The 72,089-nt window shown below is 37.2% G+C and overlaps 1 protein-coding gene and 1 long non-coding RNA gene across 8 annotated transcripts; both read left to right on the forward strand.

Moving 5' to 3' along the window:
- Positions 1-658: 658 nt before the first annotated feature.
- HNRNPR (heterogeneous nuclear ribonucleoprotein R) lies at positions 659-34,121 on the forward strand. Of its 6 annotated transcripts, none has more exons than XM_045546053.1 (11): positions 659-800; positions 3,983-4,151; positions 6,736-6,854; positions 7,493-7,600; positions 9,450-9,563; positions 20,090-20,266; positions 21,843-21,978; positions 24,894-25,108; positions 29,684-29,833; positions 32,586-32,707; positions 32,838-34,121. In XM_045546053.1, exons 2-11 carry the CDS (start codon positions 3,995-3,997, stop codon positions 33,448-33,450), a joined length of 1,911 nt encoding a protein of 636 aa, XP_045402009.1. In that variant the 5' UTR covers positions 659-800; positions 3,983-3,994; the 3' UTR covers positions 33,451-34,121. The 6 variants fall into 6 exon arrangements, with proteins under 6 accessions (XP_045402009.1, XP_045402010.1, XP_045402012.1 ...); XM_045546054.1 differs by having other exon boundaries at positions 3,986-4,151; XM_045546056.1 differs by having other exon boundaries at positions 660-800; positions 24,903-25,108.
- A 17,908-nt stretch (positions 34,122-52,029) lies between these two features.
- Positions 52,030-60,012, forward strand: LOC123634434. Of its 2 annotated transcripts, none has more exons than XR_006733915.1 (2): positions 52,030-52,361; positions 57,264-60,012. It is a non-coding gene; the product is annotated as an uncharacterized LOC123634434 (long non-coding RNA). The 2 variants fall into 2 exon arrangements; XR_006733916.1 differs by lacking the exon at positions 52,030-52,361 and adding an exon at positions 56,725-56,999.
- The last annotated feature ends 12,077 nt before the right edge of the window (positions 60,013-72,089 follow it).

A 72,089-nucleotide genomic window follows, 5' to 3' on the forward strand; every position in this document is an offset into this window, starting at 1 on the left:
TTTCTCTCACACTCTGCGCTGCCACCAACGATGTGTGGAAGGGAGCCAGGGAGGGAAAGAGGCAGTTCTCCGATCCTTCCACGGGGTGATTTGCTACACAAAATCCGCCAGCAAAACGACGAGTCAAATTATCTTTAAGTCGAGTTCTAACTAGAGCCAAAAAGATGACCTGCAGAGAGGCCCAGACGCGTGGCGCAGGGCGTGTCGGGGGGGAACGCCGGCCGCGGCGGCGCGAGGGAGGACTCGGGGGCGAAGCGACACCGGCCACCGGACCGGAGCGCCATGGCGGAGCGCGGCCGGCAGGACCGTAGGGGGCGGGGCTCCGGAGGCGGCCACGCGGCGCGAGGCCTGGATTTTCTGCCTTCCATCGGCGGCAGACGACGAGGGAGGAGCCTCGACCACCCAGGGCCTGGTGCCCCCCAGCCTCTCCGCCACCAGGGGCTCCCACCACAGACCCCTTTGTGTGCCTACCCCCGCCCCAGAGGCACCCCAGCCAGCGGCGCTGAGTACCCTCATTGGCTCAGCCGACGGCTTCATCGATTGGCTCACGAGTCGTCCGGCGTGGTCCACTTCACCTCGCTACAATTGGTCGCCTGAGCTGCCTGTCAGGCCGCCTCGCGCAGTGATTGCCCCGCGGCTCGGAGTCCCTGGAAGCAGTTCCGGGAAACCCCGCGTGCTGCCGGGATCGCGTCTCTGTGCATGAGGGGGGGAGGGGGTGGCGCGCGCGCCATTTCTAGTCGTTTTCAAAGCGCCTCGCGCTGATTCTCACGGGCCCGGCCGCCGGCCTCTGCTCTGCTCGGGTGAGTCTCGCGCTGGCCCGTGGGGGGAGGGGCCGGGAGCCCCGATCCGACCCGACTCGGCTCGGCCCAGGCTCCGCGCCTTGTCCCCAGTTTCGTTTTCGCTCCGAAGCCCCGCGGTGGGGGTGGGGATGGGTTGGGGGCGGCTTCGGCCTCGTCCGGCCGCGCCGCTGTGGGCCTAGCCCTGCTGAGGCGCCTTCTAACCCTGCTCATCCTCCCTCTCGCCCCTCCAGCCCCCAGCCCACAGTCCGGCCCGCTGGGCGCTCTCCGCGCGGCCTGCCGGGGCCGGCAGTGCTTTTCCCGCCTCCGCCCGCCGCCCCATGCGGCCGGGTCGGGGGAAGGGCCTGAGGCGCCCAAGGCGCTATTGCTTCTCCCCGCCGGATCCGCTTCGCTCCCGTCTCGACCGGCCTAGCCGCTAGTGGGATGTGTTGATGATCGGGACAGGCCGGAGGGGGTGGGGTGGGCAGAGGGCGGGGTGCAAATCCCAGGGTTACCTGAGCCGAGAGAAAACTTTTGTGTGAGTAGAAGCCGATAAGGCCGATTTGTGTGGGAAGTCTCCCTCCCCTCCCCCATTCTGCATGCTGCGAGCTGAGATTTGAAGGAAAAAATGACTACTAGAGGCCGTGAAACTTAGGCTTCAAGCGGCGCCTGAGATGTATAATTCTAAGAATGTCGTAGGCGCACTAAATTGGAAAGGCGATTCTTTTTCGTATACGGCAGTATACGTATTTCCAAAATTTAAAAATTAAAGCCAAGGGGTTCTTAAAAGGATCAGTCCTTTCACACTACCTGTTTTAGATTTTTGCTGTCCGAGAGGCTGAATTTATGTCTCATGAGTCAGTCGTAGGATAAGGGCTTGACGCTCCTAAGCCATGAGATAACCGTTAGTTTTCATTTCGTTGGTTCTTTTAAAGCCCGTCTCTTAATATGAAGAATTTACACAGAAGTTCAGAAAAAGTCGAGGAGCCAGTGCTGACTTCCCAAATCTCCCAGCAGCCCTTTAAAATCTTTAAATTTCTCCTTTTTGCAAAAATGTTTAGATCAAATGACTCCAATTGCATTAGTATATTTGCTGCATCCAGAAATATGGTTTGGCTGTGTGGCATTGTGTTGAATTGACATGAGTTTTAAATGGTCTCATATGACATAAAAGTCTTTTTTAAATGAGCACTTTGTATTTGGCTTGAAGAGATAGGTTTTTCCTTGATCTGAGGGTTTTATTTTCTGGAATCTAATTATTTTATGTTTTTTGTTAAAGTTTACAAACTTTTTGAAAATTTTAACGAATTTCAATATCAACTTGTAAAGCCTTTGCAATGAAATGGTGGTCATAAATATTTCTGTCTTGTGCTTAATACACAACTTATCTTTTTGCTTTACACACTTGAAAAAACTCACTTTAACAGATGTTCATTGAACTTTTCTGTTAAAAATTTGCCTCTTTTCTGTGACTGATAGTATTCTCAGGTGCAATGCTATGAGGGTCTTGTGATACTGAGAACTTTTGAGTTCTGTTGATCTTAAGGTAGTATCTGGGGATGGGGGAAAGCATGGAAAAACAGAACTATATGTTCGTAAAGGTATTTTGGATTTTAGGATGCATCTTTATAGGAATAGGTTATGTTAATCAGTAAGCGTGTTCATCTCACACGATGTAGTTTCTTGATCAAAAGTGTGCCAGTTTTGAATGTTTCTGTTTTTGCTAGTTCATCAGAATTTGAGGCTTGCCTTGAGAAACATTTATCCACCCAGAGTTTAACCACAGTCTGCGTCTGTATACACATTAGAGAGCCATCAAGTCTTTATAATGTTTTGCAATCATGAGAAGTCATAATATCTCTCATTTTCTGAAGTAACCCTTTCTGCATATTCCTTTCTTCTTCCTACTCTCTATTACCTCCTTCCCTTCTTGGTCTTCCTTCCTTTTTTATTAACTTCAACTAAATATTAAGTGGACTTTGAAACGCAAAGTTGTTTCAAGCCAGAAAACTGCACCTGGTGCATTTGCACAGTGTTTGATAAAGCAGTCTGGAAGTTTGGTTATCTTATGTGTCTTAGTGCTTTTTAGGAGACTTGTATTTTCTTTATAGATGACAGGTATCTTGAGTTTCATCAAGAAAAGTAGGCTTTTTCTTGTGGTCCACCCTCGTGTCTTTTATTTCAGTATATGTTACGTCTTTATTCTGCTGCCTATTATCTTCATTACATAATAATTTCACCACAGACAGATGCACTTTAATTCCCTGTCCTTTGAAGCAGTATAGAGAACTGGCCTTGTATGGTTTTATTGTTTACTCTCTCTCCTTAGGGAATTGGTCCATTTTAGCATTACATGCAGGCTGAATGTACAAAATAACTTTTGGTAGGTTAATCTGAGAAATCTGACTGAAATTTATCTTAATTAGGTAATGTTTGTTGAAATAATTTGCAAGCAGTTAGCTGTCCATTCTTCAGTGTTTTTGCATCTTTATTTTACTGATGAAAAATTCAACATGTACTCTTTTTTGAAGAAGCAACCTCAGCTATATCTCACTTACTATTTTATGTGGACTTAAAACAATTGTTTAGCTTTTAAACTTGGTCATTTTTTCTTTTAAATCTGTGAATGGGAATAGCAAATTAATCTTAAAACAAAACTTAATGTCAAGTTTGTTTTTTTAAGTGAAGTGTAGAAAACCCAACCACCAGCGTGTTGAACTAGAGACAACAGGGCACTTACTTCACACCTGTATTATATTTGAAGCAGAGTTAGGAAAATTTGAAAGTCCATAAATCTTAAGTGGTCTGTGGGTGTTCATTCTGTTTTTAAACCAAAACTTTTAAAAACATTGTAAGAATTGAGAGCTAAGGGGCTTTTAGGATTTTGTGGTGATTTGTTGATCTGCTCACCCGGACACAGCAGCTGCTTTTGTTAATCAGCAGTTCTACCTTCACTAAATTAAAGCCTTTATTTAACCTGGTGTACATGAAGTTCCTTAAAGATCTAATGCTTCCATGTACATTTTCTGTGATTTTACAGGATTATTATTGCAAATTTAGGTCAGATACATCACAGAAGGCATAAACTATTATTTTGATAGAGGTTACTAGCAGCATGTATACAAATTAGTTTAGATAAATCATGCATTGTCCTACAAACTAGTTATTTCTGGCTTAATGTAATATAGCTCCTGAATTTTTTCCAGCAGCATATTAAAATGGCTAATCAGGTGAATGGTAATGCGGTACAGTTAAAAGAAGAGGAAGAACCAATGGATACTTCCAGTGTAACTCACACAGAACACTACAAGACACTGATAGAGGCAGGCCTCCCACAGAAGGTGGCAGAAAGACTTGATGAAATATTTCAGACAGGTATAATATGCATTTCTTGTTTCTGACTGGTTATGAAAGTGAGGGCAAACCACTTTGATTTTTATAGATTTTTAAGGTTAAATAATACTTATTGTTTCTGATCTGTAGAGCTGAATGTTTGTTACTTTCCCTTCATTGAGGGCATATTGGGTTTGACATTGATACTCTTATTTCATTATTTTGAAGCTTTCTTAGTGTTGAATGTGCAGTCTTAGTTGTTTCAGAACAGTACATCGATTTGTCTTAGATTATCACCAATTAAAATGTATGTTTCAGCCTACCAAATTTTGCATTTTTTTCTTAATCTAAATCAGTCATCATTTTGCTTTTACTTTTCTACTTTTAGCTTCTTAAAGTGATTGCTAAATCAGCTTAGGTCTGATTAGGTGGCATAATAAGAGGAATAGTTAGACTGTATTGTCTGAAATGATAATAAATGTCAGACTTTTTGAGAGTTTGTGGCCTGTCTAGTTTCTCATAGACAGAAACCCACATCTCTCTGTAATTTGGAAGTGTTTGGTTTGTAACAGCTGCTTTTTTTTTTAAATCCAGAAGTCCCATTGTTAAGTGCTTAAGCAAATTTGAACATCTTAATATGGTTGGTTGTAAGTGGTTTGAAGTTTTAGAGAGGGAGAGAAATATTTACTCTTAGGGAGTGTTGCTCATAAATAAATGTGTCCTCCTCCTTTGGGGCCATAGATGGAAACTTTCTTCCTCTGTGTTTTGTGTGCCTATCTAGATTCTGAGAGAGAGAGAATTGAATTGTCTCACTCAAAATGTGTAATAGCTGGTTTTTTTTGATCCTTAAAAAAATTTTAAATCTGGGAAGCTCAGGATAATTTTAGACACTAAAATGACTTATAAAAATGACTCCTGGGTGATGGTCCCATTTGAAAATGAGTCCTTGGGAACTTTCTGTGACATTCTGCCATAGAGAATTGGCAGTGATCTGCTTAGAGATGCTCTTACGGTAGAGTGTTTTGTTAATAAGAGGCTGACGGTTTGGGTGTAGGCTTGGATTGAAAGAATGGATTGATGGGTGTCCTGAGTTGTGGCTTTGGGTGGTGGTATGGAATATGCAAGTGAGGAAACCTCAATTATTTAGGCATGCTCATTTTGAGCCTTTTTTTTTTTTTAAATAAAAGAGACAGGGTCTTGCTCTGTCACCCACTCTGGAGTACAGTGGCCTGATCATAGCTCATTGGTAACCTCAAACTTCTGGGCTCAAGTGATCCTCCCACCTCAGCCTGAGTAGCTAGTACTACAGGTACTATCATGCATGGCTAGTTTTTAAAAATTTTTTGTAGAAATGGGGTCTTGCTATTTTGCCCAGGCTAGTCTTGAACTCCTGGCCTCAAGAGATTTTCCTGCCTCGATCTCCCAAAGCACTGGGATTATAGGCATGAGCCATGGTACGCTGCTTATTTTGAGCTTTTAAAACAAATCATGGCAATATTTTTTAAAAAGTAACTCTACAAGTGGCATTACATTTGTTTAAAGTTTATTTCCTGTATGGCGTAAAGTTCTTTTTGGCTTTTTTACCAAAATGGAGTTACTTTTGATGTTAGTTCATATGGACTTGGGGGTTTTAATCTGACCCCAATAATTGCGGCAGATGGAAATAATTTAATATTTCCATCTTACATTGGATCAATTCTGAAATATATTCCATATATAGAGAGAAATATAACACAAACTTAACAGACTTAAATTATATTTTAAACTTAGTAGATATTCTGTGTGCAGTTAAATATACTACATATATATATAGAATGCAGTGCGTATATTTTCTGTATAGTTTACTTGTAAGTCCATAAAGTTCTTACTGCCATTTGAAAAAGATTGTCATTATTGACAGTCAGTGTTGTGAATGCCACAGCATCTTTTAAATCTCAGCTTATCTCAGAAGAACAAAGAATGTCTTAAAATATGACTTTCAGAATTGATTAATCAAGCTGCATTTGAATTTGTAGAAGAGTTTAAAATTATGCCTTTCCACATTCTGACTGCAGCAAAGTAGATGCTCAGATAAACAAATGCATTTCAGTTTATATTTGGTGTTAAGGAGGGAAAGCCTTTGACACTTTTTGAAAAGTGGAAAGAATTATTTAGTAAAATTGGTTCTCATAGTTTCCCCCACCTCTTCCATGGTTAGCAACAACTATAACTCTGAAGATTTATCCTTGGGAAATACAGTGTATTCTTATCACTCCAACACAAACCAAAATCTGTTATATTAACGCTTAATCTGTAGTACAGTATGTACATCAGATTGAAGTGCAAGACTTACACCTTTGGGGGAGTGGGAAATGGATGTTAGGATTTCTATAGTTTTTGTATGTGTGCGTGTGGATATAGAGATTGAAATTCATGTTTTTCGGTGTTGACATTTTATCTCTTATTTTCATATTTGTACTCAACTTTTGTATTATTTGGATAGCTGCATATATACATATAGTTAAATGAAAGAGTAGTTTGTTAGTGATCGTATTGAATATAACAGTTCTTAATTAAATATCAATAGGAGAGTTTAGATTACCCCTTTTGTTGCAATACTGTTACCCCTTTTCAATTTAATTTTTAGGATTGGTAGCTTATGTCGATCTTGATGAAAGAGCAATTGATGCTCTCAGGGAATTTAATGAAGAAGGAGCTCTGTCTGTACTACAGCAGTTCAAAGAAAGTGACTTATCACATGTTCAGGTAAGGTCATTACTCAGAAATGTCTTTGAACAATTAATGACCTGAAGTTATTTCACTATTTTTTCCTGTGGAGAAGTGGTAATTCTTGTTTGTGAGTACTACATCTTTAAAAAAAAAAAAATTAGTTTAAAGGAACAGAAGATCTGCTGTGGCAGTTTCAGAAGCATAAGTATAAAGCAAAAGTTTCCCACCACCCCTTCTTGCAGTAAGTTATTTTAAAAACTTAAAATCAAAGCTATGGTGTGGTGATTGTTACTGTAGATTTTTAGATGTTTAAATTGCTCAGATTTTTAACATTTTTGGGCTATCTGATCCTGTTTTATTATCTTGGAGGAAAATGTAGGTGGGAGGAATAGTTTTAGACATCTGGCCAAGATAGTCCAGATGCAGTTAAATATCAACAAATGGAAGACTGTGTTTTCCCAGTGTAGAAAGGTAAGCTCCCTAAGGTCCACACACTGTCTTACTACTGTCTGCTCCAGTCTCTGGTACATAGTTACCACTTAGTGAATATTTAGTAAATAAATGGAGTAAATATTTTGTTAAAATCCTAGTCTTCTGAAATTTTAATTTAGTTTGTATTTGACCCTTCACATATTCCTGGTGAGTCTTTTTACTGAATTACTTGTCTGTTCTAGAACAAAAGTGCATTTTTATGTGGAGTTATGAAGACCTATAGGCAAAGAGAGAAACAGGGGAGCAAGGTGCAAGAGTCTACAAAGGGACCTGATGAAGCAAAGATCAAGGTAAAATTTGATTTCAGAGTAGTTGTAATGAAATTAAATTCATGAGTGACATAAGTTTGTTTGTTTGTTTATTTATTTTAGACAGAGTCTGGCTCTGTTGCCCCGGCTAGAGTGCCGTGCCATCAGCCTAACTCACAGCAACCTTAAACTCCTGGACTTAAGCAATCCTCCTGCCTTAGCCTCCCGAGTAGCTGGGACTACAGGCATACGCCACCATGCCTGGCCAATTTTTTCTATATATATTTTTAGTTGTCCAGATCATTTCTCTCTATTTTTGGTAGAGACGGGGTCTCGCTCTTGCTCAGGCTGGTCTTGAACTCCTGACCTCGAGCGATCCTCCTGCGTCGGCCTCCCAGAGTGCTAGGATTACAGGTATGAGCCACCGAGCCTGGCTAACAATGTTGACATTATTTGTACAGGTGGCTTATGTTTTAGACAAGAAATGTAACTTGTAGGTCCTGTAATATAACTAGCTCATATATTCCTAACTTAAATTGTCCTTTTTCTTCTTCATCTGTAAAGTGATATAACTCCATTCTTAATGGATTTAAAAATAATTAAATATGTAAAAATTCTGTTTGAGGTATAGTCTTTTTTTTTTTTTGAGACAGAGTCTCACTTTGTTGCCTGGGCTAGAGTGAGTGCCATGGCGTCAGCCTAGCTCACAGCAACCTCAAACTCCTGGGCTTAAGCGATCCTACTGCCTCAGCCTCCCCAGTAAGAGGTATAGTCTTTTTAAAAAAAAAAAAAATTGATTCTAAGAAAACCTGATTGGCTGGGCACAGTGACTCACACCTGTAATCCTAGCACTCTGGGAGGCCGAGGCGGGAGGATTGCTTGAGCTCAGGAGTTCAAGACCAGCCTGAGCAAGAGTGAGACCCTGTCTCTACTAAAAATAGAAAAGTCAGCCAGGTGTTGTGGCTTAGGAGGCTGAGGCAGGAGGATTTCTTGAGCCTAGGAGTTTGAGGTTGCAGTGATCTACAATGACACCGCTGCAGTCTACTTAGGGCAACAGAGTAAGACTCTGTCTCAAAAAAAAAACCAAAAAACTTGATGACTGTTCATTGAGTAGGCCTATATTATTTCCCTAAAGCTGGCTACTTGCCCTTGGTAGAATGTATTATATAATGTTGTGAGGAGGGTTGGTAATCAGGAAACATAAGGTTTTAGTTATTTTTTGAAACCTGAGCATATTTATTTGGCAATTGCTAAATATTTCGACTATACTGTATGAGAGAGTTTTTATGGAACTTATGATATAGCAGGAGTACAAAACAGACAAAAGGATCAAACAAAACAAAGCTTACACTGTGGAACTTTGAGTACAATAGAAAGAGATGGATGTAATAGTAACTGAGAGAAGCTGCGTGAAGGAGGTAGGACTTCTGATTTTTTAAGGAAGAGAACATTTTATTTGAAAAGAATCACTGGTAAGTATGTTGTGTAAAGGGAACAAGTAGGGAAAGCAGTCTAATTGAAGTATGAGGGTGAAAGATGACGAATACTATGGAACATAAGTATAAATAGGTAGCATGGGTCAGTTTATGTAGAATTTTTAGTAATGCTTACTCTTTTTTTCCTGGTCTCATTTATAACAAAAAAGTGGTAAGTGCTTAGATACTTAATTTGCCTACAACCCTTTCCATTACATGGAAAGGAGCAGTAAAATAAAGTGGGAGCGACATGTATATGAGAGGAACCAGTATGAATTTTGACATTTTTTTATCTAACTAAAAAATACATATCCTAAGATATCGGGGTTCCTTTTGGAAAAGATTATTACGCTGATTTGTGTGTGTGTATTTGTGATTTAATATTCAAGTATAAACAAATGTATAATTATCCCTAGGCCTTGCTTGAAAGGACTGGTTATACTCTGGATGTAACCACAGGACAGAGGAAGTATGGTGGTCCTCCACCAGACAGTGTGTACTCTGGCGTGCAACCTGGAATTGGAACAGAGGTAAGTGTTCTTTAGCTGTTTGCCAAAAATCTTTGCAGTTTGTAAAGTGGGAAAAATACTTCATTGCTTTCAAAGTGTAGCTATTGTTTTTTAAATGTTCATGTGTATTTTGCTGCCATCATGAGCGTGAGTAATCATGTGACTGGTAGATACCTAATCACCTTATATAGGAATGCAGAGTTGTTGGAACTGGTTACTAAACTGCTACTAGCAAGATACTTTTTTAGGTGCTTGGGTGAGATTATTAGGGAGAAGCTTTATTGTCAGTAATTTTGAACAGTGCTTGTCCTCCCTCCTTGCCTCACCTATCATGTAGAAGGTGTTTAGTGTTTAAGAGACTTAATAAGTAGAGATATTATTGATGGGAGTGGGTTGCACAAGGGAAGGATGTGGAATCAAGTAAAATGCTGAACATGTTCGTTTATACTTGAATAAAGAAGCAATTCCTCCTTTATCTGTGCCTTTGTAGTGGTTTCTCCATATATATGCCTTTATGCTAGCCTCTTCTGATACTTTAGAAAAAAGTATGTGCCAAAAAATAACCTGTGTTATAGCATGGACCTTTTCTATATTTAGTGCCTAGCATAATGCCAGGAGTATAGTTGATGCACAGTGTTTGCTAAATGATTGATTATGATCTTTTTCTTTGAATACTGAAATTGTGGTCTTCTAACTTAAAATTTAAACTAGATTAAATGATAATTTTATAGGATTTTCTTCAAAACAGAGTGATAGGGGATAGCTTCCTTAGATGGATCGGGTAAATATTGATGATGTAAGTTCAATATTTAGGTAATATTATTATTAGGTTTTTATTAGAGGTAATTATTTAGGTGGTCTTATTAACTTTATAGGAATTCTGAGAAATCTTAAATTCACTCAAACTCCTATTTGAGTAACTTTAAAGGAAACAGTAATGCCTCATCAAGACTGTTATAAATGGCATGTTCCTAAAAGCTAAAACTTACTTTTCAGATAACCAAAAGCAAAGATTGTTTTTGCTAGCTTGTGAATAAACAAAGATGGCACCATTTAACATAACTTTTTAGATGCATGTCAGAATCAATTCTAGTTATGTGTTCTCTGTATATAGAATAGTCATTGTTCTTTGTTCTTTGAACTTTTTAACATTATTACAGTTAATATTCAATTTCTTAGTATTTAACATTATTAAAAGTACTCTAAGCATTTTTATTTTTCATGATACCTGAATCATCTACATATGATTATTTATTTATTTAATTTTGTTTGAGACAGAGTCTCACTCTTTCTCCTGGGCTAGAGTGCGGTGGCATCATCATAGCTCACTGCAGCCTCAAACTCCTGGGCTCATGCGATCTTCCTGCCTCAGCCTCCCGAGTAGCTGGGACTACAGGCACGTGCCACCAGGCCCGGCTAATTTTTCTGTTTTTTTGTGGGGTCTTGCTTTTGCTCAGGCTGGTCTTGAACTTGTGGCCTCCAACAGTCTTCCTGCCTCGGCCTCCCAGAGTGCTAGGATTGCAGGTGTAAGCCACTGTGCCCAGCCTAGATGTGATTATTTGAGTCTCTTTAAAAATTACTCTGTTCTGTAATTTTATATAATTATTGGTGGAGCTGGAATTGGAACTGTGTGCCATCTAGGGTCCTTGCAGGGGCAGATGTCATCCATGAAACATACAAGTGTCATTAACAACCTCCCCATCCTTCATGTTTAACATTCTGCTTCTGCCACAAACCTTTTCAAATCTACATTTTATGTGTGTGTGGATTTATTTATTTATTTATTAAAAAAAAGAGAGAGAGGGTCTTGCTCTGTCACCCAGGCTGGAGCATAATAGTAGTGAAACTATAGGCATGAGCCACCATGCTTGGCTAATTTTTTAATTTTTTGTGGAGACAAGGTCTCACTATGTTGCCCAGGCTGGTCTTGAACTCCCGGCCTCAAGAGATCCTTCCTTGGCCTCCCAAAGTGCTAGGATTACAAGTGTGAGCCACTGTTCCTGGCCTTTATTTCATAATAATTATAGAAATGAACTTTTTTAGCACGTTAGCTTGGTTTCATTAGCGAACTTACTAATGAAGACTTGTTTTATCTTTGCTTTTATATAGGTAAGGAAGGAGTTTGCTAGTACTCTTAAAATTTGTCTATGAGCATTTGAACAATTTAATAGATAAACTATTTCAGGTATCCAATTTGAAACAAATCGTTGGTGTGTTGATTGTAAAGCATGTATACTTTCTCTTATATTGCATTGCCTATTTAGGAGATAAATGCATTTTCCTTTGTATTAAATGTATAGCAGATATGATTCCAATAAAATCTCTATATGAGATCACCAATGTAAGTCACTCTTGTCAAGCAATTTCTTACAGCCAAATTTTGGTGTAAAGTTTTGGATTACTCTCATAATGTTAAATTTTATGAAATTTGTCCTATATTGAAAATTAAAGTTTTGAAAAATCTGAAAAATAGAAGATTTTTAATATATTGTCCTGATATAATAAATAAGTTGGTTTACTTCATGTCATTTTTGATGCTGTATAGTTTTGTTTTTGTTCCTTTAGGTTTTGTCACAGTCATTAAATTTTTTTTTTTTTTTTTTTTGAGACAGAGTCTCGCTCTGTTGCCCGGGCTAGAGTGAGTGCCGTGGCGTCAGCCTAGCTCACAGCAACCTCAAACTCCTGGGCTGAAGCAATCCTACTGCCTCAGCCTCCCGAGTAGCTGCGATTACAGACATGCGCCACCATGCCCGGCTAATTTTTTCTATATATATATTTTTAGTCGTCAAGATAACTTATTTCTATTTTTAGTAGAGACGGGGTCTCACTCAGGCTCGTCTCGAACTCCTGACCTTGAGTGATCCACCCGCCTCGGCCTCCCAGAGGACTAGGGATTACAGGCGTGAGCCACCGCGCCCGGCCACAGTCATTAAAAATTTTTAGGTCATGATTGAGGGGGTTGCAGTTAGGGTCAGTGCCTGAGACTGTGGCAGTATTAAAATTATGAGGGCTGGGCGTGGTGGCTCACACCTGTAATCCTAGCCCTCTGGGAGGCCGAGGTGGGTGGATCACTCGAGGTCAGGAGTTCGAGACCAGCCTGAGTGAGACCCCGTCTCTACTAAAAATAGAAATAAGTTATCTTGACAACTAAAAATATATATATAGAAAAAATTAGCCGGGCATGGTGGCGCATGCCTGTAGTCCCAGCTACTCAGGAGGCTGAGGCAGTAGGATCGCTTAAGCCCAGGAGTTTGAGGTTGCTGTGAGCTAGGCTGACGCCACAGCACTCGCTGTAGCCCGGGCAACAAATTGAGACTCTGTCTCAAAAAAAAAAAAAAAAAAATTATGAGAGGACTATGAGGTCTCATCTTTGGATAAAATCTACTGTAAATTAGTCCTTTAGATGAACACTTGTTAATAGACATGGTTGCTAAGTGTTGTCCTGAGATGAGAAATATATAAGAATGATAGGTATTAATTTTGAAATGTATTTTTTATTGTGCCTAGGCTTTAAGACCTAATCTGGTTATAGTATTTTTGTATTTCCCAGCTAGTATTGTAAAACTGCTTTGGGAAGCAAGTTCTGTCATAATTTGTTTCCTCATTAGCATGCATGTAATATCCATAGGGATCATGGCTATATAATAAATTGTTATTTATTTGGAGAGCATAGCACTGAAGTTCTGTAGGGTAATTAGAAGAAAATTATAGATTGAGACCTGTCTTTGGTTTATTAATGGAGGTCTTAAAGAACTGATGTATTTAACAAAAGCCTAAAAGTATATGACTTTGTAGCACCTGAATTGAATTATGTATGAGGAGAAGCTGATGTATTTGCAAAATAACAAATTTAAGTAGTTGCTGGATAATGGGAAAACCTTAGTAGACATCCACAAGACTCTGTTGAGTGGCCTGGTTACTTCTATTGATTCCCTCGCCTCCCTTCTCCAAGAGGGTTCCTTTGTTACTGTGGAAGTACTCAGTGATAGATCGTAGCCAGCCAAAACTTCTTCCAAGCCTTGATGGGCTAGTGAGTAAAGAAAGAAGTGTTTTAATAGTATTCACTAGATTATCTTGGTTCTAATGGAGGGAGGAGGATTACCTGAACATCACTGAGTGCTTACTCTGAACAGCTCATGTGGATCCAGAATGGCTCAGAGACCAAGAAGTTAATAAAAGGAAAATATTTCTATTTCATTTTAGTCAATTAAAAATTGAGCTTAAAAACTTTAAAAGAAGCAGTGCTGAATTAATTTTTGAGAACTGTTTTTTAGCCTTTTGAATTCTTTTTAAGTCCTAAGTTAAATTGGTCTTGAAAGGAGGCCATCTGCTGTTTTTCAGATGAACCAGTATTTTTATCTGTTGTCTATTTCTTCATGAACCCTGGTGGTTATAATATTGAGGACTTAATTGACCACAGATTTGTTGATTTTTCCTCTGAAGTAAAACAGTATTTGTTTCGAAAATCTGTAAGTTGGACTTTTGACATCAAATAATACTTAAGAGTATAAGGAGCTTGTTCTTACGAATCCTTTCTATAAAGTGATTAATCTATCCTTAAATTACTTTTCCTGAAAATACAGATTTTTCATTTTAGGTTTGCTTAATGAGGCAAACCTGTCTGGGTTCTAAAAATAAAAGTACAAGTGTTATGTAAGTAGAATAATCTGACACTTAGCTTCTTCACTCAGCTGTGTGAAATATATTTTCATAGTGCCACTTTGTGTGTTCTTTGCTTTATATATATTTGTGATGCGAAGGGAGAAAATGTGAATGATGAAAGGTATAATAATAATAGCTATTATTATTTTGAGACAGTCTTGCTCTGTTGCCCTGGGTACAGTACAGTGGTATCATCATAGCTCACTGCAACCTCAAACTCCTGAGCTCAAGCCATCCTCCTGCCTCAGTCTCGAGTAGCTGGGACTACAGGCTGCACCATAACACCTGGCTCATTTTTCTGTTTTTAATAGAGATGGAGTCTGGCTCTTGTTCAGGCTGGTCTCCAACTCCTGAGCTCAAGCAGTCCTCCCACCTCAGCTTCCCAGAGTGCTAGGATTACAGGTGTGAGCCACTGTGCCCAGTGAAAGGTATAATTATTAAACACTATTGCATTATGTTAATAGAAACAATATAAGCAGAACTTCGCAGAACAGTTTAAAATTCTTCAATATAAGTATATTCAAATACAAAAATACTCTAACCAGACAAGGTCAGAGAGCCTAACCACACCAGAAAAAAACATTGCAAAATTAATACCAGTTATTCTTGTGTATTTCTTGCCTCAGGACACCTTTTGTCAGCTTTCTCTTTGTTGCTGTGACTTATTAATGAATACTCTTTTATAGGGTTGATATACAGGGCTGTTATAGCTGCAGCTTATGAGAAGTAGTCAGATTGTGGATTAAAGGCAGATTTGACAGGATTTACTGTCAGGCTGGATATAGGGTTGTGAGAGAGAGAAGCCAAGGATAACTTGAGGGATTTTGACCTGAGCAGCTAAAAGGATGGAGTTGCCATTTACGGAAAAAAGGAAGACTGTAGAAAAGACCAAGTTAGCAGGGTTGAAAGACAGTAGTTCAGTACTGGACATCTTATGAGTTAGATGTCTCTTGGACATCCAAGTAGAACTGTTAAGTGAACAGTTGTTTATATGAGCCTGTAGTTCAAGGTGAAGTTCTAGTTGGAGATTATAAATGTGGGAGGTATTTAAATGGTATTTTAAAATCATGAGTTTGGGTGCAATCACCAACGAGGTTTGGTAACTCAAGAAAAGGTTTGAGATCTGAGCCCCACAGCTCTCTGGCATTTAGAGTTTGGGGAAATTAGAAGGAACCAGGAAAGGAGACTGAAGAAAGAGCCAATGACGTAAGAGAAAAATCAGAAGTCTAGGGTCCCAGAAGTCAACTGAAGAAAGTTTTCACAGAAGGAGAGACTAGTCAATTATATCAAACTTTCCAGATAAGATGAGGACTGAGAATTAACTCTTGGTTGTGGCAACATGGACATCATTAGTGACTTTGACAAGAATAGTGGTGAAAGCCAGATTCAGAGAACAGTCAAGAGAATGGGAGATGAAGAATTTGAGACAGCAAGTATAAACAGCTCTTTTGAGGAATTTTGCTACAAAGAGTAGCAGAGAAACGGGGCAGTAGCTAGAAGGGGTTATGGAGTCAAGATTTAGTTCTGTTTAAATCTTTAATGGAAAATACAGAACACTTGTGTGCTGATGGAAATGATCCAGTAGAAAGGGAAAATTGATGATAAAATATCCTTGAGTAGGAGAGAAGCGTTGGGATGTCATGCGCAAATATGAGGTAGATGTTCATGCATCCATAGATGAGCAACTCTTATGTCCCAGGCACTGTGTTCAATGCTGGGAATAAGGTAAGGAACAAGACATGGGCTCTCTGCTTGCGTGGAAATTGAACCCTCTTGCTGGTATTATTCCCATATGAGGAAATTGAGACTCATTGAGTAAGAAACTTGCTCAAAGAAACTAACATGTAGATTTGAATCCAATATAACCTAAACACCATTTCTCACATTCTCACCACCTTCATAGCTATTAGCCTACTAGGCCAAACCACCATCATCTCTTACCTGGATGGCCTTGTTAACCTGACTGGTCTGCCTATTTCTCCATACAATCTATTTTCTACCCAGTTGCTAGAATGTTCCTTTTAGAACATGAATCATACCCAGTCATTTGTCTGCTTCAAACTGTCTGATGGCTTTCCAAAACAACTGGAATAAAGGACAAATTCCTAGCCATGGTTTGACTTCTTCTGTCCCGATTTTCTCTTTTCCCTCCACTGTCACATCCATTCAGCCAGCCATTGGCCTGTGTGCCATTCTTTATGTCAAGTGTACCCGTGTCTCACAGCCTTTTGTATTTGTTCCCTCAGCTTGGAATGCTCTTTCCTCAGATTTTTTACTTAATTTTCTCTTAGATCTCAGCTCAAATTTACCTCTTTAGGGAGGCCTTCCTAGGGAAAACACAACCCCATCACTTATCCCCTCTTCCTATTTTTTTTTTCTTCTTAGCATTTAATACCTCTTGAAATAATTTTTTAAATTTTTGTCTGTCTCAGTAGAATATAAGCTCTGTGAATGCCTAGACCTTCTCTGTGATAGTCACTGTATTTCTAGAATCTAGAAAAATATGTGACACATGAGTCTAAGGTATATGTGATTACTTGTCTCAGATTTGTACAAGTTCTGTGAGTAGGAGGGAGGCAATTGTCTGTACAGACTAGGCATTTACAGTGGAGCAACTTCAAGCTGATACTTGAAAGATTATTGGATATGGATGGTAGTGGGAGGGATTTCATTGCCTAAGGTTTCTGTTCAAGGAAGTATTTCTTCAGTCACCTGGGGTGGAGGAGGTTTGGAAATGGAGAGCAATAGAAATTATGTTCTCCCACAGAGACGTGAGGGTAGTCAGAGGAGCCAGTTGACAAGGGTGGGTTTTAGTCATTTTGATTTTGGAAAAAGGAAACATTTGTTACAAACATTTTTATCATGAACATCATAAAAATGGAATTCAAGGCCGGTGGGGTGGCTCATGCCTATAGTCCCAGCTACTTGGGAGGCTGAGGCAGGAGGATCACTTGAGCCCAGGAGTCTGAGGTTGCTGTGAGCTGTGATGATGCACTGCACCCTACCCTGGGCAACAGAGCAAGACCCTATATCCAAAAAAAAAAAAAAATATATATATATATATATATGTATATGTATACACACAAAAAAAATTAAGGAAAAGGTAAAATTAGAACAATTTTTCCATGCATCGATAACCACAGTTAGCATTATTCCCATATGTAGTCATCCTTGTCTGTACATACATCTATACATATATATTCAAAAACAGAAAATTGGCATCACTAGTCTTATTGATGATTTGAGATAAAAATCAGGTAGATTTGAGATAAAATCAAATTGATGATTTGAGAAAAAATCCAAGAGGAAATATTTAATAGGCAGTGGGAGATACAGAATTAACTCTTGGTGTGTAGGTCTAGGCGATGACTGTACAGTTATAAACTTTGGGAATGGATGTGATCTTTGAAAATACAGTGAAGAACAGGAGATAGAGCCACAACTCTGGGAAACACACAGGTTATTAGGTGGGTGGAGGAAGCACCACAGAAACAGTATAGGAGTAGTAATTATAGGTACGAAGACCAGGTTAGTGAAGCATTCTAAAAACGTAAGGGAAGGCAAGTCTCAGAAGGTAGAATCAACAGTCAGAACTTACAGAGAAGGCAAGGGTGATGAGAACTGAACGGGGAAAAAGAGTTTGGAATTTGGTTATTAGAAGTTCATTGGTGCCATTGGGGCACACAGTTTGATGGACTTAGAGGGAGAAGCCAATTTTAGAGAGTTAAAGAGAGCATAGATGCCATGTGCTTTTCATTGTGAGTTTAGTTAGAAAAATGGTTCTACAAGGGCATCGCTCAAATCACATACACAGTTTCTTGTATCTCTAATTGGGATGATGACATAGATTTCTTATTTATATTTCTCTGTAGCTTCACAGTACTAACATAGTAGCTGTGTTGAAAATAATAACTATTAATACATGAGTGAAAAAAAAACAGATAATATAGGCTAAAGTGAGGTGGGGGGTTTTGTTTTGTTATGATTGATTTGCATTGAAGACTGGGGGGAACCAGTGGAAAGCAAAACAAGAGAGTTGAAAGAATAAAGGTTTGCAGTTATTTCCAGAAGGTGGTGAGAAGAAATGGGCTTATTTATTAGGCTCAAAGGTTAACCTTGGAAAGAAGGTAAATCTCCTTCTCTGAGATAAGACAGAAGTGAAAGTAGGTATTCAGAGAGGTTTTTAAGGCTGAGAGGAAAGAATATGAGGAAATGAATTACTTTCTCGGGTGATCTCCTCAGCTAGCTAGCTTGCTTGCTTTCTTTCCTTCCTTCCTTCCTTCCTTCCTTCCTTCCTTCCTTCCTTCCTTCCTTCCTTCCTTCCTTCCTTCTCTTTCCTTTCCTTTCCTTTCCTTTTCCTTTCTTTTCTTTTCTTTCTTTTCTTCTTTTCTTTTTTTTTTTTGAGATAGGGTCTCACTCTGTTGCCCTGGCTAGAATGCACTGGGATCATCATAGCTCACTGCAACCCCAAACTCCTGGGCTCAAGTGATCCTCCTTGCCTCAACCTTCTGAGTAGCTGGGACTATAGGCACTTGCCACCATGCTGGGTTAATTTTTCTATTTTTTGTAGAGACAGGGTCTTCCTCTTGCTCAGGCTGGTCTTGAACTCATGGCCTCAAGCAATCCTCTTGCCTTAGCCTCCCAAAGTGCTGGCATTACAGGTGTGAGCCACCTTGTGTGGTCTGTTGTAAAGCTTAACTTCAGAAACTTAATATCCAGTAATAACTTTGGCATCTTTTGGATTCAAGCCACTTTGCAGAATGTAAAATATTGCTATAGATTAATTTCAAGTTTCAGTAGGAAATTTCTCTTCTGCTGCAAATACTAATTTTACTTGCAGACTTTGTGTATGGATTGCAAATGTTTTAACATAAAAGATTATTTTTAATGTTGCTGACATTGCAGAAGCTTAAAGAAAATTGTAGTTTGATATTAAAGACTGGGGGGTTTTGTTTACTTTATCATCATTATATATAATTAATCTTTATAAGTAAAGATACATCAGAAGTTCTTTAAATAGTGAAGACTTTTTTTTTCATACCTTAAAATTTAATATCCTGGCTGGGCACAGTGGCCTATGCCTATAGTCCTAGCACTTTGGGAGGCTGAGGCAGGAAGATCACTTGAGGCCTGGTGTTTGAGACCAGCCTGGGCAACATAATGAGAACCTGCCCCTACAAAAAAGAGAAAAATTAGCCAGGTATGGTGGTGGATACCTATAGACCTAGCTACTGGAGAGGTTGAGGTAGGAGGATTGCTTGAGTCTGGGAGTTTGAGACTGCAGTGAGCTATGTTGAAGCCACTGCATTCTAGCCCAGGCAACAGAGCAGACTTTGTCTCAAAAAAAGAAAAAAAAAAAATTAATATCCTGGTAGAGGAAAGAATAGATTGAAGCACTGGAGTTTCTGAAAAATATTGAGATAGCTTTTTTAGTAGTAGTGATTTTAGAATTGAGGGGGGTTACTTGGGGAAGGCCACATCAATCGTTTATTCAATTTTTTTTCTTTTTTTTCTTTGTCATGACATTCACACAATTACTGGTGGTTTAAAAAAATGCAGATATCATATTTCCATGAGAATACATACATACCCTTTATTCTGTTTGTATAAGAAAAATTACAAAAATTTAAAACTTAAGAGTTGTTAGTACAAATTTTGCATACTCTTACTAGTTTCTGTGTTTCAATATAGATTATTGTTCTTTGTTGATAACCCTAAGGTCATTATTATAAAAATTAGGATTAGCTCTGCAAGTCATCTTAAGGTTCAAATTGTCCCCATACATCCTTAATCATCTGCCGCCACCTTCTGAAAAAAGGCATTTAGGCTCTTTGGTTCTCGAATCGAATGCTTTGTTAGATCCTAATAAGGAAGTTTTATTTCAGGTCTTTGTAGGTAAAATACCAAGAGATTTGTATGAGGATGAGTTGGTGCCCCTTTTTGAGAAGGCTGGTCCCATTTGGGATCTACGTCTTATGATGGATCCACTGTCTGGTCAGAACAGAGGGTATGCATTTATCACCTTCTGTGGAAAGGAAGCTGCACAGGAAGCTGTTAAACTGGTATGTGATAAATATCTACTGTCTAGCAAGTCACTATTTGAGGGAGTAAACCTCAGTTGAAAAATGCTTACAGTTAACATTATTTCATTTTCAAAATTGTTTCTTTGAATGTTTTTATACTGAGTTGGTGTGTGACTTTTGCTTTATTTTTTCTGTCTATAAAAGTAAAAAAGAAATGAAAATATCTAAGAAATAGTGTTACAGGATGTCTCCTATAGTTCTAAGAAGTTATCCATTAGATTGCTTAGTATCAAAAGTTTCATTTGAATATTTGACTTCTGTAGCTTTCTCCTTTGGTTTAGAGAAAAAGGATATTGAGTTTTGCTGTTAAACTTTGGGATTCTTAAAGTATGATGAAGGCTAGGGTGGGTTGTGGGGAACATAACAGTGGGTAGTAGTGACTTTTAGGACTCAATTCAGGAAATGGTTGTGAATATTATTTTTGTCACAGCCTAATCATATAATTTATTTCACATTTTTGTTTCTAGGCTCATGAGTCCTCTATGTCTTTAATCTTTCTCTCCTTTTCTGCTATTTTGTAGCCTGTCTTCTAGTAATTTGTTTTCTCTAGGGCCTTTTACTTGTGCTTATTTCAGAGGAGAAATACTAACAGAGTTCTGCAAATCAGGTGTATCTTTAATCCTACTGTATTTAAGATACAACTATCTCAGTATCTTAAAATAACAATATGATTGTTGTTTGGCATACTCCTGCCAGATATCTAAGGGCCTCACTTAGTCTAGTTTTAACCTTTCTAGAATGGATAACCTCTTTGACCAAGGCTTTTGGTTTCATTAGTGGGCTCTGAATTAGTTTCACTCTGACCTATATTTTAATTTTTATTATGGATTTTTTTCTTCAAACTTGTTTGTTTAATATTAAGTTTTCAAATCTTTATTTCCTCATTTTTGGCAATGCATAGATGGTTTTATTTTTTAATAATATCTTTTAGTAAACTAATGGGTAAGTAATGTTAAAGCGTAGGCGCTAAAATTTGTCGAGGAAACCATCACTATAGTGATTTAAATAAAACATTTTTTATCCCTGTCTTTTCATAAAAATTTGAAATTATTGTGTTTGGTAACGTTTAAAATTTTATATATTTAAAATTCTGACTTGTGTAAATGTAAAATTCTTCTAGATGTCTTTTGTATTGATTAAACATAGTTGTTACTCTTTATATATTGTTATTTTGACTATGGCTTATCTGTATCTTAATTTCATCCCTAAGGACCCTGAATGATCAGTCTCGGGTACTTTTTCTGAAAATCTCTGGAAAAAAATTTTCAGATAGATAAAATTGAAATGCGAAATAAGATATTTTAAAAAATAAAGTGAATAACTTTGAGTCCTTTTTATATGGAGGAGCAGTGAAGGTTAACAAAACCAAACTAAAACAAGAGACCGTAACAGTGAAGTTTAAAATATACATTCATATTATGGCAAGCATGAGGGAACTCGGTGAGTTCGTGAAGCAGGGAGTGTTTGGCCTTAAATTGTTGAATTTTTTAGATTAAGATCAGCTGTCCTAAGTTTGGGGTTGTTTTGGGGTCTCTGGTTCTTTTCTTCCTTACAGTGTGACAGCTATGAAATTCGCCCTGGTAAACACCTTGGAGTGTGCATTTCTGTGGCAAACAACAGACTTTTTGTTGGGTCCATTCCGAAGAATAAGACTAAAGAAAACATTCTGGAAGAATTCAGTAAAGTCACAGGTAAAACAAAAATGTATTTAGAAATTAGTTTTGGGAAATATGTTGTACTACTTATAAGTGCTAAAAAAAAAAAAAAAAAAAAAGTATATATTAAGAATTCAAGTCTCCGGTGTCTAAATTGCTTCCTTTCTGCTATATAGTGTTTTAGACTAAGCATGTTCCCTCATATCCTTAATTTCTTGAAACTTCCCTTTTACTTCTTTGTCTTGATTGAACCTTGGCTTTTGCTAGAGCCTTCGCTCTGTAACCCTCAAGTGAAGGCTTTTTTCCCATACATTCAGTGTACTTCAGGGCCAAGGGGATGAACATTTTTACTCTTTCCTTCATTGTTGCCTTGTCCAGATGAGATTTTCTAAAATTTCCAATTTAAAGTCTGTGGAGTGGATTGAAAAGTACATATTTTCTATCACAGGTTTATAAACATTTATGTATAACTCAAACAAGTTTAACAAAACTGTACTTCTATTTATTACACATGATTTATTCTTATTCTGATACTTCTTATTCCATTTCTTTTTTTTTGAGACAGGGTCTCACCTTATTGCCCAGCCTGGAGTGCAGTGGCACAATCATAGCTTACAGCAGCCTCGAACTCCTTGGCTCAAGCAATCTTCCTGCCTCAGCCTCCAGAGTAGCTTGGACTATAGGCATGGGCTACCAGGCCCAGATAATTTATCTATTTTTTGTAGAGATATGGGGTCTTGCTCTTGCTGGTCTCGAACTCCTGGCCTCAAGTGATCCTCACTCCTAAAGTGCTAGGATTGCAGGTGTGGGCCACCATGCCTGGCTCATTTCATTTTTTAATATACTGATTGGGATCCAGTATACTGATTGGTCTACCTATGATTGAAAACACTGTTTTAAAATGCTGCCTTTCAAAAACCACTGTTCCTTCACATTTTTATCCTCCAGACATATTCTTTCCCCTTCCTTGAAGCTATCATCCGTTACTCTTCAGGTTTCAGCCTTTCATTCATCTGAAGATTTGTTTCTCTCTCACAGTATTCCTCTTCTGCACTAAATTGACATTCTTAGCACTTCAATATCTACCTGGATGAACCATCCAAGGCCTTAGATTTCTGTTTCTATGACTACTTCATCTCTTCTCTTTTACTTCAGCTCCACCATATACAGATCACATTCTGGATCTTGTCACCAGAAATTCTACCCACTCAACTGTTGATTTCTAGCATCCCACTTTGTAACCACTGCCCATTATAATTGTGTTGATCTAATACCCCTGTTGGCACAGTTCTTTGACTTCATCACTTTTTTATTATCTACAGCTCCTCTCTGGCTTCCTATCCATTTATTTATTCCTCCAGCAGGTGTGTATTCAAGTGCCTGTTAAACGCTCATTGCGCTGTGTGCTGGAATACATTGGTGCATAGGAGACCTACTCTCTGCCCTCATAGAGCCTACATTCTGGGAAAGGAGATAAGACAACAGAATTTAAAGAAATGTTTAAACATTGTGATAAAACTCTGTGATGGGGGGAAATACAGCATATTTAGCTAAAGAATAGTTATTATCCCTGTTTTGATTTTTATGGAAGGCTTTTCTGGTAAGGTGACCTTTCAGCCAAGACCTAGAGGACAAGCAGGGTGTAGGATACAGAGAGCAAAGGGAATTGTATTCCAAGAGAGCAACACATGCCAAACCTCCAAGGCAAGAAAGAACTTGGTACATTAAAGTAACTGAGAAGGCCAGTGTTGCTAAAAGGTATAATTAAGAGTGGAATTATGACATGAAGTTGACAGGGCTTTTGTAGACCATGTAAAGAGCTTGGATTTTATTGTATATATTATGAGAAGGCATTTGAAGGTTTAAAGCAGGGAATAACATCTCTTTCCTCTGTTTCATGTTTACAGAATATTATTCCTACACGGCTCTGTGGATAAGGCTTGGAGAGAGGGGTTAAGGGTAGAAGTTGATAAATTAATTGGGGCTGTCATAGTAGTAGTTCAGATAGGAGATTGGACTAGGGTAATAATGGAGATGGAAAGAAGTAAATGTGTTTAGAATTGTATAGGAGAGATGAAGTAAAGGAGGAAATCAAGAATGTCTTATCAATTTCTGGCTTGAGAACCCGGTGGATGGCTCTGTTTATTAGGTAGGAAAGTCTAGAGAAGTCAGATTTTGGCCATGGTGGTGCTGTTTTGGACGTGTTAAATTTGAAATGTCTAACCAAAGGGCAGTAACTACATCTGGAGCTTAGAGAATCCTGGGCTAAAAATAAAATCCAAGCATTTAAGGCCAGGCATGGTTGCTCATGCCTGTATTCTGAGCACTTTAGGAGCCTGAGGCAGGAGGATTGCTTGAGGCTGGGAGTTCAAGACCAGCCTAAGCAAGAGCCAGACCCCAGTCACTACAAAGAGTAGAAAAATTAGATGGGCATGGTGGCATGCACCTGTAGTCACGGCTACTCGGGAGGCTGAGGCAGAAGGGTCATTTGAGCACAGGAGCTTGAGGTTGCAGTGAGCTATGATGATGCCACGGCACTCTATGGGGTGACAGAACTCTAGCTGGGGTGACAGAGCGAAACCCTGTCTCAAAATAGAGAAAAGTTTTTGTGGATTTATAATTTTGTTTTTAAGGTTTTTGATAGTGCCTTTATAAACCATAAGGTCATCTTATATCAAACACTCTAAAACATGTAGAATGTTAAATGTCACAAGTACAGTAATTGGACTTGTTGTATACAGCTATACCGTTAGGCCTCCTAAAATTAAAAGGAAACATTAAATACTGTCCCAAACTCCATATCTAATTATGTTGATCTAATTGTCTACTAGGTAATTAGTGACTCATTTTGAGGCTGCTTCATTTATTTTTTGCTCGTCAGCAAGTGGATTTAGGTCTGCCTAATCGCTAGATGTGTGGTGGATGCTTTTGGCTTATATATCTGGCTGTTGGTTTAACAGAGGGTTTGGTGGACGTTATTCTGTATCATCAACCCGATGACAAAAAGAAGAATCGGGGGTTCTGCTTCCTTGAATATGAGGATCACAAGTCAGCAGCACAAGCCAGACGCCGGCTGATGAGTGGAAAAGTAAAAGTGTGGGGAAATGTAGTTACAGTTGAATGGGCTGACCCTGTGGAAGAACCAGATCCAGAAGTCATGGCTAAGGTAAATGCAATTGTTCTGGGTGGGGGTAAGGTTATTATTTAAATATTATACTCAGAGTAAAGCTCAAATTTTTCAAGCTTTATGATAAACACAAATTGTAGTTCTTGACTTTAACTGTTTCAGCAAAGAGCTGCTTTAGTACTAAAGTTAACAGCCTGTCTTGGTATCTAGGAATTGCCATTAACCATCCCTTTTCCTGCAGATTAAATGTACAAAACTGAAATGAAATCCCTTCAATTAAGTGTTCCCATACACAATGAATATTTGTTTATTGCTAGGCACTATGAGAGATACAAAGACAAGGTCTTGTTGAGTATAGAGAAAAGTAATGTTTTGGAGATCATAAAAATAGAATCTTCATTGATCATACTATGACTTGTATTATGTGACCATGAATTATATTTTTAGATTTATAGCTAATTTTTTCTCTTTTTTTAATGATCAGGTTCTCTTAGAGTATTGTCTGTATGAAGAAAGGCAGAGGATTATCATGTTTGCTGTTACTTGCTAGTGGCAAAATATGTGTGGCAAATTCTGTAGAGGGCCTTCAGTTACCTCCTAAGCCCTGTACTTGCATTGCCAGGATCTTTGCCTGGTAAATGGTGGTGCCATACATCACATCTTTCTTAGGCTTTCCTTTGGGTGACTGCTAAGATTGAAGAGAAACATGAGAATTGTATCTCTGCTGCTTGCAGTAAATTCTTGAGTATTTTGGTTGTCCCTTCCCTTTTCAGGGAGGCAGCAACTCTATGGATGGCCATGAATTAATTAGTGGTTGGATTCTTCTTGATTGAGAAGTCTTTCCCTCAAGCTGTTTATTTCAGATTTTTAGGAAGTGAGTCCTACTTGAAGAGGTTTAGAGGAGAACCCTGGTTTATACAAGTATGGTGAAGGCTTTGTAGGCAAAGATACCTTTTGGGTTAAAAAGAGATTTATTGAGAATGAACCAAAGAGGCTTTCAGAAATGCCACGTAGTACCTTTTATCTCATATTCTCATATTCTTGAGTAGATGGGTGTCTAGGAAAGGGACTGGGAATTTAAATAGCTTTGAGTTTTTATTTTTTACTGGCCTAATTTTAATTCCAATTATTTCTTCTCCTGATATAATCGTGACTTTGGGCAAACTACTGAACTTGGATGTCATGTGTTTTATTGAGGTTGGATAAATTTTTTAAGATGTACTACAACTTTGAATCTGCCTATAGAAATTAAGCATAGCCTGCATTGTTTTTTCTATAAAAATGTTTAAAAATAGCATTATAGATGTATTACACATTATAAGAGACGAGTAAAATCCCCTAAAAATCAAAAGTATAAGTAGTAATTTGCTTATCAACCACTTTTCACATGCTTCTGGTAACTTCTCAGATGGGAGTTCATCCTAAATCTTTTTAGGGTTAAAAAAACCTCATGATTTTATTCTAGTAATGGTTATTTTTCCCAGATTGAAAACAAGATTTCAAAATGAAAAGGAGACCTCTGTAAATTTGGGATTGAATAATATTGACTTCTATATTGTTTTGTTTTCGTCTTTCTTCTTTTTTTTTTGTTTTCGTTTTTGATAGTTGGGGTCTCGGTATCTTGTCCAGGCTGGATGGAGTGCAGTGGCTGTTCACAGGCACAATTAGCGCACTGTAGCCTCGAACTCCTGGGCTCAAGTGATCTTCCTGCCTCAGCCTCTGGAGTAGCTGGGACTACAGGCATGCACCACTGCACCTGGCTTCTTTGTTTTGTAATTGGGAACAAAAAGTTTGTCCATTAGAGTAAAGCTTCTGCTGTTCACTCTATCAGTGTTATAATTCATTGAAGACTTTTTTGCCAAGTTGGATCAGTTTTATAATCAACCAAAACCTAAATGTATCTCTCTTTAAAGGCACCCTTTTTCCTATTGAACATTGTAAACACAGTTTCAACAACTAATTTTTGTATAGTACATTTTGAGTTCATCATAGAAAAGCATAAAAATCCATGTTGAGTTTTTTAAAAAGTGAATAAACCAGTGGAGGCCTGTCTAATGTAGAGGATAGACCTCAGTATGACAACATTGAAAAGAATAAAGGGGATGGGGCAGAGGTGAAAAATGCTAGTTTTTTCCCCCTTAAGTTAATATCATCTTACTCATATAGCTCTTTATCTGAGTCAAGAGTTTGTTCACTGGATGTGTTAGTTTTTTGTTTGAGTATTTCCTTAGTTCAAAAATTAAAAATTACATAGAAAAGTATAGACAAAGAAGTCCCACTTTCACCCCATCTCTGTCTGCCTTATCCCCCTTGTCCCCTAATAAGGCATCCAGTTCTAGTAGTCTGTGGTTTATCTATTTAGTGTTTCCTTAGGCAAATACAGGCACATGTGAGTATATATTCTTACTTTCCATAATTTTTACATGAATGGTTGCTGGCAGCCTACTGTATTCACTGATTAGTATTTGCTTTATTCATCATCGTATTTCATCAGCTCTAAGAAAGGAAGTGCATCATTATTATATGTACCACTAAGATATCATAAAATGCTGCCACATTGCTTGCTTATCTCATTGATTGTAAGTTGTACCTCTGTTTCAGAGATGTAAAAATAGGAAAAAATGTGTTTTACCAGTAATGTGTCCTCTCTCTCTCATCAGTTCATAGAGCTCTTCATCAGTTTTTATGGCTACATAATATTTCATCAACCAGTTGGACATAGAGTTGTTTCTGATCTTTTGTTATAGTGATATTATGATGAATAAGCTTGCATCATGTCAGCTGATACAGATACACCTGTAGGATAGATTCTTAGGGGTAGAGTTGTAGGCCAAAGGGTAAATGCATCTGTAATTATTAAGATATTGCCATATTTCCCTCTGTAGGAGATGTGCTGTTTTATATTCCCACCAGCAAAATACAAGAGGACTTTTTTTATTTTTTGGAGACAGTCTCGCTCTGTCATCTGGGCTAGAGTGCCATGGCATCAGCCTAGCTCACAGCATCCTCATACTCCTGGGCTCAAGCAATCCTCCTGCCTCAGCCTCCGGAGTAGCTGGGACTACACGCATGCACCATTACACCTGGCTAATTTTTCTATTTTTAGTGGAGACGGGGTCTCGCTCTTGCTCAGGCTGGTCTCAAACTCCTGATCTCAAGCAATGCAATCCTCCTGCCTTGGCCTCCCAGAGTGCTAGGATTACAGGCATGAGCCACTGCACCCAGCCACAAGAGGACTATTTTTCTCATCCTTGACAAAATAGTATATGATCACACTTCTGGATTTTGCCAGTCTGATAACAAATGGTATCTCAATGCTGTTAATGATTTGCTTCTCTTACTATGCTTGAGTTTGAGGTTTTAATATGTTTGAAGGGCCATATGTGTTTCTTTGTATGGACTATGTATTTTTGAATTTTGACTATTTTTCTATTCGGTTGAGCTTTTTCTTATTTTCTGGTGCTCTGATACAAAGGAGAGATTATTTCTTTGTGATGTAAGTTGCATATATAGCTCCATATTTGTTGTTCATCTTTTGACTTTGCCTGTGGTATTTTTTTATGCCATGTGTAGTAGTCATTTATTTTTAGTAGTTGAATATAAAACTCTTATGGCTTCTAGATTTTATGTCACAAGGCCATCTTCACTCCAGTTATTATATAAAGGAATCACCCTAATTTTCTTCTAATACTTTTGTAGTTCCTCCCTCTACCTTTTAATCATTTAAAATTTTGATCTATTTAGAATTTATCCTGGTATATAGTGTGAGGTATGGACCAACTTTTATCCTTTTTTTTAATTAACTGTCTGATTCAATGATTTAAGCATTATAATAAGTTTATTTATATCCAGTAGGGCTAGTCTCTAAATATTGTTCTTATTTTTTTTTTCCTGGATATTCTTTTTTTTTTTTTTTTTTTTTTTTTTTTTGAGACAGAGTGTCACTTTGTTGCCCGGGCTAGAGTGAGTGCCGTGGCATCAGCCTAGCTCACAGCAACCTCAGACTCCTGGGCTTAAGCGATCCTACTGCCTCAGCCTCCCTAGTAGCTGGGACTACAGGCATGAGCCACCATGCCCGGCTAATTTTTTTGTATATATATTTTTAGTTGGCCAGATAATTTCTTTCTATTTTTAGTAGAGACGGGGTCTCACTCTTGTTCAGGCTGGTCTCGAACTCCTGACCTCGAGCGATCCACCCGCCTCGGCCTCCCAGAGCTAGGATTACAGGCATGAGCCACCGCGCCCGGCCGGATATTCTTGCCTTTATTTTTATAAGAACATTAGAAAATGATCTAGTTCTAGGAGAAAAAACCAGAAAACATGTTTTGGAGGGGACTTAGGAACCATGTTAAATAATTACGTGTTGGTTCCTTGATAGTTCTATTTGTAGTGTTAGGTACTTTAATGGCAGGGCAGGAGCAAACAATTTATATAAACTGGTAACTAATATCAGAATGATTTTCTTGGCAGTTTCTCATACTTCCTATAATAGAACTTTTAGTACTCAACATTTTAGAGAAGAAATTCCTGTGGCACGAATACAGGAAGAAATACTGTAAGACTTCAGCTGAAATTAAGTAGCCAATGCCAGTTTTGTATATTTGTTGCTATTAGGTGAAAGTTTTATTTGTGAGAAACTTGGCTACTACGGTGACAGAAGAAATATTGGAAAAATCATTTTCTGAATTTGGAAAACTTGAAAGAGTGAAGAAGTTGAAAGATTATGCATTTGTTCATTTTGAAGACAGAGGAGCAGCTGTTAAGGTAGAAATTTTGAAATTTTGCTTCATACACGAATTTCTTGCTCAAACTTGCTAAACACACAAAGTGGCTTTAAAAACTGAAAGAAAATTAGTTTTTAGCTTTTGTCAAACTCTGGAATTTTCTTTTAATAATCTCTGTAAAGTGATAGTAGTATAACAGGTAAGACTTCGTATTTCAAAGCCAGATTATTACTGAGTTTGTCATTTCAGGCATTATTTTTAATCTCTGCATTTTTGTAAGCCTAAGATTTGATAGCAAGATGCCTTGGTGGAAGTATTACAAGGTATGATAATTAGCTGATATAAATACAAAACAGGTAGTGAATGTATTAGAACTACTTGTTTACCTTAGTTTGTGGGCCTGTGAAAAAAACTGGTGTATATGACTTTACATCCAGTATACCTTATTTAATTTAGTAGATGTGTTGTGAGGGTATGGTCAGTTCTTTGTAGTTTTGCCTTTATTTAGTCATTTTGAGTTAGAACAGCATCGATTATGTTTTGCTGATTTCAGTAATTGTTGAGAGTATTTCTTACATGTAATATTGGTTTACTCCTTGATGATAGTAATGAAAATTATGAAAAAAGTATTTTCATGTGGTGTCTAGAACATAAAACCGGAATATTCTGCAATTTTCTGTTAATAATGGATTAGCACCATCTTTAATGGGTGAAATTTTCAGCTTTTTTTTTTTTCTCTTGTTCTCTCCTTCCCTGGGGAGGAAAACAAGACAAAATAACTAAAAAAAAACTTTTTTATGTAATTAGGAAAATGGATGGATCCAAAATGCTTAGTGATTCAAGCTTTGTTCTTTTTCCACATGTTCCGTTGGTGGGGTGCTGCCACTTCTAATTTGAGATTTTTTATTTGCTGCCCAGGCTACTGCTTTAAAACAGGCTTTATAGAATCTTTGACTAGTATAGAGTTAATTGGCTTGCTTCTGATGGGCGCTAATTAGTGAGGCAGTATTGCTTATAAAATTCACAGCTTAGTGCAGAATATAATGTTTGGTTTCTGATATTTCCAATGGTATAGAACACAGATGACTAATAAATTTATACTTCCTAAATATTTTTTTATTCAGTTGGTATAAAATAACTAGTTGTCCAAATCAAAAATATTTGTAAGAACTGGTATGTTGGTTTGCCAAGGAGGCCTATGAAATTATAAAATTTTTAGCCCAGGACTGGGAGTCATCTTCTCCAGGGTGATCAGAACAGAGAGTAGAGGTTTTATTTTTTTGTTTATAGCAGAAGCCTTTGTAGATTTATTTGGTTTATCTGAAGCAGCCCAAAGTTGAGGTAGTAAAAGGGGAAAAATGAAATCTAGAGGAAGACTAATTTACTTTTTGTCTAGATACTTACAAATCACTGAGAGCTCTTTATGGATAGAGCGTTTTATGATGTGCGCTCAGAGTGGGGACTGGTTGTATGGGGAAGCAAAAAATACCATGAGGAGGTGCCACTTTTTTACTTTAACATATGGCAGAGATTGTTAGGTTGAACGATGTGAATAAAGAACTAGAACATGAAATGTTTGATTATTACTTTCTAGGTGATTGTTTGAGTCTTAATTAGTCCAAACCTTTTCTGGCTTTGTGTCTTTTTTCTTTTCCCCCCGAGACAGGGTCTTGCTCTGTTGCCCAGGCTAGACTACAGTGGTGTCTTTAGAGCTCACTGCAACCTTGAACTCCTGGGCTGAAGTAATCCTCCTACCTGAGCCTCCTGAGTAGCTGGGACTTACAGGCACGGGCCACCACTCCCAGCTAATATATCTAATTTTTGTAGAGACGGGCCTCACTCTTGGTCAGGCTAGTCTTGAACTCCTGACCTCAAGTGATCCTCCCCACTCAGCCTTTCAAAGTGCTAATTTTACAGGCATGAGCCACTGCGCCCTGCCTGGTTTTTGTGCTTTTAACTGTTCTGGCAAAGTATATTCCAGGTTAAGTGTTGTGAAGGGAACCTAGGCTTTTTGTGTCAGTGAACAACTTAGCCTTTTTGTGTCAGTATCTTGTTGAATTTTACTGAAAACTCATTCAGTAACCTCATTTATGTTTCAAATACTTGAAATTTTTGCCTAAGAACAGTGTAAGACCTGTATATTATATGCCACATGTTTATGTTACAATTTGAATCCTGAGAAGTTAATTTTTGTCTGGTTTGTATTAATACTGGCATTTTCCCTGGTGTAGATTTGCTTCTTGGGTATGGCTTAGCTTTAAGGAGTTAGTTATTTGGAATTAAGGAGCAGCAATAGGCAGTTCTTGTATCTTTTTTTTTTTTTGACAGGGTCACGCCATCATAGCTCACTGTAACCTCAAACTCCTGGGGTCAGGCAATCCTTCCATGTAGCTAGGACTACAGGCCTGAGCCACCATGGCTGGCTAAATTTTTTTGTTTTTGTTTTTTGTAGACACAGGGATCTCACCTTGTTGCTCAGGCTGATCTTGAACTCCTGGCCTCAAGCAGTCTTCCAGAGTGCTGGGATTAAGGGTATGGTCGTGCCCAGCCCTCTTTTACCTTTTTAAATATAATAACAGTACATTGGTTTTGTTTTTGGTGCAATTTACATATAAGAAGACAAGGTCAGGGGACATGAGTACTTTGTGTATTTTTTAACTTATAGGCTAGATTGATCTTTTGCAAATTAAAATAATTGTGAAGTAAATTGTCTATTAAGTATATTAAATGACACGTGTGGTATTTTCAAAGTACTATTACTTGTTAAATTAATTTTTCTAATTCATGTATAGGCTATGGATGAAATGAATGGCAAAGAAATAGAAGGGGAAGAAATTGAAATAGTCTTAGCCAAGCCACCAGACAAGAAAAGGAAAGAACGCCAAGCTGCTAGACAGGCCTCCAGAAGCACTGCGTGAGTCTACATTTTAGTAGATATGTCTTTGAACAAGGAGTAATGGAGATCAGGTTAATAAAACAAAATCAGGAAGAATCTTGAAGTAAACTAATTTGTTTTTTCTTTTCTCCCTTCCCTCCATTGCTAGGTATGAAGATTATTACTACCACCCTCCTCCTCGAATGCCACCTCCAATTAGAGGTCGGGGTCGTGGTGGGGGGAGAGGTGGATATGGCTACCCTCCAGATTACTATGGCTATGAAGATTACTATGATGATTACTATGGTTATGATTATCACGACTATCGTGGAGGCTATGAAGATCCCTACTACGGCTATGATGATGGCTATGCAGTAAGAGGAAGAGGAGGAGGAAGGGGAGGGCGAGGTGCTCCACCACCACCAAGGGGGCGGGGAGCACCACCTCCAAGAGGTAGAGCTGGCTATTCACAGAGGGGGGCACCTTTGGGACCACCAAGAGGCTCTAGGGGTGGCAGAGGGGGTCCTGCACAACAGCAGAGAGGCCGTGGTTCCCGTGGATCTCGGGGCAATCGTGGGGGAAATGTAGGAGGCAAGAGAAAGGCAGATGGGTACAACCAGCCTGATTCCAAGCGTCGTCAGACCAACAACCAACAGAACTGGGGTTCACAACCCATCGCTCAGCAGCCGCTTCAGCAAGGTGGTGACTATTCTGGTAACTATGGTTACAATAATGACAACCAGGAATTTTATCAGGATACTTATGGGCAACAGTGGAAATAGACAAGTGAGGGCTTGAAAATGATATTGGCAAGATATGATTGGCTCTAGATCTACATTCTTCAAAAAAATTGGCTTAACTGTTTCATCTTTAAGTAGCAATTTGCTGCCATTTGTATTGGGCTGAAGAAATCACTATTGTGTATATATACTCAAGTCTTTTTATTTTTCCTCTTTTCATAAATGCTCTTGGACATTATTGGGCTTGCAGAGTTCCCTTATTCTGGGGGTTACAATGCTTTTATCGTTTCAGGCTTCATTTTAGCTTCAAAACAAGCTGGGCACACTGTTAAATCATGATTTTGCAGAACCTTTGGTTTTGGACAGTTTCATTTTTTTTTTTTTGGATTTGGGATAGAATACATAGGAGTATGGAGTATGCTGTAAATAAAAATACAAGCTAGTGCTTTGTCTTAGTAGTTTGAAGAAATTAAAGCAAACAAATTTAAGTTTTCTTGTATTGAAAATAACCTATGATTGTATGTTTTGCATTCCTAGAAATAGGTTAACTGTGTTTTTAAATTGTTATAACCTCACACGTTTTTGAAATCTGCCCTACAAAATTTGTTTGGCTTAAACGTCAAAGCCGTGACAATTTGTTCTTTGATGTGATTGTATTTCCAATTTCTTGTTCATGTAAGATTTCAATAAAACTCAAAAATCTATTCAAAACATTACCTACTTCAAATTCAATTGTGTCCTAAAACATTATTTTATTCGTAATCCTTACAAGGAATATTGTTTTCAAAGTATAACTGCCTATGTGAGTGATCAAATTCATGCAAAATTTCTTGTCTATTCCAACATGTATTGTGGCTATCAGGCTGAGGATTAGTCTAAATTCAAGTATTCCAAGTAGCACTTCATTGATTGGTGTTTTCTTGTAGTCTATTCTAATTTTGAAATTTTATCCTTTATTTAAAAAAAAACAAAACACAACAGGTTCAAAGACTTGAACATTCTTGTAGGCATTGGATAATTTGTGTTAAAACAAATGGGGCTGGGAAAGCAGACTGCAATTTATTTTGACCCACATTCTTTCTATAAAGGATAATTTGTGGCTGGAGACCTTATTTGCTGGATAAGTGAATGTACATACTGTTAGTACTGTGGCGTCAATTGCACTGCGGACTTCAGTTTTAGTATACATGATCATGACTACCATTTCAGTTACTGGTTTAGAAATGTAATTTCCTATTGCTATGTAAATTGGCTTTTAGAAACACTCATGCCTTGTAAGAGAGGCTTAAAAAGAGCTAGTAGTCATTAACTCTTTCTGTTAACACTTCCTTTATTTTTACTTACCTACTATCCCTAATGGCTAAATTTTTTGTTGGCCAAGTCATAGCATTTATTTCCCTATTTCCTTTAGAAGTTTCAATCATTCTAATGACTTTCTTGAGAATGAGAGGAACAAAAGAATCTGAACTTTAAAGTGCAGAAAAGTCTGGATCACTTTGAAATTACTGTTAAATTTCCCCTTCCACCTTATTCTTAGGTGGTTCTAAGATATTTTTATAATGATAAAAATATAAGCCATTGGGGAATAATTAAAATGAACACACCATTATTTTGTGTTTTGTTCTTGTTTGGTGTCCTTTGTGATAGGAATATTAGATTTCAAAATCATAAGTCACTTAATTCCTTTGAGCTTGGTTAGATCATATTTTGGGTTTCCTAGCTTCTTTTAATTTCAAATAAGAAAATTAATATTTGCTTATGAAAGGCAATAGGTCTCATTTCTTTTTCAAAGTGCACTCATTACACAGTAGTGATTTAACAGGCCTTATTAATAGTCCTTTTATTTTTTTAGAAACTGATGAAAGAATTATGTGGTCTGTGTATAGTAGTTTCAAGTTAACATGGGTATTTATTTGGTAAGACTTAGATCCATTTGTTTTTCTTATGCCCATGTATGCAAGTAAAGACACCAAACATTCTTTAAATGCTGCTTTTAAACTTTGAAAATACAATTTGAAGTTGTAACTATAAATCTAATTAGATATAAGTAAAACCCTGATTTTTCTTGGAAAGAACAAAATCTACAAATAATTTCAGTTGTTTGTATTTCTTAAAAATTAGATGTTAACAAGCTTCAATGTTGTCATGAAGAAAATTAGGAACAGGAATAGAAATGATTCTGGAAAAGTAATTTATTATGCTTCCCCCACCCATTCTAAAATATAAACCCTAGCAAAAACATAAGAATAAAACCTGAGTTCCATGTCAAAATCCTTCCTTCAATTGCAAATTATATTTCCAATTTTAAAGTGGCCACTTCCTTTTCTGTCCCTCTCACCAATTGAAAATAAATCTGCCAAAATGTCCCTCTAGTATTTGCTTTATAGGTTTTGTGGCTATTTTAAATTGAAAAGCACAACCCTATGCATTAAATCTCACCTCAGAGCTTTTCTTCTTTCATGTCGTGTAAATTATTGCTGTAGCAACATTCAAAGAAAATAGAATCAGAGCTCAGCTTTTCACAGAAATGCATCTAACAGTATAATATATAAACCTGTAAAGTGTCGATTGAAGGTCTTTATTCTAGATTTGCGTTTTTTTAAAAATAGGCACAAATTATGTCTTCTGAGGAATTTGGTTTCCTGCTCTCCTGCCTTTCCATCTCTTTTGTTCCCCAACCTAATTGATTTGCTTTAAAACAGGTTTTATTTATAATAAGCCTGTTACAGTAAAGTATGTGTTGGGAAATATATTTATATGGAGGTAGACCTCTTCTTTGTAAGTACTCTTCTGAGACTGACAAAAATATACCCCTTCCCCATAATGGAATGCTAATTTTTATTTGATCACTCATTTATAGCAGTTGCTTCAATGTACGTATTTATATGAAGGTGTTTTAATTTTTAAAAGCAAAACAGTTCTAATAAGTTGCCAGATTTCTAATAAATTGAAGTTTATTTGATCAAAAGATAAGGAAAATGAGTTATGGTTCTGTAGTTTTTTTAAACAAGTTCAGCGTAATTATTTTTCAGTTTTCTTAGTTACTGGGGTTATTCTGCATAAGAAAGCCCAATGCTTTCTGATAGTAGTAGATAATTTTTCTCTCATTTGACTTTGAAATCTGATTTCGGAGGTGAACCCTCTTTTTTAAAAAGGTCAGCATACATCAAAATAAATTACATGTTTTAAATTCCAAAAGAGGAGGGACCTAAAATTCCACTCTTAGTATAAAGCCATATAATAATATTCTTGAAACTCATTACATCGTTTGCCTTCTGCCCATTTGAATATAATCATACCTATGTTTTATTAATTGTGTATTTGTAAAACCAAACCCTTCCAGTAAATACTTGCTATAAGGCTGTTACTTGTCAATTGTAAAGACTTCTAAATATGTTAAAATTTGCCATTTTGATAAATTACAAAGAATTGTATTATACTGAAGCTATCCAGAATTCTTAAAGAAAACTAACTGAAGTTAATGTTAGTGTTGTCTTTGTTATGTGGAGTCTTCTAAGTGAGCAGCTAAGAAAAAGCCTTATAGAAAGAGTGCACTGGATTTGTAAATGTGTTTACGTTTCTCTAAGAATGGGAGCTTCTGTTAACTTAGGGGTGGAGTTGTTCTGAGTAGCCAGTGGATTGGATGACTGGAGAATCCAGAATAACAAATCCGTTAACCAGACATGTTTACTTTTACATTAGAAGTTTATCGATTAGGTCTTAATTTTGAAATGCAAACACTAGGCTTTAAAAATACTGCTTATTTCATGTATTGGTCAGTAATTTAATATAAATATTTAATTTGAAGTTGTTACTGTTAATCTTTCTAGGAAAGTTTTTTTTTCTTTTAAAATACATATATATATATATATATATAATTTTTTATTTAGAGGTTACCAGAAGCTCTGGTTTTGTTTTGTTTTTTGTTTTTTAATCATTTTCAGATGTTATCCAGAATTCTGCAAGTGTACTTTTCCTGTTTTAACTCCTTCCTTTTATCACCTGACTATCAGGGAAGCGAGGTTGAGGCTGCCCTGACCTGACATGTCATGATGTCGACTTGCTAGGTGGGGTTCGCTGGGGACGATAACCAGTGGAATTGTTGGTAAGAACTTTTTTTTCCTATTTGTTTTGATCAGTAGTGGGTCATTAAGTGTGGGAAAATGCCCATATTTTATAAGTGGGCAATTATGTCAGCCTTATAGAAAATAGGACTTCAATATTAAATTTTATATTTCTATTCTTAATAGGAACATATAATAAGTACTTCACTAATTCTCAAAGTGGTAACAGATCAGCAGGAAAGGCCTACAAGTATGACATAGTGAAGTACTCGGTATATTTTAAGTGATCAAGATAGACACCTCACAATCTAAAAAGTCTGTTGGAAAGACAATAAATTTGCTTTATTTTACTGTGATTTCAGTCCTTCTAGTGTCATATTTACTGTACATTTTTATTGAGTAGAATAGCATGTAATGCATCTTGAAGAGATGTTTACTGTACCTTAATTTTAATGAAAATAGGAAGGTATTGATAGAATGGAGGGTTTAAACACTAGAAGATAATATTTTTAGAAAGTCTTTGAAAATCCTAACATTGTAAAATGAAACTTAAAAGTTTTAGCAATTTGACAAACAATAATGGGCTCAATTTAGAATAATGACTTTGGGTCAAAAGGAAACTGCATAGCTGAAATATTAAGACCTTGAACATAGCAGAAACACAAACCCATCAAGAACTTGTGTTTTATCTGAAACCCAGGATTGGTAGAATTAGCTGTCAATATTTAGATGATTGCTAAAGATTAAAATTTCTCATCTTGTAGTCTATGGAGGGTTCCGCAGTGGTAAAGGAGATTAAATGTAATCACTAGGCATTTCTGACCATACCATAGAAAAAATAATTGTACCATGACATAAGCACTAATTAGAAGTAATTATGGATTTTCATGCCTGAAGAACCTCCTCAGTATTCTTATAGCACTGTACCTTTTTTATTGGTTGGGGATATCAGTCTAGAAAGAATTTCCTAGATGTTAAACGTGTGTTAGTGTCATGAATATAAACCCTTATCTGTAAGTCTTCTGTAGACTAGCTGTATATCACTACAGTGAAATTATACTTCTAAGAATTACAGTGATTGCAGCATTGTGTTAAGGTACCTGTTTCTCTTCTTACACATTTTATGCATGTATCAGTGTAGAAAGATCAGGGTATAGAACTTTAAAGATTGCACTAAATAATATGCTCCTTAGGAAGTTTTAAGGTAAATGATAGGAACACTCAAGTAATTCTGATGAGTTCATGTGAGTGAAGGAAAATGCAGTGCACATTTGTTGGCTTTATACACCTATAACAAAATACATTTCGTGGGACCAAAAAAGGAGGCATTCTGGGGGAAAACTTAAATTGCTCAAATATAAGGGCTCTCATTTTATGTAGTAACTTTGTCAGGGTCCCATGAACATTGCTTATCTTGATTTCTCATGTGAGGGCTGGGCAAAAAGGACTTCTCTAGCCTGTTCAATAACATAGGTAGAATTGTACTTTAATGAATCCTATTATGATGTTTAGTACTATGTTCTAAGGCTATTTCTATAATTGGACTGAAAGTTCCTGTAGATATTAAATTGCTGGTATGCATACAGCAGCATGAGAATCAAAATAGGGACATTTGCAAGACCTTTTCCATTTAATTATCAGTTTAATAAAAATTATGCTTTTGGTACAGTGTTCATGTACCATAACTGTATTGGAATATTTGTACAATGTTAAATATTTTTAATAAAATTTAACATGTTCAAAATGTTGTGTTGGTGATTTTGGGTGGGGTGTGATGGGTTCAATTGTGCAAAACAGATCCTGTAGTTATGTAATTGAGGTTTTTGTAGTCAAATGGAGTTCGTATCCTCAAATTCAGTATTAAATATGGGGTACCTGTTCTAAGGAAGGTAGTGAAGGAGTCAGATAGTAAAAATAAAAGGGCTGAACTCCCTGGAGTTTTATTAAACTGTCAGGAAGTAGCTTTGCTGGGGTTGGAACTGGGTATACAGGTGTCAGATAAGAATGTTGGTTTTGGCATAACAGGCTGCCAATAAAGTTTTTCTGAAGAAATTACAGTATTTTGTAAGTGATCTTAGAGAACCTGCAGAGATTAGCAAACAGAAACACTTGTATAGTGCTTTCGGTAGACTTTTTATTGCCCTGTGGTCCTTGAGCCCTTGACATTGCCATGCCATAAGTGAAGGAGAAGTGGTAAGGGGGATATTTGAGGAAGGCTGTGTTGAACAGTTTGGCTGCATCATCTGGAAATACTGCCAGTGTACAGGAAGTACTGTATACAGTTCTCTATTTCTTAATGTTAACTTTATGTGCTTTCTATTTTCATGCTGATCCCATTCTCTTGCAGGTAGCCCTAATACAAAAAAAAAAACTTATTTTCCTTGAGAGTATTCTTAAGTTCCTCATCAGTCAAAAAGGTAGAAGTTCTGCAACTCAACAGTGTAAATTTACTTGAAGTAATGTGGTCATTCCTCTACAGACAATGCCTTTAATAACAAAAAAGATTTAAGAGAAAGGTAATAGGAACCTAATAATCTGTAAACAAATTGAGTAAGAAACTATAAAGAAGAAATAGTAATAAATTCTACCTTGGTTAGTATATTCCAGAGTTTACTGTTTTTATTTTGTTTTGTTCCTTTTGTCTCAAAATCAAAAGATCACTCACTGATGAAACAGGAAGGAATGTTCTAACAGCAAAAATACTTAAACCTGGGCACTTTTAGGAGTTGGCAGAGCTGGAGGTGGGTTGGGAGATGAGGCAGCTCACTGATTTGTAGTTTATTTCTCCCAAAAATGAAGGGAGGTTGCTTTTGACAAATATTTTAAGTTCTATCGATATCTTTTGGCTTTACCTAAAGCCTTGAGTTTATTTGGTTTATTTCTAGGAAAAAGACATTATTAGTTATTTTCCTGTGGAGTATATTCTATTCATATAGGGGAATATCTTCTACTTATAGCTATGAAAATATCACATTTCTGTTTCCTTGTGACTGAAATTAAGACCATGTGTATACAGTACACTTCCTCCAAAAACATAAGTAAGAGTAGTGTTTTATTCAACTATTTACTTAAATTCCAAAATGGTGACTTTTAGGTTTAGCTTTCCATTTATTAAGAGGCAGGAAGTTAAATTAGTGATAAAATTATACAGTTTAGTCATACTTTTTGAAATAATACAGAGTTTGATCATTTAAAAATTCATTTCCACAAGGGTAAAGGTGAGGATCAGTGTTGTCAAATACAGTAATATTGGTGAAAAAAGGAGCTCAACCTCAAGTTTTCAAATATGTAAAGGGGAAAATATTTCCTTAAATATGAAAATATTATATTATTACAGATCTCAATACTCTGCAGAGTAGTGATATTTAATAGAATTAGGAATCACTCCTGTATAAGAGTTCTTGGGGAATTAATTTTAAGCTTCCATCAGGAATGCTTTCAATCTGTAAATTTCAGTTGTCTACATTTTTAAGTAGATTGAGTAGAAGTTATTATATTTTAAAAGGCTATTATTTTTATCAGCTAAATCACTATTTTGAAATTTTGTGTCATATTGATCAAAACATTTTCAAAACAAATTCTGTTTTCATTTGAACCTGTTGATTATAATGGTACTTATGTATTTGACTATAGTTCAAGTACCTGAACTGGTATGGTCTGAAGGACTTTGGTGGCTGGGCACAGTAGCTCACACATATAATCCTACCAGTTTGGGAGACCAAGGTGGGAGGATTGCTTGAGGCCAAGAGTTTGAGACCAGCCTGAGCAAAAGCGAGCTCCTGTCTCTACAAAAAATAGAAAAATGAGCCAGGCATGGTGGCATGTGCCTGTAATCTCACTTACTCGGGAGGCTGAGGCAAGAGGATCACTTGAGCCCCAGGAGTTTGAGGTTGCAGTGAGTTATGATGATGCCACTGCACTGTAGCCCGGGTGACAGAGCAAGACCCTGTCTCCCCACCCTCCCACCCCCCAAAAAAGGACTTTGGTGGCCTTTTAGCAAGTTATGGTACAAATATTTTTGGTTAAGTGGTACATGTTTAGAATTGGCTTGGCATATTGAAACTTTCCATGCTTCCTGTTAAGAAATAAAACCATACCAGATTAATCATACTTAAATATAATCTATATAGGGTTGGCATTTGATCTAAATACAACCAACAATAAATGTTATTGAAACTTCTTTCTAAATCATGGGGAGTAATGTGGGTATGTTCATTAGTTGTAATGTTACTTCTATTTTACTTTCCTAAATGTGAAAGGATAAATTAGACCATTTGTTACACTCATCAAAATGATTTTGAAGGAACTTCTGGTAATCATTTTAATTTTCTAGTTAAGAAGTTGAGGTCACAATTCGCCATTCAGTAGTGCTGCTCAAACTTGAAGTGGATGAGAATTTCTGCAGATTTTGGTAAAGATGCAGATTCTGATTTATTAGATCTGAGGTGTGGGGCAAGAGTCTGCATTTCTTTTTTTTTTTTCCCCTCCCCACTCCCTCCCTTTTCAAGAGTCTGTATTTCTAAAAAGCTTACAGGTGATGCCAATGTTCCTGACTATACTTTGAATAACATAGTTATAGATTATCTCACATTTTGGGGGATTTTAGGAAATCTTAGTTTTAGAAAAGATACCAACAACAGATGCTTGTGATAATTTTCATGGTTCTAGTTGTTCTGAGATGAAAAACTGTTATAAGGGCCACCACAGATGTTAATAGGGTTTAGGATGCTAAGGAAAGGTTAGGAGAATGGTCTGCAAGGAAATGAAATGAGTTTAGAAAAACAGGTTTTAATAGTTTTAGGGAATTTCTAGAAAATAACAATGGGAAGGAAAAGATCAGGCCACTAAGGAAATGTCTTGGCATGTTTATTTAAGAATTAGATCAGAAAACAGTTACATCAAGAGTCATAGAAGGTAAAGCTCAGAAAGGGAAGATTGGTAGCTTACTAAAAATACCCATGTGGTTTTATTTATTTATTTATTTATTTTTGGAATCTAACTTTGTCCCTCAAAAACAGGTTAACATTGATTAATTAGTTCAAAGTAAATGTTGGATGGAAAAAGCAGACTAAAGAAAATCATTAAAAATGGCAATTTAAAAACATCTTTCATGGATTAAGATCAAAAGGTGGGAAATGCTTGTGAAGCATAGAAATGACAAGTGTATCCATCTTTATGTAAAGAAGGGCTAAAAGGTGGTCCCTGATAACTGATAAAATACCTGATTTTCAACTCTACAACTTAATTTGGAAAAATAAAAAGTATGGTGAAGTATGGAACACAAATACTCTGTTACAGATCTTTTTTAATGGTAGGTTAGTAATTCCTACTAACTATGGTGTGAGTACTGTGTACCAGGCTCTGTGCTAAGGAAACGTTTTACATTTTGTGTATCATGTAATCCACAACCCTGCAAGGTAGGTGGTATTGTCCTTACTTTACATATAATGAACTCAGAGGTTAAGTTAATAAATAATTTAATATTAGCAGCTAGTGGTCCCCCATTTATAAAGTGGTAACACCAGAATTCAAACCCTGTTCTACCTGACTCCAAATTTGCATTTTTAACTACAAGATTAGAAATAGACCTACTGTGAGGTTAGAATTAAAGAATAAATTGTCTGTTTACTTTAAAACTCTTAATTTAAGTTATATCTAAAATAAAGCCAACCTAATAAGATTTAAAGTAAAATAATTTTATCTGAGATTAAGGATTACTAACGTGTTTTTTTCCTTTATGTTCATAGTTGTCATTTGTTTTGCTTTTCTTCCATCATTTATAAAAAAGGCCAAAATACCATATTGGATTGTGGTCTTTAAGAAAGCCAGTTTGTATAGGCAGTTACAAGCAAGTTTGTACTTTTTTAAAAAAGGTTGGCACTTGGATGACTTAAAAGTTAAAAATTTTCCCTCGACATATTTTATGTTTTAATGTATTTTTATTTTTTAGAGACATAATATTGCTATGTTGTCCAGGCTGGTCTCAAACTCCTGGCCTCAAGCAGTCCTCCTGCCTTGGCCTCCCAAGTAAAGTGGCTTAGAGGTGTGAGCCACTGTGCCTGGTGGTATTTTATTTTTTTAGAGACAGGGTCTTGCTCTGTCACCCAGCCTGGAGTACAGTGGCATGATCATTGCTCACTATAACCTCAAACTTCTGCGCTCAAGCAATCCTCTCACCACAGCCTGCTAATTTTTCTTTTTTTGTGCCCCAGGCTGGTCTTGAACTCCTGACCTCAAGCAATCCTCCTCCTGCTTTGGTCTCCTAGCATATTTTATTAACAGAATCCAAATATACTTATCTTGATTCTTGAGTTCTATCTATAACTAGTGTTTAAGCATTTTAAAATACTAATCGGCTGGGCAGGTGGTGGGTGGCTCGTGCTCAACACTTTGGGAGGCCCAGGCTCAAGGATTCCTTGAGGTGTTAGAGACCAGCCTGGACGATAATAGGCTGGGCACAGTGGCTCACGACTGTAATCCTAGCACTCTGGGAGGCCGAGGCAGGAGGATCGTTTAAGATCAGGAGTTCAAGACCAGCCTGAGCAAGAGTGAGACCCTGTCTCTACCAGAAATAGAAAAAATTAGCCAAGTATGATAGCACATGTCTATAGTCCCAGCTACTCTGCCCAGGAGTTTGGAGGTTGAGGTGAGCTGTGATGATGCACAGAGCAAGACTCTCTGTCAAAAAAACAAATAAAATAATAATGACTCCATGGGTTTTTTTCCCTGCTGTTCTATTTCATGAAAATCTTGAGTCAAGTAGAAAACAGTATAAGGTCAACAGATAACAGTGTGTTTTTTAAAAACCTGTTAGTTCATAGGGACTGTAATACCTTGCTTCTAGAATTCTGTGTAATTTGTTTCATTGCCAAAGTACTTGGTTATTTCAGGGTAGAATCAGGGAGTTCTCAGTACTCACCAATCCTGAATGTAAGGTCACCATGACAACAATACTGAGAACATTGTATTAGGGAAGAGCTGAAGCCTTTTTTTACCATCCCTAGGTCACAAGTCAGTTCTTTGAGTTTGTAACTATCATCAGTTGATCTGCCTCTAGGAAAGCTAGCCCTCCTTAACAAAATTTTCACAGGTTTTTTTGGGGGGTAGACTAAATCTCTGCAGAGGGAGATTATCAGTGATGTGAAGTACACATTAATAAAAGATCTGGCCAGTATTTTCTGAAAAGTAACTGTTACTCTTAATAACACTGTAACCGTTTTAGTGTTGCTTTGTCTTTTAATCTGAAAAATAGGTCAAAGCAGTGATAGATGCTTTATAAAATTTACCCAAAGATTCTGTCCGTGACAATATTTAAACATGTAGATAGATGTATGGTATGGTAAGAAGTTCGAGTAATTGTACTCCAGCAGCAGAACACTTCACATGAGTTATTCTAAGGTATATACTTTAAGTGATCTTGCTATCAATAAACATTTGAGAAAAATGTTTAATTCTAATAAGATAAAACCCGAATTTAGTCTTCATCTTGGCTTGCAGTGGTGTTGAGAATTCTTAATTCTAATCCTGTTTTATTAATGTAATGTGTTTTCCATCTTAAAATGAGGATTGCAAAAGCTATGACTATTGCTAGTTCACAGTGTGAACTTTCAATATGATAGGAATTTCTGAAAATTCCTGGTGTGAATTTTGTCCTTGAGAAGTATTATAAAAGCAATTAATTTTTTTTTTCTTTTCAGAAAGTACAGTAACGTCTGGATCAACCTGTTAATTCTTAGGAAGGGACATAATTAAATGGATCTTGTACATCATCAACCAGATATAGATAATTAGTTGAAAGTCAGCTGTTTATTGAAAATGTTAAATCTAGTTTATACCTAACATTGGTAGTTGATATGACATCCATTCATTTCATGGCCATTGAGTTTTCAATAGTTGGGAATACAAAATTGGTAAGCCATGGTTATTGTCCTCAAGGAATTTAGCAATTACAGGAGGCGATAACAGATTATAAAGGGTAGTGGTGATCATCAAACCAGATGTTCCAGAAACACCATTGGAAGTTTGAAAGGTGTTCTGTGCTCCTAATAAAATATTCAGGTTATATTAATAATTGTAATATATGAATAATTGTATGATTTAGATTATTCCAGGAGAGCAGAAGAGCTTATAAATGTATATATTGTGATTTTTTTTTTAGCTAACTAAAATTAAGCTTAATGTCCACTGGATATGATCAGGTAACTTGGTTTTAAGAATTTTCACTTATTTAAAATATAGGCAAGGCATGGTAGCTTACTCCTATAATCCTACCAGTTTGGGAGGCTGAGGCAGGAGGATTGTTTGTGCCCAGGAGTTTGAGGCTGCAGTGAGCTATGATGACGCCACTGCACTCCAGCCTGGGTGACAGAGCAAAACCCTGTGTCATAAATAAATAGAGAGATAGATAGTGATTGAGTGTATAGACCTGAAGGAACAAATGTGAAGGTAGGTTTCCTTATATTTTTATTTTTCTGTTACTGAAAAGGGAGAAATCCCTGGTCAAGACTGAATTAATGAGCAGTCCCCTGAACCATTTCTTCCCTCCCTAAAAGCATACAGATGTTGCTAAGTTGAAATGGAATAGATTTACTAAAATTTTTTTTCTCCATTTCCTGTAATTCATAAAGTTCCCTATGAGATCAAACTGTTGCATCCCTCATTATGTCTTATAAGGTTAATCTAGTGTCTGATTCACATTTTTTACATTTTAGGACATTAATACATTTGCGAGGAGTGACTACTGAAGTGCTTTCCTTAGAAAGAAAAGATGGATGATGATAAGCTCCTTTTTGTAAAAATAAAAAACAAAAACAAAAAACAGGACTGCATGTCTCCTGAGGGTATAGGGTTTAACCCAGTAGCATTCCATCCTTTTCAGTTTGTCATTATCCATTTATTATTTTTTGTCCATAAACATTTTTAAAAAGAATTCTAAGACCTATAACTGCTAGCTGGAATTTTTAATCAGCATGAGAGAACTGGGGTTAACACATTGAACCAGTTCGGGTTATGGTTTCGGTCACAAACAAGCTAATACTGAGTATTTGCAATATGCTGCCATTTTTCTTAAGTACTTTATGTTAACTTATTTAAATGTTATATGAGCCCTGTAAACTAAATGTATTTGTGGATGCAGACACACAGATATATTTATTTTGAGACAGGGTCTCCCTGTATTGCCCAGGGTAGAGTGCAGTGGTGTCATCATAGCTCACTGTCTGGGCTCAAATGATCCTTTCTGCTTCAGCCTCCCAAGTAGCTGGGACTACAGGTGGATGCTGCTACGCCTGACTAATGTTTTAGATTTTTTGCAGAGATGCTGTGTTGTTTAGGATGATCTCAAACTCCTGGCCTCAAATGTTCCTCCCACCTCAGCCTTCCAAAATGGTAGAATTACAGATGTGAGCCATTGTGCCCGGCCTACGCGTACAGTTTGGTCCAGGGCCAGCTGACTAGAAGTGGCCCATCTTGTATTGAACCCAAATGGGTCTGATACCAGAACTGACATTTTTTTTCTCCCCCGCCCCTACAAGAACTGACATTTTAAACACCATTCTGTACAGCCTTCTGGATTTGTTTCTTATTTTTTTGAGACAGAGTCTTGCTACGTCACCCTGGCTATCATAGCTCACTGCAACTTCCAACTCCTGGGCTCAAGGGATCCTCCTACCTCGGCCTTCCAAGAAGCTGGGACTACAGGTGCACACCACAATGCCTGGCTGATTTTTCTGTTTTTGGTAGAAATGGCATCTCACTCTCACTTAGGCTGGTCTCGAACTCCTGAGCTCAAGCAGTCCTTCCGCCTTAGGCCTCCCAGAGTGCTAGGATTACAGGCGTAAGTCTCTGCACCCAGCCTGCCTTCTATGTTTATTTCAGTAGTTAGGAATAGTAAGTCATGGTTATTGTTCTCAATATGACCACTGAGCCACTCGTTGGGCTTCTTTGAAAAACTGAGATACTGCTAACTAGTTGGTTCGATTAATGGTTTCTCTAGCTCAGAGCTGTAGGTGGGACCAACAACTGGTATTACAGAAATAAGAGTATACAAATTATTTTGTGTGTGTGAGATTTAGGTTAATGATAGCCCCTGAATAGCTTAGAAACTTTCTTTTTGTGAATAATGTGCTATCAGTGTTGGCTTCATTAATTGAACAATGCCCTTCTTAAGTCTATTAATTTTTCAAACTATTTTTTGTTTGTGGGGCTTTTGTCACAAGTTTACTAAACATAGAGTATTTCAGAATTTGTTTTACATTATTTTTAATAAAATGGAGCCAAGCTGTGGTATTTTATCTGCCACTATTATGATTTTACATGGAATTCAATTTTATCATCTTAACTTTTTCTTTCCAGATTGGAGTTCTTATTCTTTGAAGGTAAAAGCCACTTCATTTCTGTGAATACTTCCTTAGTATTATTTTGTACCTTCCCTGGCTTTCTTTAAGTGGCTACTGAAAGATCATGAAGTATGCTCGTGTATATGTAACTATAGCTCTGTGTAGTGTTGCTTATCCTTTTTTAATTTTTTTAACACCTTCCAATTTACCCCTAATTGCTATCTTTCTGTTTGTGTATATGTTTTAGAAATGGGGTATTAGAGTTTCCACTTCACTTCATAACTCTTATGATTTGCCTAGGCTAGCCTTATAGAATAAAGAAAAAATAGAAAAAATAAATAGAATAAAGAAAAAGCAGAACCAGAAGTTATTTCTTGATATTTTTTTACTCAGCTTGATTTTTGGACAAAACCTATAGTAGAATTCGTAAGCAAAGTTAAATGGTATCCTGATTTCTTGTTAACTCTGGAGAAATCTGTTTCTGATAGTAACCACGTACATATATATGACTGAATAAATAGCCACCAATATTAGAACTTGGACTTACTTAAAAACCTTGGAAGGTATTAATGAAGAAAGCCAGACTGCCTCTAGTTATACTTAGCACCAAGACCAACTTCAGAATTTGAAATAGGAATCTATCTAACAAGGAACCCTCAGTTGCTTTGGGGTTTCATCTAGCTGTGTTCTGTCTGGGAAATTCGTAATTACAGATAAGTTTAGTTGCTGTTCAGTCAAAGCCAGTGCGCTAATAGTAAATCCTTAGGCCATTTCAATGGCCTTTTTTCTCCCAATCATTGTCCTTGATCTTTTATTTTTGACACAATTGTGCAAACTTTCAAAACTCTTCTAGGTTTTGCTGACTGTTTGAACCATAATTCTGTGTAGTCCTTTCTCCCTGAAACACCCTCTTCCTATATGACTTCTGTACCTCTTTAGGGACTTCATTCATTGTTAGGGCTATTAATTGGGTTTTAAATGCTCCCAAATCATATCTCTAATCCCACCTCTCACTCTAATCTCATATGTGCCTCCAGATCACATGAAACTTGATAATGTGAAAAAGTTACTAGCATTTGTTCATTTAACAAACGTTTGGTGAATACCTGTGTTCCTGGCACTGTGCAGGGATGGGTATACAGGGGGAACAATTGGCAAAGGAAACAAAACCTTATAGGCATAGCCTTGAAAGAATTGAGTTTTGGAAACACCTCTTAATCCCATAGATTGCAGTCTTAATAGTTCTTCTGTTGGGTTTTTCTGTTAACCAAGTCATACTGATTCTTCTCTATGATATCTTTTCCTTAATTTCTCTAGTCATTAATCCAGTATCCTAAGGTGGTAGTTTGTAACTTTTTCTTACAGGGGAATGACTTGGAGTCATGAAAAAATATCAGAACAGACATAAGAAATAACAGCTATACTTCAGTAATTTTTTTTTTTACTTTAGTAATTGATTGTTGTTCCAATCAGTTGATTGGAAAACTTGCATTAAAAGGTTCAGTATTTTGTAAGTGAATTTTATTTTATTAATTACAACAGCATTTATGTCAGATTCAGACTTAATTTTAGAGGGCCACTTTTATGCTTGATATTCTAGGTTCTGAAAATACAGCAGTAAGTCTCTTCCCTTGTGGAGTTAATGTTCTGTTAAAGGAGACAGAAAATTAATTCACATTTAGTCTGCTTTGGTGTATCCCAAAATCCAAGACTGACAGATTAGGAAGCATTATTGTGGGCCTTGAAAGTCAGTTCCTTGATTATTACAACTCTCTTCCTTATAATCCTGCCTAATCTGTCTTACTACTCTATTTGTCCTACACAATTGTCATAATAATTAACACACAAACACCATCATTCCCATTATGTGAAGGTATCTTATCTAAATTCTCGAAATCTGAGACCTTCCATATGCTTTCCTGGCATCTTTTCCTTTCAAACTTTTTATTGTTAAAACTTCTCCCAGTCTGACTGCAATTGTGCTTAAGCCTCACACACACACACACACACACACACACACACACCCACCCACCACCGCCACCCCCCCCACCACCACCACCACCCCCCATTTGTCTGTTTTGCTTTAACCCATTACTTCCTAACTTTGGAGATTATTTACTTTCCTTAGACACAAGGATAGGAATGTGATGTCATTGATGAAATAGCAATATAAGGTTGAGTCATATACAAAATGATTTTTAGGTTCCAACCTGTGGCCCTCTTAAGGAGCATTTGGAATCACTTAGTGACATTTGACAACAAATTTGGACTGAATCTTACTATCTAGATGCTGTGGGTAATAAAATCTGTAAGTAGAAAATGAAAAAGGATCAAAATTAGTTATTTGAGAGATTGCATTCAGTGGTTTTGAGGGCAAACCTAAAGATTCAGAGGGGACAGGAGAAAATTCCCAGCCCTTGACTATTACAGAACAGTCTCTTGCTTCACAGTTGTCAAAATCCCACATCATGAAAGTTCACAGACCAAATGGCAGAAAAACAGCCCAATTAGCCACTCCTGGCCTACTCCTGAAAATTGCATAGGTGGATACATACTGTATTCTTTCGTATTTTTTGAAAGCAAAAGTGCTATGTTTATCGAGGTCTGTGTCCATATAGCTACAATGATCCATACTATAAGTGAAACTGTTTCAAAGAGTTTTTAATCATGGTGATAAACTCCCTTAGACAAAGACTGTAAGACATATCTCCTATGACTTCTGTGCTCTAACTCTCTTCCGGAGGAAATGGAAGTGCAAAAGAAAGGCTTCTTGATATTTTGAGTTTGGATTTGATATCTAGTCTCCCCTTCCTGCCCATTCATAAGAGTCGTTCTTAATTCATTGAGTTCCTTGTATGTGTAAGACACATGAAGCTAGGTGCTTTATATTATCTTTAATATCCACAATAACCCTGATTTAGTTAGTAGTATCCCTATTTTACTAGTCGGAAAACTGAGGCCCAGAAAGGTTAAGTGATAGTTGCACAGCTAGTTTGTGACAAAGCAAGTACAGGTACTAGAACTAAGAACTAACCTTTTACTTTTTTTTTTTCCTTTCATTTTCATCTTTCTCTAGAAATATATATTTAGCTCTTTGGAGCTAGCGACGATACATTTCTTTTTAGGTTAGACTTATTGTGGGGAGTTCTGAATTATAAACTAAAAAGAACAAAAGATTTATTCTAGGATATAAGGTTTAAATTTTTAAAATTTAATCTGCTGTTATATGCTTCTGTTACCTCTTAGTGTTGCAGAATACTTTCTTTTCTACATTTTGTGATTGATACATGCGTGGTTCTTTGTATGTGTAAAAGCCTGAGCTTGAGTTTTTTAGAGGAAAGGAATAAAAGTTAAATTGGTTAAAGTAAGTGTAGCTTGGGGGATTTGATTATCCCCACAGCAAACTTGAAGATTCAGTTCACTCATCATTTAGGGTACAGACATTATGTAAGGGCATAGTGCCTTTCATCTCTTTTCTAATATCAATAGGTGTCATTGATGCCAGGCAAGAAGAGAAGTGCTACCTTATATTTGGGTCAGCTGCTTTTGTAAAGGGAGCATTTTGAAGAACTTACCTGAAGCTATTCTTAAATATCATTAAATACATTGTCAGATCCTGAACTTGCAAATTCCAGTCATTCAGGGAGCCTCTCAGGAAGATCCTTGCTTTTGCCCTTGCAAAAATAAAAATCATAGCTTATAAAGTAATATTTAAATATGTACTTAGTGTTTAATAGCTAGCATTTGTTAACTGCTTACTCAGTGCCACATACTGGTTAAAGTTCTTTTCAGGTGTTCTTTTTTTAATCTTCACAGACTTCACTTTACAGATGAGGACACTGAGGGTGCAGGGAATTTTAACTTTTTTTCCAAGTTTACACAGGTAATTAGTCATTGAGGCATGGTTCAGATAATTACTGGTCTGTTCAAAAAGATAAAGGTTTTTATTTTGTTTTATTTTTTAGTTTTGGTGTTGTCTCCTTCTCCTTTTATTCCCCTCAGCTTCCTTCTACCCCATGATCTGTTTTGGATTTTTTCCCCCTGTAATTAAGCTTTAAATTTGCTTTTCTCTCTTTTTTCTTTTCTTTCTTTTTCTTTTATTCTTTTTCAAAGGGTTTTTAGTATCCTCAGGAGCAGAAAACTTTGGAAACTTATTCATAAGTTTAGAAATTTTATGAGACACTTCAGAATAATTATACTTCGTTGACCTACGTCTTGTTTTAGAAATTTCCATTTTGAATTATGTTACTTAGAGGAAGGACTATTAAAGTGTTCTTTCTGCCCATTTCTGATACATCTTAAATTTTCCACATTTTCTTCCTGGATATCTGTCAGGAGATGGTATAGAGGTTTGGTAAGTAATACAGTTTGATTTTGTGTGTCTCAAGAATTTTTCATTCAGTCATGTATTTGAGTTTATTTTATTCGGGCCTTTTTTTCCCCCTAGTGTTTCTATTTGCAGTATTTATTGAAAATCCTTGTGCTAATGCTAATTTTGATCTTTTTTTCCACTAGCATGTATTGGAGCACTCAGGCTTGAAGAAGGACATAGGTAAAAAGTATAATATGGAACATTTTCTAACATTAGGGCTATGAAAATTTTCTTATTGTTTAGTTGCATACTTGACATATGCAGTCTGAAAATTATAAAACAATTTAAGTGATATTCTTTAACTCAAAACAATTATGGATATTTCCGTTTCCTCTTATTTTTATAAACACAGCATCAGTTCTTTTAATCCTTAAGGTCCAAAAAGGTTGTCTCATGTTACATTAGGACATACTTAGGACTTTAAGTTATTTCCTCTCTTTGTGAAATTTTATGCAGAAGACTTGAATTACTTAACTGTAAAGTGAATAGCAAATGTTAATCTAAAACATTTTTGAGCATCAGTTTGTTGTCCTGAAATGATTTCTTATGAACCAGAGCCTTTATTGAATTTAAACCCCATAACATATCTTGACACGGGCATGCCATGAGTGAACCCTGCATGTCTTTGTAAGTTCTTGTCAGTGACTAGAAGTTGAAGACCAAGAAACTTGGAAGTGACTTATTCATAAAGTTTTAAAACAGCCTTTACTGTAATGTATTAGCAAAATATGTTACACATTTGAAAATTTTAAAGTTAATGTAGTCACCCAAAATGTTAACACATTAATTATTCTGTCAAACAAGTGTTATTTGGAAACTGGGTATCTTCAATGTTTTTTACTTAGAGTTACTTGAAGTTTACTTAAATTTTGTTTACTTAGAGTAGAACTTCCTAGTTAATAATTAAAAAGGACTAGGTTCTTCTGCAAAGTCTGTGAGAACATGAGCTTCTGCATATGTATAAGTTCTCTCTTTTCCTCTTTTGTTTTTGATTTGTATTAAATTTTTAAGAACAACATTCTGATGGCAGTCTAGGAAAGGTTGAGATAAAGAATATATAAAAAATATTCCACTTTGTACATGTTGTTTATAGTAATCTAAGTTAGCCAGATAAAATTAGGAATTTCACCTAGGGTATCAGGTGGAACCATTAGTTCATTGAAGAATTTACTTTTTAAAAATGTTAGTGGAGGAAAGGAGAAGATGCTTATATTGAGAGTAATCCGAAATATGGTAAGCATCATGTTGTACATGATAAATATATACAGTTTTTATTAAATTAATTTTTTAAAAAGAAATCTTTGAAATCAGTCTGTTGTCAGTAGGAAATTTCATCTGGTATGCAAAAATTTTATGTCTAATCAGTGGATTTCTAGGAATTGACCCATTTCAAAAAGCAAGGAGCAACAGTATAAATAATACAAGTGTGGCATTTTGGAAATGTCTTTTTTTTTTTTTTTTTTTTTTTTTTGAGACAGGGTCTCCCTCTGTTGCCTGGGCTAGAGTGCAGTAGCATTGTCACTATCACAGCTCACTGCAACCTCAAACTCCTGGACTCAAGTGATCCTTCTGCCTCAGCCTCCCAAGTAGCTGTGACTACAGGCGTGTGCCACCATGCCCAGCCAATTTTTAAATTTATCTTGTAGAGACAGGATCTCGCCATGTTGCCCAGCTGGTCTTGAACTCCTAGCCTCAGATGATTTTCCCGTCTTGGCCTCCCAAAGTGCTAGGTTTATAGGAGTGAGGGATGAGGTCCCACCATGTCTGTTTATTTTTAAAGTGACTCCACCCCATTACATTAACAGTAATTGGCAAAGTTTATTCAAATCCAGATTTTCTAGCTTTGTTTTGTTGCTTTAGCATTTTTTTAAAAGTTACCTGAAAGTTAGCTTAAAAAATAAGAGTGTGATTAATGAAGCTGTGTATGATGGTATTACAGTACATATGTTAGTATTTTTGTGAAAGAGGGAGTGAGCAATAACTGATTTGCCAATGATTAAAAGATAATGATGACATTATCCCTTTAAAGTTTGAGTTAGAAATTTATATCCTTTGGCCCATAAAATTGCAGCAGCTCCAGTCACCGCTCCAATATCTCTACCTAAAGGGAAGGTGGAATCACCCTTTTCGGAAGTAACCTCCATTCACTTTGTCCCTCACAGTCTGCTGGTGACCATGACTTCTAAGGTTTACCCCTGGGACCAAAGGCAAGAAGAAAGGGAGGAGAGTGGTAACCAGATAAACTTTACATCCCCTTTGAATTGACCCTTTGGAAGATCATTTATATGAAAAGCAATTTACTTTTACTACACATCTGCCTCTAGTTTCAACACCAATTTTTTCCCTTAATTTCCAAAAGTTTGCCACAATGTTTTTTCAAAGAATGTGGAAAGAATACTGACTAACGTTAGAAGAGAATTACGCAGGGAAAATATTTTCTCAAAAAAAAAAAAAAAACCAAACAAAAATTTGCAGGGAATGGGGTGAGGCTCAACATTACGGAGGTAGAAGATGATATAAATAAGTATTAAGTCATCTGTAGTCTGATACACTTGCTATGTAGATTGCTTGTAACTAACATGAAATGAGTGTGTCATTCTTTACGCATACAATTGGGGAAGAATGGGAAGCCAACCTGGAGGCACAAATGTTCAGCAGCTGCTCTGTATCCAAGCAGCAGAAGTGGCTCTAACAGCACTGGTCTCCTTCATTTCAAAAGCAAAAGCATTTCCAAAGGAGTCTGATCACCTTTACCATCATTAGGCAACAGATAGGATAAGGCTTCATGAAGAGCATTTTGGTGGCTTTTGATTGTTGGGAAAATACATGTAGGAAAAAAACGGAAATTATGCTTGAGATTTTTCTTCCTGGCTCCTTTTTCTCCTGATACTGTTAACATTTCACAACTAAAATAATGTTAACAGATACTTGATTGTAATCTTTTAAAATATATTTTCATGAACTGAGACTGCAGAAATTACCATTTTTTTTAAGGGCACAGTTTACATTTGACCTTTTGCTTACTACATCCAGAGCATCCCCAAATTGGGAGGGATTGCCTATTTAAAGTCAATGGCCATTTTGCCTCACTGTTAACAAGGACTATCCTGTAGCTTCAGTTTTGCTCTCAACTTTGAAAACTGAGTCAAGAGAACTGAATGGAAGTGTAAGGACAAAGCTAGCAGCTCTACTCAAAATACACATGAGTCTGCTATATTTTTCTTCAAAAGACATGTTATTGAGCCCACTTCAGTCAGGGAGCACTGAATATTGGCTTTAGATAAAACCATAATGTTACTCATGTTTCAAATTAATATTTTAAAGAACTATGTTAATACAAACACTTTAAAATGTAGCTATATTTTTCTGTAGTGTAGAAAAATATGGCTGTTACCATAAGGGCATAACTTGTGTGGTTCTTGGTTATTTACATTATTAGAGAACACAAATATGAATAGCTCAAGGTAATTTAACTTTTTTTATGATCCTCTCCTGTCTGAAAAGTAATTTAACTTTGAAGTGAGAGTTTATATGCATCTTCATATGTGGGATAGCTGATATCCTTGGAATATATACTTCAAAAGAAAGATGAAAATACCTGTGAAAACTTAGTACTGGGACCTCTTTTTCCCATGTGCAGTGGTCAGCTTCTTATAAACCAGACATGAAGAGAAACAAAAAATTCTCTAGATCATGAAATTAATTTTCTTTAACCCAGGCACAGGTATAATGACATTTCTCAAAGATCTCCCCTCTTTTTTGAGTCTTGAGTTCAAGCTGTGATTAAGTATATTACATGTTAGAGGATTTTTAAATACCAACAGAAGTGTTTAGTAGTATAGGTGTCACCACTGACTTTGAAAATAAGATTTACCATGAAAATTCATAATACAAGACTAAAGAATGATCAGTTTGAAAATGCAAACCTTGCAATTTAAGAATTATTGTTGGCTGTTAAAATGACAAAATACTACAAACCAGGATGTCTAAGAGCAGAAGTCTGCAGTTGCCCACTCAAATCTGTTTAACAAATCTAATCCAGGATGCATCTCAGCTGTGCCTTCTTTTTGCCTTGTTTCCAGATGCCAATTTTAACACAGGTGCTCTACCACACTGGCTAGCTTTGAGCAGTGTATTTTTGCTTTGCAAGGAAACTTATATGTGCATTTTGTCTTCCCTTTGAATGTTTCTTTTTAACTGCAAACTAAGAAACATTGAGCCCAGCGTTCACATAGCTTGTTCTCAAACTCTATTTTACTTAATTTCTCTATTTTTCATCAGGTCATCCTAAATGTGATTCCTTTCCTTTTCTTTTTTTAAATTTGATTTTGCTTTGTGTTTCTTTATAAAGTGAAGAGTAGGTAACATGAGTTCCTCTTGCCTTTTGCTATTACAGTCTGGTTATCAGGAGCAGCTATTGCTAGATATGATTTCCCTTTTTTTCTTTTTTTTGTGACAGAGTCTCACTCTGTTCCCCAGGCTGGAATACAGTGGTGTCATCATAGCTCACTGTAACCTCAAACTCCTGGGCTCAAGTGATCCTCCTGCCTTAGCTTCCCCAGTAGCTGGTACTATAGGCATGCACCACCACACCCACCTCTTACTAACATTTTATTTTAGCTGGGAATTATGTTCCTTATGCTTCTGGAATGCCAACCTGAAAGTAGAAGTTGTGAGCCAGATGTGATGGTGCATACCTGTAGTCCCAGCTACTTGGGAAGCTGAGGCAGGAGGATCGCTTGAGCCCAGCAGTTCAAGGCCACAGTGCACAGTGATTGGACCTGTGAATAGTGACTGCGCTCCAGCCTGAACAACAGGGTGAGACCTCATTGCTTTGAAAAAAAAAAAAAAAGAAAGAAAAAGAAAATAGAAGCAGTGGAGAGGAAGGCTACTTAGATACTTTGACCCTACTTTGAATAACAGACATTTTGAGGGTTTTCTGTTTTTTTGTTCTTTTTAAAAAACAAAACTCAGGATTAGTTTTCATTGCTTCTAGTTCTTATGTTTGTCATTAATGAATAAGTATTCTGCCCTAGTCCGTAAAGGTAGTTTTATACTCTAACTCTTGTTTTGCCTTTCTAGCTGCTAAGATAGATAATGGTTATTGCAAAGTACACGTTTTTAAATGGTCTCCATTGTGGATTGCTTCTGAGCCGCTGATGGAATGAATACATTGAGAAGGAATGTGTCACTTGGAATCCAGGACCCATTCAGCAAGGATAACTGCCTGATTATATGGTCAGAATGCTCAAACTCTTATGGCATACTGATGGCTTTCTCTTCCATTTCCCCAAAGAGCAAGTTTTGTCAGTCTGAGTTCCCCTCATCTAGCTACTCTCATTTCCATTCCCAAAGTAGTGACCTAGTTCTGTCAGGTGGGTCTCAAACAGAGGTGAAGTGTCAGTGAGTGTGTACAGCAAACCTGTTTAATGATTTATAGGAACAAATAAAAAGAATTTTATTTGCTAATTACTTGAAGTATAGAAAGTTTTGGTTTTCAATTTATGATTTTGTGAAGTATAAAGACATTTCCTGGTTAATTCCAGATGAATTATTCAATATTTTTTCTCTCTTACTGTTAATTTTAATGCTAATGTCTTATAACCACAAAAGCGATTGAATGGAATAACTCTTATCTTTTAAATTTGAAGCTTGTACTAATGATGATCAGATAAATTTCACTTTTTTCTGCAATTTTTAAATAGTATGTAAATACAATTCATTTCAAATTTAATTAGCAAAGTGGAAAATCAGAACAGTCTGCTATAGTGTTCTTGGTTCCCTTTTTTTCTTTATACATTTATAGTACAAACTAAATCATGGGTGAAGACTCATAGTAAATTCATCAGTTTGTGTTTGGTCTTCATGGTGATTACATCTTTTTTCGCTCAACATTTATTAAAGGAGCATACAAAATTTTAGGCTATAGCAAACTAACTTCTTTAGCTTGACTAAGAGCTAGTTTTCATTAAGGAACAGACTTGTAATTCATTTCCACATACTTTAAGATATGACTCATCCCTATTAAAGTTGTGAGACTCAAAACTACGCCCAAATCACTTAATTTTATGTCCTTCCCTGTTTACTGTGTCTGACCTTCAAGATTTCGTGACTGATGCTGAAATGGAAGCCAGCCAATGCAGAAATATGGGGGAAATGAGATCTGAAGAATGCAAGGGGAAGTAGGAATTCATTTATAGCATTTCCAAACCTGCTTTGTCGTGTCTACTTCACTACAGTCAGAGGAAAAGAACTGATTTCATGGAAATTACCAGCTAAACCTTACATCTGTCTTTAATGTTATAAGGAAATAAACTGAAAAGGTAAGTGAGATGTCTGTTTTGAAGAAACACTCTGTTAGGTATTTTAAAACCAGTTGTTCCATGTTAGTAAAGATGGGCAGCTTCTTTATTCCTAGCTTTAAAAAGTCTTGACCACATTTGGCATGTTTCTCAGTATTGTGGAGAAAGTGGTGGTTCCAACCAAGATGGAGCTTTTCCTCCTACATCTCAGCAGCTAAGCCAGAAATTGTATTGAAGTATATGAAGTGCCAATTTTTGTTGTCCTGTTGTGCTCAAATCCTTTCTAAAAAAACTTTGTTTCAGTTGAGTTTTAGTTTTATCCCTCACTACATAGAAAAATTTTTAATGCTTCAAAGTTCCTACTAGCACTACATTTGCATTAGATGTAATCAAATAAGAGTAAAATTATAAGTTTTTAATGGTCTTTTAACATCCACCTATAACGGTTTTGTATAATTCAAAAATTGCTAGAAATAAGTTATTCTGCATTTATTACACACCTATGTAATAGGCATAGTGGTAGGTCCTTTAATACACAGATAGACTAGCGTACAGTTCATGTCCCGAAGGAGTTCATTTTTATTGATACAATATAGATAGAATTCTAGTTTAGGGAATCAAAATTTAATAAAGTCATGCTAATTCTATTGCCCCATCAACAATCTAATAACTAGCATGCTTATCTGAATGACATTGTATATGAAAGAACCTTGTGCATACAAGTGCATGTGTGTAAAAGTAACATTTATTGAATACTTTGTATGTGCCAGAACTAAGTGTTCTAAATTCCTTTGCATATATATTTTTTAATCATCATAACTATCCTATGAGGTAGGTTCCATACTATTAAAGCCTATTATCTAAGGAAGGTGGAGAAGTTAACTAAGTTGGTCTAAGTTTGCATAACTGATCTAGGACCACTGTTTGAACCCTATACTCTTAATTTGAGTGTGATATTTATGTATAGTACCTGGCTATAAATACTTAAAACATTCCAAATTCTTAGTAAAATTTGCCAAGTTTAAAAAGAGTACCAAAGATTATAATAGTAATTAGGCTTTTTATGAGACTGACACACGGTCTACTACACTAAGGAGACAACTAGGCTTTTTAGAGAGCCAAAAATTTTCTTCCTTCAATCTCTGCCTCTAAGGCAGTCATTTTGCATGATGACCCTTTCCCCTCAATACACAGACACAAAATTTAAAGAACTGGAACAGAGAAAGCAGAGCTTATCACAGTTTCATTTTATATTTAGTACCTTGTCCCTCAGGTCCAACCCCTTTTTGCAGCATGGACGTTTTCTTCAGCTGCTAAATCATAAAATATGCTGAGACTTTTCCTAGGATTCTTAAAAAAATAGATTAGGCTTTGTGCAGAAGTACAGAGAGAATGCTCAGAGAATCCCAGGTAGGTAATTTACTTCCTGTTGTATGCATAGTTTATTTGAAACTTCTGCACGTCTATCCCTTGTTGTTTTATACTTTTGTAAATCTGATTTTTACCTTTAATAAACTTTTCTGAAGTGAGTGGTTTTTTGTTTCATTTCCCATTAGATTCTGTATCCTCTTTGTTCACTTTATGTATGCTATTGCCACCCCCTTCAAAACTTGCGGTTTAATTGAAGTGAAAGTATCTCCTGTATACCTAGTATTGTTGAGGGTTAAAATATACATATGCCAAGTCTTTGCTTTTAGCTCAATTAAGGTTCACCCAACATTAAAACTTCACAAATTTTTAAGGAAAAAATCAGAAGTTGTAAAATCAACATGAGAAGTTTCATTATATATCTCAAACAATTGTGGCAGAAAAATCTGCCCTAGTGAAATCAGATTAACTATTCTGTGAATACCAGAGGAATAATTTTGACCATATTTCTTTTAGATCACAGCTTTTCAAACTTTAATGGGTATGTGAATCACCAGGGATCTTGTTAAAATGCAGATTTTGATTCAGTAGGTCTGGGGTCAGTCTGAGAATTTGAATTTCTTTTCTTTTTTAAAATAAAATTTTGATTGAAATATAGATCACATACCTTAAAATTCACTCCTTAAAACTGTACAATTAAGTGTTTCTTACCATGCTAAGTTGTGCAACTATCACTATTCTATTCAGGACATTTTCATCATGCCGAAAAAGAAACCCTGTGCCTGTCACTCCCCAGCCTCCTCTCCCTTTCACTCCTCCCCTCCTCCCAGCATCTGGCAACCACTCATCTACTTTGTCTTTTTGATTTACCTATTCTGGACATTTCATACAAACGGAATCATACTTTATATAGACTTCTGTAACTGGCTTCTTTCGGGTTCATCCATGTTGTATCGTGTATCAGTACTTCATTACTTTTTGTGACTGAGTAATATTCCGTTGTACAGATACATCACATTTTCTTTATTCATTCATCAATTGATGGACATTTGGGTGGTTTCCACTTTTTGGTTGTTACGAGTAATGCAACTATGAACATTTGTATATGAGATTTTGTGTAATGTATGTTCTCATTGCTGTTAGGAATATACCTAGGGGTAGAATTGTTGGATTATACTGTAACTTGAACACTTTGAAGAATTGGGAAACTTTTCTAAAGTGGCTGTACTACTTGAGAGTCTGCATTTCTGACAAGTACCCAGGTGATCCTGACTAGCAGCCTCTAGACTACATTCTTGCACCTGTAAAGAAAACAGGACAATGAACTTGTAACTGACTTCAGCTGGCCAGCAGCAAAGAAGATGGGGTTTTGGTCTTCACAAGTCCTTGATGTCTGAAACCTTCTAACATTAGTCTCATTGCACCTGGGTGTGTTCTTCTAACCTTTGAACTTCTCATGTAAATTGATACAGCTGATAAGCTAAAGGGAAAGAGAATATTCATTTTTAGTTGAAAGAGGCAACTCTAAATTGGGAATGCCCATATTCTCAATATTTCAATCCTTTGTAGATTCCTTCAGAGAATGAGGGGTATACTGGTGGAAGCATACACACAAATGATTTAATACGTTGTAGTGAATGTTAGGATAGACCAAAGGAGAGCAAATTCAAGAAAGACTTCCAAGAGACTAGGATTCCTGAACTCAATCCTTTTATTCATTCAGTTAAGATTTGACTTAATGTGGGAGATCCAGATTCTGTTCAGGTGAGGTAAGGTGATGGTGGGGTTAGGAGGTGGTAGAAAAGACTTCTTGGAGGTGTTACTTGAAGTAGCCAGGATTATAGATAGATAGGTATATGAGAAAGGTGTAGTCTAAGATGATGGAACAGAAATAACAAAAATATTGAGGTCATAAATGGCAGGTACCAGCTATCTTTACTGAATGGCTACCATGTTCCCACATGCTGTGCTAAGCCTTGGGCATGTAAAAAGGAATAAAACATGGCCCCTGCCCTCATAATTAGCAGTCAAATAAGAGATTCTGAGCATAATATAGTGTGATCTGTATAAAAAATAGGTATAAAGAAGTACACAGTAGTTTTTAGGAAGTCGTGATTCTCTTGACTGGTGGATGGTTCTGTTTGGCTTGACTCAGTGGTGCCTGAAATGAAGGGAGTGGGAAATACAGATGAAAAGGTAAATTGAGATATTATTTACTGCCTTCTACTTTGGGAGAAATGGTCTAAATCCCTTAGCATGTGGCCTAGTAATAAGGAGAAGGGAACAGCAGAAGTCTGGGTTTTGGAGGTTTTATTCCCCACTTAGTGCCTGTGCGACTCTCATGTGTGATTATCAGTGCAGGCTGCTTGGTATGGGCCTCAGTTTTTTAAAGAAATGAATTACCTAGTAAATTCTAGGGCCCAACTTCTATACCCCATAGTTGGAAATTGTCAGCTGTTCTACAAAGATTGATTTGTGAGGTGCTCTTCAAAATAACTTCTTATGACATTTTCCACCTTTTCTTGGCTGTTCACAGCCAAGAGACCTTAATTCTTTCCCCATCCCAGTAGATAAATTTGCAGGGTAAAGTTTTCATGATTTATACTGGACAGGTTTTTGTATGTCTCAGTAACTGTATGTATATTATCTATTGCTGCAGAACAGATTTCCCCCAAAACTTGGCAGCTTAACATAAACATTTATTATCCCATAATACTCAGGGTGAGGAATCTGGGAGTGGCTTAGCTGAGTGATTCTGGCTCAGAGTCTCAGGAGGTTGCAGTCATCTAAATGCTTGACTGGGGTTGGAGGATTTACCTCCAAGGTGGGTCACTCGCATTCCTGGCAATTAGTGTTGGTTCTTGGTAAGAAACCTCAGTTCCTAGCCAAGTGGACCTCTTCGTAGATAGTATTTGCATGACATGCAGCTAGCTCCCCCCACCCCAAAGTGAATAATCTGGCAATACTCCATTTCTATAATATCTCCTTGATCACACAAGTCAACTCTATTCACTGTGGGAGGGGACTGCACAGGGCTAGAATACCAGGAGATGAGAATCACTGGGGCCATCTTGGGGGCTGGCTGCTGAAACTGGATGAATTTGAGGCTACTTACTGTCCTATTGCACCAAGTTTATAAAGCTGGCTGTTGATGTGCAAACTTAGTGATGCCTATTTATGATTCCTGGTATATACTTTATAGTGATTTCTCCAAAAATCATTTTGACCTAAATGTAAAGAAATTATTCAGTATGAGCACAGCATTTTTAAACAATTGAGGGGGCAGACATATTTCTAAGAGGCAGGTTCATATCTACACCAAGGTGAATTCTCATAGGTTTTAACATATATAAGCTGCTCAACAAATATTTGCTCAATGAAAGCCAGTGTGCATGCCGGTAGTCCCAGCTACTCAGAAGGCTGAGGCAGGAGTAAGAGCCCTTGAGTCCAGGAGTTTGAGGCTGTAGTGTGGAATGATCATGCTTGTGAGTATCCACTGCTCTCTAGCCTGGGCAAAATAGTGAGACTCTGTCTCTTGAAGAAAAAAAAAATTTTTTTTTCTTAATTGAACTGACAAGAGAATTCTCTTGCTATACCTCTTTTGGGCTTATTTGATAAGGTAAAGGCAGGAATTAGGGGTTGATTTGGAGATGGAAAGGAAGAGTCTGGCATCACCGTCAGGTTTCTAGTTAAAATAGCTAGTAGTAACTGTTTACTGAGATAAGGAATGAGAGAGCAGGCCTGGGCTCAAGAGAGGTGGCTAAGGAATTGAGCACAATTAGTTTGATATGTCTCTGGAGATACTGGAAACTTGGGTTTGGAAATCTGTCCATCTATATGTAGTCTGAAGCTCAAATGAGAGGTTAAAAATGTAGAAAATAAAAACTCCAGGAGAATTGGGAAAAGGGAGCAACACCAAATCCATGGGAGAGAAATTTCAAGGAGGTCAATAGTAGCAAACACAGGGAGTGTGAGAAAGATGATTGAGATATGTCCACAGTAATTGGCAATATGATGGAACTTTGCCAAGCAATTTCAGAGGGACAGTTGTGGGGAAAGCAGATTACTAGTGAATTGGGGAAAGTGAGGACTACTCTTAAGAAGCTTGCTGAGCTGGGCGCTGTGGCTCAGGCCTATAATCCCAGCGCTCCGGGAAGGGTGAGGCTGGAGAATCGCTTGAAGCCAGAAGTTGGAGACCAGCCTGGGCAATATAGCAAGACCCCATCACTACAAAACAAAAAAGCTTGCTGAGAAAGGAAGGAGGAGGGAGGAAATGGGTAACTATAAGGGAATTGAGGGAGGAGGACTTTTTCTTTTTTTAAAGGTTGGGAGGGCTGATTGAAAATAGGAAGGTTGAAGGTAAGAGAAAGGGGATGATGACTGCTGAACCAAGACTCCGGAGAAGGTGGAAGTGAATGAGATGGAAAGTCCTGATGAAGCAGTTCCTTGGACAAGAAATCGCCACATCCTCTGAGATTGGAGGTAAGAATATGTAAATGTGCAAAGTGAGGAGGTTTGAAAGATTTTGAAACTTGTTTGCTTTAAATACTGAATTTTTCAAGAATTAGCAGTTTCTTTCTTTCTTTTTTTTTTTTTTTTTTGAGACAGAGTCTTGCTTTGTTGCCCGGGCTAGAGTGAGTGCCGTGGTGTCAGCCTAGCTCACAGCAACCTCAAACTCCTGGGCTTCAACGATCCTACTGCCTCAGCCTCCCGAGTAGCTGGGACTACAGGCATGCGCCACCATGCCCGGCTAATTTTTTCTATATATATTTTAGTTGTCCAGATAATTTATTTCTATTTTTAGTAGAGACGGGGTCTCGCTCAGGCTGGTCTCGAACTCCTGACCTCAAGTGATCCACCCGCCTCGGCCTCCCAGAGGGCTAGGATTACAGGCGTGAGCCACCGCGCCCGGCCAGGAATTAGCAGTTTCTTAAAAGTCCACAAGAAGAATGTGCTACTGATTGTTCATATCTCAGGTGTCAGGAAGTCCTGTTCTAGTTGAGCAGACTAAAATTACTATCTTCACGTTTGTTAGACTGACTTAGTTTTGAGACCTTGGGCACACCCTTTAACCTCTCTGGACCTCAGTGTTATCATTTCTAAAAACTATACTGGGTGCTCTTTGAGGTTCCTTCTAGCTCTGTCCATCAGTCCCCAACCTTTTTGGCACCAGGGACTACTTTCATGGAAGATAATTTTTCCATGGAACAGTGGGGGGTAGAAGGGGATGGTTTTGGCATGATTCAAGCGCATTACATTTATTATGCACTTTCTTTTATTATTATTGCATTGTAATATATAATAAAATAATTACACAACTCACCATAGGTTAGGTACCCCTGCACTAACCCCTCTGAATCACATCTCTCAATGAATGTGCTATTGGCATTGCATTCAGTTTGGCTCACTAATTTACTACTTTAAAATGTATTGATAACATTAAATTATTCCCTAGTATCAGGTGTGCTCAAATATGTATGCACTTTGAAAAATAATTTCAATGAACATGAATCTCAGCTCTTCTGTGTGACTAAGCAAATTATTGAACCTGTCTGAGCCTTTGATATCCCCTCTGTAAAGTGTGAAAGGGCTAATAATACCTATTTTATTTAATTTTCACAACAGTCATATTAGGTATTGTAAACTAAAAGTAAAGTCCTAAGCACTCCCACGGACTGAACTGACCCACTCTTGGCCAAGGAGACCCCAGGAAAACCCTAAAACTGAGTTCCACGCCATGCTAGGAGGGGAGTTGGACACACTTTGTTATACCCCCTATCTTTTAGAGTTTAGACACAACAGTGGACCAGCATTAATGTTAAAATAGAGATCATAAGACTGACAGAACAGACTGTGGCAGTAAGGTATCAAATTATAAACAAAATGTAAGGCCAAGCTGGGCAAGGGTTAAGTCCTTCCTTACAATCCATAACATCTAGTTGAAATAGGTCTTTTTTAGCTGGCCTGGAATCACATGATAGATAATAGACCCCCTTATTAATAACTTAGGCATTCCTACTGAGTCCAAATTTTTAGACAAAGCTTAACTCTCTCAACTAATTTCCAGTTTAAAAAAAATCTATAAATCCACCTATAACTTGTAAGCCCATACTTTAAGATATTTTACCTTTTCAGGCTGAACAACTGTATATCCACATATTGATTTATGATTTTGCCTGTAATTCCTGTCTCCCTAAAATGTATAAAACCAAATTGTAATCTGACCACTTTGGGACCACTTACACAAGTCTTGGATTTGTATATCCCGGGCCTTCAGTCACTCATATTGGCTCAGAATAGACCTCTTTAAATTATTTTACAGAGTTTGGTTTTTTCATTAACAGTATGTTAAAGCATTTATGGTGTTGGAAGCACTATAAAAATTCAATAAATGGCAGGTTCAGAATCCTGTATTCAGTATCCTAGTGGCCAGATGTGTTCAGGAATTAAGAAATTTCTAGATTTTAGAAAACTACTCTAGGGCATAGGTACTTATATTGCATGTTGTGTTATTCCTCAGTAGAGTCTGGAGCAGCATGCATAGTCAAACACATTAATATGTCTACAGGAAACATGATGAATAAAAACTACAAGTAGCCTCATGTTCAGGTTTTACCTCTAAATGATTAAGCCTGTAATCCTAGCACTCTGGGCGGCCAAGGCAGGAGGATCGTTTGAGGCCAGGAGTTTGAGACCAGCCTGAGTAACAAAGCGAGACCTTGTCTCTACAAAAAATCAAAAAATTAGCAGGTCATGGTAGCACATGTCTGTAGTCCCAGCTACTTGGGAGGCTGAGGCAAGAAGATTGCTTGAGCCCAGGAATTTGAGGTTGCAGTGAACTATCCACTGCTCTTTAGCCCAGGCAACAGAGAAAGCCCCATCTCCAAAAAGAAAAAAAAAAAAAAAAGAATTTTGTACTAAACATGGAAAAATCCTTTTGGTTTTCAGAACTTTTTGGATTTTGGAATTAATTGCAAGTAAGGATTATGGATCTGTACTAATCAGTCAGCATGCATTTATTAAGCCCTACTCAAGACTGTACTTTCAGGGATCATTTCTATAGATTGTTAAGCCCTACTCTTTGGACAGCTCTGTTTAGTACTATGGGTATTATAAACAGAGAATTAGCCTTGGTTTCTGTCCTCCCTCTCCGTGCTGTTTGGACCATTTATTAAGAACTACTACAAGTATGAGGGGGGGAAAACTCGTGGCATAGAATAGAAGGAAGAACATAGGCAACTCAATACAAAACTGAGGAAAAGAGTCACGAATTAGGACATGCTATCATAAAAGGACATTCCAGTGATTACTGAACATTAAAAAGTACTCAGACCTCATTAGTAATCAGGGAAATGTATATCAAAAGCACAATGAAACACTCTGGTGAGTGGTGGAAATAAAAATATCTGACAGTAACAAGTGCTGGTGAGGACATGGAGCAACGGGAACACTCATACAGTGCTGGTGGAAGAGTAAGTTAGAACAGCCACTTTATAAATCAGTTTAACTAGTAAATTTGAAGATACGTACACATACACCCCATGATGTATTGACACTCCTTGAATGTGTATACCCTAGGCCTAGAGAAACTCATGCACACATGCAACAGGATACGTATACAAGAATGTTGACAGTATCATCATTTGTAAATGTCAAAAACTAAAAATAACCCAACTCCAAAAGTAGAATGGGTGAATTGTGGCATTTTCATGCAAAGTTAATCTATGCTGCATGTAACATAGATGAATCTTACAAACATAATGTTAACCAAAGAAGTCAGAGAAAAATAACAGTACAATTCCACATAGGACACAAAACAATAAAAGCTAGAAAGTGATTACCATCCAAGTCAGGCTACTGCTTACCTCAAAGGGGAGAGAGAGGTGTGTGATATGGTACGGAAAGGACACACAAAAGACTTCTAGAATTTATTTTTGGTCAACATGGTGATTCCATGGATGTTTGCTTTGTAATTACTAATCTGTTTCATGTACTTTGTTGGTGTTAATGTTTCACAATAAAACAGATGTGTTTCTTTTTTAAACATATTGGCTTTGGGTTCAGATTTGTCAGAACTTTGTCATCTTGAGCAAAATAATTAACATCCTTGCAGTACTGTGAGGGTTACTGAAGCAAACTATCACCATGCCTGATGGTGCTAGTAACAGTGGGCTGCAGCTTCTTTCCATGTGCCAGACATTGTGCAAAGATCCAATTTAATTCTTAAAACATCCTTGTGAGATTGATGCTATTATTTTTCCATTTTATAAGAAATCAAGGCCCAGGGGGGTTGTGTCAGGAAATAGGCTTATTCATTTAATGGCCAACTCACCAAATTTACTTTCACTTCTTTAACTAAAATTTATAACAATTCATATTGAATTCAGCAATTTTAATAGCTTTGACCAGGTTTCGTTTTGTTTTCAAGGCATGTTCTATTTGCTTCTGCCTTAACTCCCTGCCATTACTGCTGCTGCTATACCACTGGAGGGAGTAGAGGCAGAGTCCTCTCTGCTAAGGGAAGCAGGGAGGAGTCAGGCCAGCCTGAGCTGCTGACCCCAGAGATGGGTGTTGCAGGATGACATAAAATATATAAGAACCCAGTAATAAGCCTGTGAAGGAGGGGAGCAGATGACATCTAAGAAAAGCAGGCTCAAAGAGGTGATTTCCTCAAATCAAACAATTAGTAAACTGACAGCAAATATCTGAACCCAAGCCTTTGCATTTAAGGTATCACCCCTCTTGTGGGCATTTCCTATATTTCAATTAGAATACTGTGAGAATGGAGAGAACAGAGAATCTTCCAGACCCTAAGGAAGAAATTGTTTAACGATGGGATTTCCCATGATATGGCCAAGATGACTACAATCATCTTAAATATACGAAGACACTGAATGGAAAAGTTTGGTTTCTGGGCCTTTTTGGCTAATTAATGAGCAAGTCTTTGTGAGAACTTACATCCAAAATTAATACTAGGTACCTAGGAGATACAAAGAAGTAGAAGTATAGACAGTTCTGGCTCCAAATCCTATGCTCTTTCTAGTATATCAGAGGTTCCTTATAAATATTTGTTGAACAACCAGAAACAGTGGGAAAAAGGACTACTTTTGTAGATAGTCTTCCTGAAAGGAGAGGGGAAAAAAAGAGTTGGTAGGAAGCCAGGCACGGTGGCTCACGCCTGTAATCCCAGCTCTTTGGGACGCTGAGTGGGGAGGATTACTTGAGGCCAGGAGTTCAAGGCTGTAGTAAGCAATGATGGTACCACTACACTCCAGCCTGGGTGACAGTGTGACACCCTGTTTTAAACAAAACAAACAAAAAACGAGTTGATAGGAAAGATATCATTAGACTGTTCCCTACTGTGACCACCAGGTGGCACTAGTTTCACAGATAATAGGTCCTGGTTTCTTTGTAGAATAGAGTTAAAACCACTGGTATGTACAGTATATTATGAAATTGCCAGAGTAGCTCACAAAATTATTTTCAAACTTCAAAGATTAATTTAAAATTTTGTTTTTATCTTGACACTTATTTTTTTGAACACTGTATAAGGGAATGAACATCAAGCTTGAAATTTTCCAAATATATATTCCACTAGCCCCAGGACTTGAGTGAAGGCCCTAATATTCAAAAACTGCCAGCTTTAGCTTCCATTTTAGGATATTTGACTTCCTGGCTAAAAGAAAGTTTTTGTTTAATTCTACCCTGCACTTTATAGGTGCTTTTTAAAATATAAACATATGACAGGATAACAACCAATTGTGAAACAGTAACTGACATTAGTAATTTGGTATTTTAAAAAATTCCTTTGGATCGTTGAGCTCAGGAGTTTGAGACCAGCCTGAGCAACGAGCGAGACCCCATCTCTACTAAAAATAGAAAGAAATTAGCTGGACAACTAAAAATATATAGGAAAAATTAGCTGGGCCTGGTGGCACGTACCTGTAATCCCAGCTACTTGGGAAGCTGAGGCAGTAGGATCGTTTGAGCCCAGGAGTTTGAGGTTGCTGTGAGCTAGGCTGATGCCACGGCGCTCTAGCCCGGGCAACAGAGTGAGACTCTGTCTCAAAAAAAAAAAAAAAGAAATTCCTTTGGGTTCCTTTTGATACCAAGATATATTTCAGTAATTTCAGCCCAGTTCAATGAAAATCTTATGCTTTAAGGAAAGAGGTGAGAATGAAAGGGAATCAACTTGGAGAGGACACTAAAGACATATTTATTCTCTTCTGCTTCCTCCCTTTCTCTTTTTGTCTCTTTTCTACTTTTCCCTACCACCTTTTTTCTCATACTTATTTTCTTTTTTTCTCTCCCCTATTCTCTCATAATGTGTTATGCCTTTAGGTTTATTTCAGCATTTTTTAATGAAATTTTCAAACTTGGAGAACAATTAAAAGAATTTTCAGTGACCCTACCAACCACCTAGATTCTACAATTAATAGTTACTATACTTGCCTTAGCATATGTGTCTATTTATCCTTCCATTATTCAATTCATCATATTCCTGTGATCCACTTCAAAGTAAGTATGGTATGATAAGTAATAACTTGGTTTTTGCCCAAGTTCTTGGCACAGAACTCCTAAAACCCTTGGAATTTCCTGAGTTTTAGGAGTGTCTCATGTTATTCACAAGGAATCCCCTTTTTTAATCACACCTGAGTTTATGCCAGTGAAGTGACTTCCTGTAGAGCCCCTAGATAGAGTCTCAGGATGGGGCAAGTCAACAGAAAGACCAAGTGATTAAAAGGTTGGAACTTTGAGCCCCAACCACCAACTGCCAGGAAGGGGTCGCAGGGCTGGAGATTAAGCTCTATAAAAACTCTTTTAACAATCAGATTTGATGAACATTCATGTTGGTGAACATGTTGAGGTGCCAGGAGGGTGGAGCACCTGTAGAAGGCATGGAAGCCCCACCCCTCATGCCTGATCTTACCCCACGCATCTCTTCCACCTGGCTGTTCTTGAGTTGTATACTCTATAGTAAACCAGTAAGAATAAGTAAACTGAGTTTCCCTGAGTTCATTAGCTATTCTAGCAAATTATTGAACTCAAGGAGGGGGTCATGGAAACCTCCAATTTATAGCTGGTCTGTCATAAATACATTAGAAGTGGGGGCAGTCTTGTGGGACTGAGCCCTTAACCTGTGGGGTCTATGCCAACTCTGGGTAGTTTCAGAACTGAACTCAATCTCTAGATACGAACTGGAGAATTGATTATCGGTGTGGAAAACCTCACATTTGGAGTCAGAAGTGAAGAACAATCTTCCAGACATTAGTACAAAACCCTCCCAAATAAGTTAGCATGTGATAGGGCTTTAAATTTATCTACCAACATAAACCTTTGGGCTTGCAACATCTTTCTTATAAAAACAGCATGTATTTTAGTGAAGTTTAGTTTACATTTCTTTGACTTGGGTCTTACCTCTTGCTTTGGTCTTGCCAAGCATCATAGCACTTCATGCAATATGAAGATGCTTTCTTGGCAGACTTCCTTCCTTGGGGTCCATCCAGGATGATCAAGGATTGGTTAGTCATCAGGCCGGGCGCGGTGGCTCACGCCTGTAATCCTAGCTCTGGGAGGCCGAGGCGGGTGGATCGCTCGAGGTCAGGAGTTCGAGACCAGCCTGAGCAAGAGTGAGACCCCGTCTCTACTAAAAATGGAGAGAAATTATCTGGCCAACTAAAAATATATATACAAAAAAATTAGCCGGGCATGGTGGCTCATGCCTGTAGTCCCAGCTACTCGGGAGGCTGAGGCAGTAGGATCGCTTAAGCCCAGGAGTCTGAGGTTGCTGTGAGCTAGGCTGACGCCACGGCACTCTAGCCCGGGCAACAAAGTGAGACTCTGTCTCAAAAAAAAAAAAAAAAAAAAAAAAAGGATTGGTTAGTCATCAGTGGTGGCCAAGGTAGGACTTTGGCTGGACAAAGTCCTCAATAATCAACTTCACTTCATGACATGGCCTCTCTCACTTGCTGTGAGTTTTCTAGGAGAAGGTCTTGTTTCTTCCCACATGGATTAGGAAACAATGTCAGCTTCCAGACCGGGAGTGTGTTGCTATGGGAACCTAAAGTTATTTGGAGTTGCAAAATGATAGCGAGTAATCAGTGACACAACTTGAAACATGCCATAATTGTCCCTGGAGAATAATAGGGTAAAGTCTTTTGTTCTTAGATCAGGGAAGTTATGTGCTTTTGTCCTCCTAGAGCTTCTGGGAGGGTGATGAGCTGCTGAGTGAGGAAGC

The sequence above is a fragment of the Lemur catta genome, chromosome 3 (assembly GCF_020740605.2).
Source record: "Lemur catta isolate mLemCat1 chromosome 3, mLemCat1.pri, whole genome shotgun sequence".
Classification (NCBI taxonomy): domain Eukaryota; kingdom Metazoa; phylum Chordata; class Mammalia; order Primates; family Lemuridae; genus Lemur; species Lemur catta.

Excerpts from the sequence above, each read along its gene's own strand:
- HNRNPR (XM_045546053.1), top strand. The coding sequence starts at position 3,995 with ATGGCTAATCAGGTGAATGGTAATGCGGTACAGTTAAAAGAAGAGGAA. Across the intron at positions 4,152-6,735 it reads TGATGAAATATTTCAGACAG|GATTGGTAGCTTATGTCGAT; the intron begins GTATAATATGCA and ends TTTAATTTTTAG. Across the intron at positions 21,979-24,893 it reads AGAATTCAGTAAAGTCACAG|GTTTAACAGAGGGTTTGGTG; the intron begins GTAAAACAAAAA and ends ATCTGGCTGTTG.